Below are 72,089 nucleotides of genomic sequence, written 5' to 3'. Positions count from 1 at the left end.
TGTTTCTTAGCCCCTTTTTGAAAATTGGGACTAAGACTGCTTCCGTCCAAGTAGTGGGGATTTGCTTCTGATTTACACAAAAGTTGAATAGCTCACCAATGGCTTCAGCCCAAACATTTGGATGTTTCTTTAGGTCTAGATTTGTTAGACCATCGGGCCCTGGGGCTCTTGAAAAGTTTAAGTTCGTGATTACTTTAAGGATGTCAGTCACGTTTGATAAATCAAGCCAGGGTTCCTTGATCTTTGGCGAATGATGGAATTATGCCATAGGAGGTTGGCGATAAAGTTCAGTGAAATGCGACAGCCAGACTTTTTCAGGGACTGAATTAGAGAGCGATTGCACATTTCGATCGTTTGTACTCTTCAAAAGTGACCAGAAATCTCTTGTGTTCCTAGTCATCAAGGTGTTTTGCATTGCTTCCGCGTCTTTCTGGTATAGAATCATGCGCTGCTGCTTTATCCAGGATCTGTAGGCCATGTTGGCAACATAATGGGCTTTCCACGACTCTTCGGTGTTGGTTTTTACTGCCAATCTTTTTTAATTTCTTAGCTCTTTCCTCTTTGCTACCACCTTAGCGTTATACGTGTGGGTGGTTTTGGGCTGGTTCAAATTTTTTCCTGAGAAGCTCACTCTATGGGTTACCAAAAGAGAGACATATTCAGGTCTTGTCTCTGCCAAGTCTCTATGTACTGATCCATGCTTCCTGCGTAGTCTGTTTTTAAAAGTTCTTATATTTTCGGACGTTAACCGTAGTCGATTTTCTTGGCTGTTAGATTCTAAGTCAGGGGAGTAATGGAGCTGTTCTTGGAGTGCTCCCCCCATGACATCTGCAGTAAATTATGGTCACTTTTGTTGGTTTTGTGGACTTTGTAATTATTAAGAAACGGGATCAGACCTTCAGTGACAAAGATGTAATCCAAATTGGCAGATGACTTTGACCTTTTCCAAGTTGGAGTTTGGGTGCCCCAGTCCTGGAGTGTTGCCACGTTATGTAGCTTTCTTGAGTTCATTAGATTAAGCAAAGCCCGGCCTCTATCGTCAATGATTGCCAAGTTTGCGGGTGAACTGTCTTTGAAGGAAGAACACCCGCATTTTGCATTTAAATCACCACATACAATAATGTTCGGCACGTTGTGGTCCACTCTGATTTCGTCGATTTCATTTGCTACTAAGTTGCAGAATTGTTTGATTGTGGTTCTGTCGGATTCCAATATAGGTTGATAATTGCGAGATCAGCACTAATCCAGGACCCTTGGACCTGGTCTTGATAATGCCATGTCGCTAAGGTGGTCAGCATGCCGTACTCTTCTTTAATTTTATCCTTCATGGAAATCCCTGACCCTACTCGTGTGGCAATCAAGAGACCTGCCGATGGTCTGCCCAGCGAGGACGTCGAGGCAGATGAAACTTCGACAGTAAAATCATCCAACACCGGTTTTTCCAATAGCCATGTCCCTTGTAAGCACAGCAGGTAAAATGAGCCTAAGTTAACGTCGCTCTGTTTAGTGAGATGGTGATGTCCCCTGGTATTCCATGAAGCCATCAACAAGATGATCTTAGCAGGATGGGTCAACTGCTTATTCGTCTGCTTGCTCACAATGGCAACGCCATGGGTTCGTTGCTAGTTCTTCTGTTTTCGGCCAAATGTGTCGGCAATCCACTTCCATGGTTTAGTGCCACCTGCTTCATTAGTATCGGTCTTGGAAGGTGGTGCCTCTATCCTACCTCGAAGACCATCCGGATGTCGTTCGGCCAGTCTTTTTCCCGAGGTGGCCGTGGTGGTATGATTTCTATCAGACCAGATCAAAGGATGATCGTTTGATTGATCGGTCCGGTTTCTGCTACTCCTTCTCCTATGGTCATCGATTTTGCGATCTCGGTCGAAGATCTTCGGTCTTAAATATTCCTTTCTGGATATTGATACACCCCTCTTTTCCCTTGCGGATTCTTCTGTGGTAGAGACGGTGGTCCGCAATTGTTGTATTTTGAATCCTAGGCGTTGGAAATCTCTAGTCACTTCTTTCGAGACGTTGCTTATCACCTTTGATCTTATATGCAGGTAAGACTTAGCTCTGTGTTCCCTATGGTATGGTTCTTACAAAGCAAGGTCGTCTGTTGTTAGGCGATGGAACTTATCGACTTTCCCCAAGATCTTTAACACTGCCCTTCTGTTCAGGACTATATAACTGTCTTTTCCTGATATTTGTTCTAATTTCAAGAGTGTCGTTCCTACAAGCTTTGGCTCCCTTTTGTGGGCTCTCTTTTTAGATCTTAAGGCCTCCCTATATGATAGAACTCGGGGTCTGCCCAACTTTTCTTTCCGTTGTTGTCTAGGGACACTGTCCCGGTCCACTCTGCTATGTGAACGGTGGTGTATATTCGTTAACGTCTTTAGATCATCCATGAGAGCACTTGGTGAATCTAAGCCCAGCCTTAGTTCACAGCCGGGAGGAGCTTCCTCCTTTTATTTTCTTTCTATCTGTGATGGAGCCACCGTTTGATCTAATGCGGCGTTTGGTGTTTTTGAGAGATCGACTACTGATCTTATATCAGATAGCGAGGATTCTTCAGCCTGGTCCGAATGTAATGACAAGTTCATTAGGTCCGGGATTTCAGTTTGGATGTCGCTGCCCTTTTCAACAAGTAGCGGACCGTACTGAACTTGTGTAATTACTGGAGGGTCCCTGCTCTTTGTTTTTTCTTTTTTTTCTTCATCTTTTCCCTTTCCTTTCGGCGGTAAGCTGTCCCAGGGGCCCAAAAGCGCCAGCTGTTTGTCTCTAGACATCTCTTCAGATGGATGAGTTTGGGTAGGGCAGATGGTGCTGCAAGCGGGAGGCTTCTTCTTCTGCTTTGAGTTATCTGTAGGCACAAGGGATTGGTTTAAAGGTGCAGGAGAAGCTGAGGGCTTTGATTAATTTTGTAAGAAAATTGGGGCTAGGATGCTCTTTTTATCCACATCTGTCGTCTGTGTGCCCTCGGAGTGCACAGTTTTAGTGGTTAGGAGCAGCCTGCCACCAGTCATCAAATTCTCTTCCAGTTTTGTGATTTTTTCTTCCAGATTCACTTGAATATTGTTTGAATTCCTTTCGACAGCCGTTAAGTAACTTTCAAGGAAGGTTACTTTGTCTCTCATTGATGATATCATGGCAGTATTATCAACTAGTGCCTCGTGAATGGATTCGTAGAGTTTCCCAAAAGGGTTTAGTGCTATTGTAAGTGTGGACATAACTGATAGCAAATCGACCTTTTTTGGAAGGGGTGTCTTTTGCTGAGAGACCTGAGATGTCACTCTGCCGTCTATTTCTGTACACATCGTTTGGGACTTTTTCCGTTTGTTGGTAAGATTGCCTGTCCGATGATCTTTTTGCCACTGGTGTCCCTAGGTCTAATGATTTTTCAACGACTTCCTCCCACATTCTATCATTGTTACTTTGAATGTGCGCTCGAGTCCAAGCAATAGGGTCTTCCGTTTGGGTTTGGATGGTGGCTTTAAACTGTTCTCGTCCTGTTACAGCCAAATTTATGGCACTTACTGGGTCAACGATGAAGTTAACTGAGGGATTTTCAGTGACTACGTCACTTGTACATAAAGGCACCTGATAATTTGCTGCTTCTGTAGGCGTACTTGCACATAATGTTGTTAGTATTTCTGGCCCTGTACTTATATTAGTATTTTGGCCGGTGTGGCCGTGCCATTTGAGTCTCAGAGAGAACTTTTGGGAGGTGGAGTCCATTTTTCGTGCTTTGTTCGACGGTGGAGAGTCTTGAATGGCGTCCAAAATTTCTGCATCTGACAATTCGGAATCTTCTCCCAGTTTTCTTTTATGTTGTTTAATAAAATATTCTTTTAGTGAAGATGAAATCAGCGGCGCTGGTAGGCATGTGGAGGCTCCCTGGTTATTATAACTAGTCTTCCACAATTTGTTGGTGTTAGTCTTGCCACTCACAATTTTTGCGTTGCCATTTACTTTGATGTTCAGAGATTTGGTTGCCTTGACATGACATGTAGACACTGCTGCAGCAGCCCCCTTTGTTAACGGCTGACTTTCTGCAGAGGATACGGGCTGTTTGTTTTTTTGATAAGACATGGAGGTAGCCTCTGAAGGGGCAGTGACCAGATCCTTATCTGTCGCCTCGGCCCTGATTTGTACGTTTTCTTCTTGGAGACCACTTGATGCTAGGGCGAGAGTTGAAATTGCTGAGGCCCCCTCCACAAATACCTCGGAAATCGAGCCATCTTCTGGTCTCCAGTTCGAGGAGCCTACCAAGTCTTCGTTATCTGTGACCCAAGAGTCGTTTGTGTTGGGCGTAGCACCTGTAGTTAATACTTCCTGGAAATTAGAGCATTTCTGACTTTCTAGTAATGAAGTTGAACTATGGTGGATTTCAGCTGAGATCGTGTGGTCTTTCTTGTTTAGGGCTATTGGCTGATCGCTTGTCTCAGAAACTCCCACCTTCCCAGCACCTGGGTCGCTGCCAACTGTCTGATCAAGTGCCCCTGTTACAGAGGGCGTAGAGTATGTGGTAGATCGATCGGGCGCAAGCACAACCGACCGCGTAGACTCACGCTGCGGCCATCCTCCGACAGTCTCAGACAGAGAGTTCCTCGTCATAACGGAAGGGCGGTCGGGTATGTGCACCATGGATGTTCGATGGGGAGTAGAGCAAACTGCATTTTCTTTGGTTCTTGATTTTGGTGGTGGCTGAGCCTTTGGATCCGAAGCTGAAAATAAAGTAGTGCAGGAGTCACTTTGCAATATTTTAGGCGGAGTCATCTCTGCCACCTGTTCTGCTATGCAGTTTGAGGAAATTTTCCGTCGTCCAACCCGCGGTGCTGATTTAGAGGTTGCGGCATCGTGAGAGAAGGAGGAGGCCGTCAGCTCTTCCTGCTGATTAGTTGATAGGATATTACTTTCCCTTATAATGGGCTCAGGTGTGAATTTGAACTTCTCATCCAGCGACCCGAGTTTGAGTCAGGAGTGGGAGTCGACACCATTTCCGGGACACCTAAGCAGTGGTGCAATATGAGGTGCTTTACGTCCTGTATTAGTGATCCACGCTTCTAGTCGCCAAACAGACGCACAACAGACCCTAGACTTCACCCCTGCCGGGCTTAACGCCGTGAGGGTGGGTGGGTCCTCGCTATGAGGAGGTGGCGTGTCACGTGATAGATCACGTGTGCTGGTCTGGGCACGCCTCCTCCAGGAAGCGCCCGGCAACTGTAGAGCCCCTTCACGGCTCAGGAGAGTGAAGAGTAGGTAAAGTTGAGCAGCGTCCGTTGTGTTAGCTGTCAAGCAGCGAAATGCTTTCCTTTTCACCCATCTAGCTAATAAAACCTCTGGGGTTAACTGGTTCTATCCGGCCAGTTTATTATGTTTAACTGGTCGAGGGGCAAAGAGGTCAACAGCTTGATTTGTGGCTGACCTGAAGGAATACGCAAGCTCATCTACAGATCGGTTCTTTGCCAGGGGTGGCAATAATGGCACCACTACTGATTCAAAAGCTTCAAAAGTAACTTTCTTACGATTACGGGGAACCTCAAAGTGAAGTAGAAAAGTAGAAGTAGAAAATGATCTGACCAGATACATCTCTCAGCCAAGTTTAATGTTAATGACTGGCTCTTTGATAGTTTCCAGTCTAGAGTTTTACGTCCGCTATGTGTTGAGGTATTGACGAGCTGATCAAAGCCCATGGACTTAATAGTTCGTAGGCGGAACGTGTCTACAGAGTCGCTCTACACACCTTACCCATGTGCCCTCAACACAATCTTTTCACCGCATGAAAAACCAAAACAGTTGCCTTTGTCCCAGTTAGTTTTTTTATTTTAAGGCTGGGTTCCCGCCGCAGCTGGACCATCAGAGCTGCCTCTCTTAATGAGACAGTTGCACTTATTGACGTGTGGACGTTTTTTCTGACAGTTCCGCCAGGCAGTTGTGGAAACAGGTGTTGTGATGTCAGGAATGAGGCACAGGGCTTGTGCTTAATCACATGTTCAGGGTCCGCCATGATAAAGGAGCTGACAGGGCTTCTGCTCGGCAGTTGGAGCAGAGACTTGTGTCTGCGTGGTCATTGCTGCGGCTGCCACGCGCTGCACTTTAACAAAGGGGCTACGGGCCCGCCCTGCCCAAAGGCCATCCCGACTTCCCAAAAACATACAATGATTCCGATGTCTACAGCAGAGGACAATCAGAATTCACTCTTGGGTCTGGTGGCCGTCAGCAGTGGACTGGGTCTTTATTTCCAAATGTCCTTATGGAAAAGTGCTTGGACTTGCTCAAAACGTGTACTATGAGGCCACTTTGAAAATGATTTCCAGGGCCTCTTTTGGTTCCCAGCCCACCCCTGCTGGCCATCAGCAAATGCTGGATTGCATGGGGTACATAGAAAATACTCAAATAAACACCCGTATTCACCACATGCAGTCGTTTCTTGGTACCTCATGTGGTATTTCAAAAATAGGACGCATTCAAAATACCTCACGTTTTTAACGTTCTCAGCATACACCTAATGGTCTTTGCAGCAGCTGCCTTCACCCACAGAACTATCCTATCATATAAAAGTGCCAAAGGGACAAGCACCAAGACAGCTATTAACATCGAAGAACCATGCAGCTATTTGGAATTAATGTACAGCCAAACCAAGGGGCTGTTGTGCAAAAAGGCAAAGTTGCAACGCCCATGGTAGAATAAACACAACCTTTACCACACTACGGAAGGCGTCGAAGAAAAGAGAAAACAGAGGGGGTAAAAAACTGGAAAATACTTTGGGCAGACAGGCATCTAATTGTGTTTTATGTATAAAAAGGTACATTTCTTGTTTTTAATTGCCCGATCAAAAAAAATGTAACTTTTAAATTGCATAATTCTTTATCCTACCCCAATAGCCCACACTTAAATTAATACTAGCACCCTGGATGTGCGTCTCAGCGAATCAGGTTGCTCGGAACGCGAGATGAACCTCGCGGTATAAATGCGGGTTCCGAGCAACCTCGTATATGGCGCCGCCCGCCCTACTTTTTCTCTTCTTCCCCCTGACTTTCTCACCTCTCCTCTCCTGCCTACTACCCCACTTACCTGAAGAGCCCGCGGCACCTGCATCACTGTGGAGTCACTCCTCTCAATTCTGACCGCCGCCATAGAAATGGAGGAGGGGCTGTGATTGGACGATTGAGCCTCGTTTCTATTTCCATGGTGGCCATATAAGATTAGTGTTTCTTTAAAAGACAAGACGCGCGCGCATCTCGACACATTTTTACCCAAAAAAGAAATGGCTATTAGCACCCCAGGATTTAAACCCGGTGCGCTAATAGCTGTAATGATGAGTTACCTGGCTGCACCAGGTGGTAATGTCCCGGGGCCCTCATTAAAGGCCCGAGCGAAGCCGCCGTTACCGGGTATGGGCTGGGTAACACATCATTATAGCCCTATGAAGGCTAGAAAAAAAGACAACAGGCCTCATTACAAGTTTGGCACTGTGTAGATATGGGGGTAAACTTCTAATGCAGCCCTATGGACTCTGAAAATGGGGATTAACACTGCTCTGAAGCCACTATATGCCCAACCTCCAGTGCACCCCTATGGACTCTGACAATGGGGATTAACACTGCTCTGCAGCCACTATCTACCCAGCCTCCAATGCAGCCCCGTGGACTCTGAAAATGGGGATTAACACTGCTCTTCAGCCACTATCTACCCAGCCTCCAATGCAGCCCTGTGGACTCTGAAAATGGGATTAACACTGCACTTCAGCCACTATCTGCCCAACCTCCAGTGCAGCCCCGTGGACTCTGAAAATGGGGATTAACACTGCTCTATCTGCCCAACCTCCAATGCAGCCCTGTGGACTCTGACAATGGGGATTAACACTGCTCCGTAGACACTATATCCCCAGCCTCCAATGCAGCCCTATGGACTCTGACAATGGAGATTAACAATGCTCTGCAGCCAGTATCTGCTTAACCTCCAATGCAGCCCTATGGACTCTGAAAGTGGGGATTAACCCTGCTCTGCAGTCACTCGCAATCCAGCAGTAATTCCTCTCGACCACACAGCTGCATTGGTAACAGAGTTTGATGGTATTTTCACTGAATTAGTGCATGCAAACTGCCAAACACAGAATGCGGCCCAATGCTTTGTATCTGTCCCCAAAGCACTTCAGTTGCTGTCAATCACTTGTCTGTCAATGCTGACATGCATTTTGGTAACTTGAACTGTCATGTTTTTAATGGTTACTTTATCAGTGTTTGCAAAGTCTTTGGGCCTGATTCTGGGGATGGCAGTCGTGTTAACAAACAGCAATAACGCGAGGAACGCCCTTGTAATTGCACTGTCATATTCAAGGTTTGGTGGAAACCCATAGGAAATACCTTTAACATTTGGTTGGGGGCATTTCCATCCAGAAACATTGGGGGTTTCTCTTGGAGGAAATGCCACCCGCAGCCATTTTTCCAATGCCCAGTGGAATCCATAATGGGGACTAAAAGAAGTTCAGAATACTGAGGAATGGGTTCTTTTGTAACTCTATAAAAACCCATCTTTTCTCCCTCTGAGGCCCTCATTTGATTAAGTTCTGTGGATCCTTTGCTGCCATTATAGCACACAGGACACATCACAAGTCTATGCATGTTTATGCTCTGCTGCTCTAAAGTAGGTAACATATGCAGATTTGTGATCATTTAAAAAAAAAAAAATTCTATGATGATCCATCTTTATGTGTAGAGATGGGTCCTGCACCATAGCAGGGGTTGGAGATGACGATCCAGCGGTTTTAGTACATATGTGTAGAGATGGGTCCTGCACCATTGCAGGGGTTGGAGATGACGATCCAGCGGTTTTAGTACATATGTGTAGCGATGAGTCCATCACCTTCCCAGGGATTGAAGCGGTTTTAGTACACATGTGTAGAGATGGGTCCTGCACCATAGCAGGGGTTGGAGATGACGATCCAGCAGTTATAGTACATATGTGTAGCGATGGGTCCTGCACCTTCCCAGGAGTTGGAGATGACGATCCAGCGGTTTTAGTACATATGTGTAAAGATGGATTCTGCACCTTCTCAGGGGTTGGAGATGACGATCCAGTGGTTATGGTACATATGTGTAGAGATGGCTCCTGAAACTTCCAAGGGGTTGGAGAGGATGATCCAGCGGTTTTAGTACATATGTGTAGAGATGGGTCCTGCTCCATAGCAGGTGTTGGAGATGATGATCCAGCGGTTTACGTACATATGTGTAGAGATGGGTCCTGCACCACAGCAGGGGTTGGAGATGACGATGCAGCGGTTTTAGTACATATGTGTAGAGATGGGTCCTGCACCATTGCAGGGTTTGGAGATGATAAACCAGCGGTTTTAGTACATATGTGTAGAGATGGGCCCTGCACCATAGCAGCGGTTGGAGATGACGATCCAGCGGTTTTAATACATATGTGTAGAGATGGGTCCTGCACCATAGCAGGAGTTGGAGATGACGATCCAGCGGGTTTAGTACATATGTGTAGCGATGAGTCCTGCATGTTCCCAGGGATTGAAGCAGTTTTGGAACACATGTGTAGAGATGGGTCCTGCACCATAGCAGGGGTTGGAGATGACGATCCGGCGGTTATAGTACATATGTGTAGCGATGGGTCCTGAATCTTCCAAGGGGTTGGAGATGACGATCCAGCGGTTTTAGTACATATGTGTAGAGATGGGTCCTGCACCATTGCAGGGGTTGGAGATGACGATCCAGCGGTTTTAGTACATATGTGTAGCGATGAGTCCATCACCTTCCCAGGGATTGAAGCGGTTTTAGTACACATGTGTAGAGATGGGTCCTGCACCATAGCAGGGGTTGGAGATGACGATCCAGCAGTTATAGTACATATGTGTAGCGATGGGTCCTGCACCTTTCCAGGGGTTGGAGATGACAATCCAGCGGTTTTAGTACATATGTGTAAAGATGGATTCTGCACCTTCTCAGGGGTTGGAGATGACGATTCAGTGGTTATGGTACATATGTGTAGAGATGGGTCCTGAACCTTCCAAGGGGTTGGAGAGGATGATCCAGCGGTTTTAGTACATATATGTAGAGATGGGTCCTGCTCCATAGCAGGTGTTGGAGATGATGATCCAGCGGTTTACGTACATATGTGTAGAGATGGGTCCTGCACCACAGCAGGGGTTGGAGATGACGATGCAGCGGTTTGAGTACATATGTGTAGAGATGGGTCCTGCACCATTGCAGGGTTTGGAGATGATAATCCAGCGGTTTTAGTACATATGTGTAGAGATGGGCCCTGCACCATAGCAGCGGTTGGAGATGACGATCCAGCGGTTTTAATACATATGTGTAGAGATGGGTCCTGCACCATAGCAGGAGTTGGAGATGACGATCCAGCGGGTTTAGTACATATGTGTAGCGATGAGTCCTGCATGTTCCCAGGGATTGAAGCAGTTTTGGTACACATGTGTAGAGATGGGTCCTGCACCATAGCAGGGGTTGGAGATGACGATCCAGCGGTTATAGTACATATGTGTAGCGATGGGTCCTGCACCTTCCCAGGGGTTGGAGATGACGATCCAGCGGTTTTAGTACATATGTGTAAAGATGGATCCTGCACCTTCTCAGGGGTTGGAGATGACCATCCAGTGGTTATAGTACATATGTGTAGAGATGGGTCCTGAACCTTCCAAGGGGTTGGAGATGACGATCCAGCGGTTTTAGTACATATGTGTAGAGATGGGTCCTGCACCATTGCAGGGGTTGGAGATGACGATCCAGCGCTTTTAGTACATATGTGTAGCGATGAGTCCATCACCTTCCCAGGGATTGAAGCGGTTTTAGTACACATGTGTAGAGATGGGTCCTGCACCATAGCAGGGGTTGGAGATGACGATCCAGCAGTTATAGTACATATGTGTAGCGATGGGTCCTGCACCTTCCCAGGGGTTGAAGATGACAATCCAGCGGTTTTAGTACATATGTGTAAAGATGGATTCTGCACCTTCTCAGGGGTTGGAGATGACGATCCAGTGGTTATGGTACATATGTGTAGAGATGGGTCCTGAACCTTCCAAGGGGTTGGAGAGGATGATCCAGCGGTTTTAGTACATATATGTAGAGATGGGTCCTGCTCCATAGCAGGTGTTGGAGATGATGATCCAGCGGTTTACGTACATATGTGTAGAGATGGGTCCTGCACCACAGCAGGGGTTGGAGATGACGATGCAGCGGTTTGAGTACATATGTGTAGAGATGGGTCCTGCACCATTGCAGGGTTTGGAGATGATAATCCAGCGGTTTTAGTACATATGTGTAGAGATGGGCCCTGCACCATAGCAGCGGTTGGAGATGACGATCCATCGGTTTTAATACATATGTGTAGAGATGGGTCCTGCACCATAGCAGGATTTGGAGATGACGATCCAGCGGGTTTAGTACATATGTGTAGCGATGAGTCCTGCATGTTCCCAGGGATTGAAGCAGTTTTGGTACACATGTGTAGAGTTGGGTCCTGCACCATAGCAGGGGTTGGAGATGACGATCCAGCGGTTATAGTACATATGTGTAGCGATGGGTCCTGCACCTTCCCAGGGGTTGGAGATGACGATCCAGCGGTTTTAGTACATATGTGTAAAGATGGATTCTGCACCTTCTCAGGGGTTGGAGATGACCATCCAGTGGTTATAGTACATATGTGTAGAGATGGGTCCTGAACCTTCCAAGGGGTTGGAGATGACGATCCAGCGGTTTTAGTACATATGTGTAGAGATGGGTGCTGCACCATAGCAGCGGTTGCAGATGACGATCCAGCGGTTTTAGTACATATGTATAGAGATGGGTCGTGCACCATAGCAGGGGTTGGAGATGACGATCCAACGGTTTAGTACATATTTGTAGAGATGGGTCCTGCACCATAGCAGGAGTTGGAGATGACGATCCAGTGGTTTTGGGACATATGTGTAGAGATGGATCCTGCACCTTCGCAGGGGTTGAAGATGACGATTCAGTAGTTTGAGTACATACGTGTAGAGATGGGTGCTGCACCATAGCAGCGGTTGCAAATGACAATCCAGTGGTTTTAGTACATATGTGTAGAGATGGGTCCTGCACCATTGCAGCGGTTGCAGATGACGATTCAGCGGTTTTAGTACATATGTATAGAGATGGGTCCTGCACCATAGCAGGGGTTGGAGATGACGATCCAACGGTTTTAGTACATATTTGTAGAGATGGGTCCTGCACCATAGCAGGAGTTGGAGATGACGATCCAGTGGTTTTGGTACATATGTGTAGAGATGGACCCTGCACCTTTGCAGGGGTTGAAGATGACGATTCAGTAGTTTGAGTACATACGTGTAGAGATGGGTGCTGCACCATAGCAGCGGTTGCAAATGACAATCCAGTGGTTTTAGTACATATGTGTAGAGATGGGTCCTGCACCATTGCAGGGGATGGAGATGACTATCCAGCGGTTTTAGTACATATGTGTAGAGATGGGTCCTGCACCATAGCAGGGGTTGGGGATGACAATCCAACGGTTTTAGTACATATGTGTAGAGATGGGTCCTGCACCATATCAGGAGTTGGAGATGACGATCCAGCGGTTTTAGTACATATGTGTAGAGATGGGTGCTGCACCATAGCAGGGGTTGGAGATGACGATCCAGCAGTTTTAGTACATATGTTTAGAGATGGGTCCTGTACCATAGCAGGGGTTGGAGATGACGATCCAGTGGTTTTAGTGCTTATGTGTAGAGATGGGTCCTGCACCATAACAGGGGTTGGAGATGACAATCCAATGGTTTTAGTACATATGTGTAGAGATGGGTCCTGCACCATAGCAGGAGTTGGAGATGACGATCCATCGGTTTTAGTACATATGTGTAGAGATGGCTCCTGCGCCATTGCAGGGGTTGGAGATGATGATCCAGCGTTTATAGTACATATGTGTAGCGATGGGTCCTGCACCTTCCCAGGGGTTGGAGATGATGATTGTTAGGATACTCACCTCGGGTAAATACTTCCGATCCTGGCGGTTTTACCCCAGATTCCGGCTGGTGGGTGGATTGGTTCCCCGACGCCCATCCGTGCTCGTTCCTAAGAGACGCGGATGCACTCCTGGGAACCCAGAACCTGGCAGCTTGGGCTTGCATTTCAAGCCTCGTTCTGCTGTCAGGGGACGTCAGCGCATGCGCGGTGTGGCATGCGCTTCAAGCCTCGGTTCCATGCTGAGGGCTTTTTATTGCGCTTGAGTACGGGAACGAATCGCATCTTAACGCGGTTTGTTCCTGACTCGCCGCTGCGCTTTCCACCCTGATTGTCCCTGTTAAAGTTTGTAGGCTTTGTCTGGGTTCCCTGTTTTTGGTGTCCTGCCTGATCTCCAGTCCTGAGCCCCTGTGGAGTCCCGTTTTTCCCTCCTTGGATTCCCTGACCTCAGGTCTTTCTCCCAGACCCCTGAGTTCCTTTGGGGCTCCTATTTCCCTAGGCTCCAGTCTCTCCCTTGTAGCCATCTCCCTTGGGTTCCCTTTCCTTGTCTCCTGGCCATCCCCTTCTGGCATCAGTTTCCCTTCTGTACCAGTTCACCTGAGGGTCCTGCCTTCATTGTACTTACTGTTCCCTGTTCCTCCTGTTTTGGTTCCCCCCACCATTCTCTGCCTGTGTCTTCCCGCCGGGGTACCAACTCCTGTCTTCAGCTGTTTATCATCTGAGCTCCAGGATACTTCTGCAACTTCTTCTGGACAGTGTTCACTGGCTAGTTTCATCGTACCTTGGAGTATCATCTTCAGTCTTCAGATCTGGACATTCCTGAATCATCTACCTTCCCTGTCAGTGCTTGCACTGTCCTGGTGTCACGATAATCCGCAGGGAAGTGTCTCCGTGGCGTCAGGAGCGGATCCCCATCCATACCTGTTCTATCAGGGCTGGGTGGAGGTTGCTTCCTTACGTCATCTTTTCTTCATTTGACTTCCTGCAGCTACAGTCTGGCTTTTCCAGTTCGGCCGTCTTCAGGAAATACAGGTACGCAACGTCCACGTGACGTCCACCTTAACAGATTAAGACGCCTACCAACCAGTTCAGATACTGAGATGGAGGATGTGCAAGAATTAAAGGATGAGATCAGGGTGTTGCGCACTGAGATGACGGCTTTACATCAAGAAAATCTCACTCTACGTCAGATGGTAGCACAAGGAGCCGGTTCAAGTAGTGCTGTGGAAACTGCGATGGCTCAGACCAGCCCAGTGAAATTCGATGGTGATCCTCGAAGGGTAGCTGAGTTTTGTAATCACTGCAGGATCCATTTCTTGTGCCGCCCTCTGTACTTTAACCAGGACAAGGCCAAGATTGGATACATTTTGGGGAATCTGACTGGTAATGCATTGGCTTGGGCTATCCCGTTCGTGGTGGCTAAGAGTCCAATCCTGGAGGATTTTGCTGCATTCGAGAAGGCTTTCCTAGAAGTATTCCAGTCACCGAATCTCGCTGCGATGGCCCAGAATCAGCTCATGGATTTGAGACAGGGATCAAGCGACATAATCACATATATCAGTCGTTTCCGTCAATTGGCCACAGACTCCCAATGGCCAGAAGTTACCCAAAGGACCCTTTTCCGAAGAGGACTGAGGGAGGAGTACAAGGACGAATTATTGCACATCCCTGAACCTGAGTCCCTGCAATCCCTACAAGAACAAGTATTGCGTATCGACCATAGACTGGCGGAGAGACGGAGTGAGAAACGCTGACAGGAAAGATCGACTCCAAGGTTTTTTCCCGCACCAGTCAGAACTCCAGGACCTTCTGAAACAGCTTCCGAACCCATCAATTGGGAGCAATCAGGGGTCCTTTATCCAATGCTGAGAGGAAACGAAGAAGGGATCTTCGGCTGTGTCTGTATTGTGGGGCGTCGGGCCATTACCTTAGTACTTTGCCTCTGCGGCCACTTCGAAGGTCGGAAAACTAAATGGCCTGTCGTGTGTTGGGAAGGCAACGATGGGCCTATCCTCTTCCACAGTCCTTCCAGATTCCACACCAGTCCAGCAGCCAATGCAACCAGCGGTTCTTATGGCCTTAAATATCAAGGTATCTTGGCCAGGCAAGGAAGTCATTGAGGTATTGGGGTTGTTGGATTGCAGCGCCTCTGGCAATTACATCGACGTCGATTTTGCCTTAAGGAATGGAATCCCTTTGTTGGAAAAGAATTGTGCATCCATGGTAGAGGTAATAGATAAAACACCCTTATCTTCTGGCCCTGTCCATCAACATACTGGGGCTTTAAAGTTACAGATTGAAGGACATCTGGAACGGATATCTTTGGATGTCATCAAGACCCCTTTGTACTCTATCATTTTGGGATTACCATGGTCATTGCACCATAATCCGAATATCAATTGGATTACTCGGACAGTAATGTTTTGTTCTGATCGTTGTTTGCGGGAGTGTTGTGTTACTGAAGCCTCTTCAAAGACACTGTCTGTCTCCACCCAAACAGAGCGGGGTATTACTCCCTGTCTTTATGCAGTAACTACAGTACCATATGAGTATTCGGAGTTGCTAGGGGTCTTTTCCGAGCCGAAGGATATTCCGTTGCCGCCTCACAGAACATTTGATTGTTCCATCGATTTGCTCCCTGATTCAGTGATACCACATGCCAAGGTGTATTCTCTAACTACTCAGGAGAAGGAGGCTTTACAGGAGTATCTTGAGGATTGCCTTCAGAAAGGATATATTACTCCTTCCCACTCGCCTGCAGGTTTCCCTTTATTTTTTGTCAAGAAGAAGGTGGGGACCCTACGTCCATGTGTTGATTATAGGCAATTAAATGATATAACTAGGAAGGACAGATATCCACTCCCTTTAATACGGACAATTATGGAGTCCTTACATGACGCCCGCATATTTACCAAGTTCGACCTGCGAGGCGCCTACCATTTGGTGCGCATAAAGCCTGGAGATGAATGGAAGACGGCATTCAAGACTCCTACAGGACATTACGAATATCGAGTTATGCCGTTTGGCTTGTGCAACGCCCCTTCCGTCTTCCAACGGTTCATGGATCATATTTTTGCTGATCTCATTGGAATATCTGTCTGGGTTTATCTGGATGATATCCTGGTGTTCTCCAAGGATCTAGGAGACCATATTGTTCATGTGAAGGAGGTTCTCAGACTTTTGCAGCAAAATAATTTATACGCCAAAGCAGAGAAATGTCTTTTTCACCAAGAACACATTGAATTTCTGGATTATGTAATCAGCACCTCAGGTGTACATATGGATCCGGCTAAGATTCGTGCCATTCTGGAGTGGAAACATCCCAGTAATCTGCAGTCTCTCCAACGCTTCCTGGGTTTCATTAACTTTTATTGCCGCTTTATTACATCTTTTTCACGGTTAACAGTACCTTTGTCCAGTTTAACTAGTACCAAGAAACCTTTTGTTTGGGGACCAGAAGCTGAAGCATCCTTTGAAATACTTAAGAAGGCTTTTAGTACTTCGCCCATACTTCACCACCCACAGGATGACAAACCCTACATTGTGGAAGCAGATGCTTCTGATTTCGCAGTTGGAGCGGTTTTGTTGCAGCATGGTCCAAGTTTGGAGATGGACTTTCCCATGGCTTATTATTCTAGGAAACTCTCTGCTAGTGAACGGAACTATCCAATTATCGAGAAGGAGCCATGGAAAGCCATCAAGACAGCTTTTGAAGAATGGCGACACCATCTCCTAGGGGGCCGTTTTCCTGTGGAGGTACGCACAGATCATCGTAACTTACAATATTTGCGTTCTCTACAGTGTAGAACTGCTCGACAGGCTCGGTGGGCCTTCTTCTTTTCACACTTCGACTTCAACATCACCTACATTCCCAGTTCCAGAAATGTGAAAGCAGATGCTTTATCCCGCTCTCTGAAAGATGACATCAAGCTGGAGGGACGGGACCAGCCTCTGTTGGCCCCGAAGCATTTTCATTTTGCTCTCGTACCCTATCTACAGAGAGTGGCACAGGAAACCATAGCTGATCCCAGAAGACCTGTATTGATCAAACTTCCTCAGTTGAGAGAAAAGGATGGATTGCTATTTTATCGAAGCAGATTGTATCTTCCCACTGAAATAGAAGCAGATTGTATCTTCCCACTGAAGATCTCCACAGGATCATTTTACAAAGTTTCCATGATTCCAAGATTGGCGGTCACCGTGGTATTCGTAACACCCAAGAAGCAATTGCACGTCAATTCTGGTGGCCGGGATGGGCCACACAAGTCAAGCGTTGCGTGCAGTGCTGTGCTGTTTGTGCTCAAGTCAAGAATCCACGTAAGAAACCCATCCGCTTGTTGCAACCTACTGAAGAACCACCATATCCTTGGCATACCATCGCCACAGACTTTGTAGTTGACCTTCCACCTTCTGATGGGTACACCTGTATTATGGTGGTAATAGACTGTTTCACCAAGATGGCTCATTTTGTTCCTTTTGAAAGGATACCCACAGCCCTCCAGATGGCACAATCCTTCCTGTGTAACGTCTTTCATCTGCATGGTCTTCCGGAAAAGGTAATATCAGATCGTGGGTCTCAGTTTGTTTCATCCTTCTGGAGTCAGCTTTGCCAACATTTAGGTGTTCATCGGGCCCTCAGCTCTGGTTATCACCCACAAACCAATGGTCAAACTGAGAGAACAAATCAAACCATGGAACAATATTTACGCTGCTTCACTAATGCTTCTCAATCTGACTGGGTTTCTCATCTTACATTGGCTGAAGTAGCATACAATAATTCTGTTCACTCTACAACTGGACTGAGTCCCTTTTTCTGTTCTTCTGGTCTTCATCCGAAGTTATTTCCACTTCCGCCTGTGAATCCCAGCATGGTTCCTTCAGCTGATCATTTGGTTTCTACGATCCAAGAACTCCACCAACGGGCTGCTGGTACCCTAGCTCAGACACGGGAGAGTATGAAAAAGACTGCCGATAAGTTTCGGAGTCTTGAACCTCCTTTTCAGGTGGGATATTTGGTTTGGTTATCTTCCAAGAACTTACCGGCCCGGAATCTTCCGGTCAAGCTTGCCCCCAGGTTCTTAGGGCCTTTCCGTATCACCAAACGGGTGTCCCCAGTGGCCTTTAGGCTAGCTTTACCCGTGTCTTGGCGGATCCATCCAGTATTCCACGTTTCCCTGTTGAAACCCCATCTTCATGACCCCTATAGTCGTCCCTGCTCCCGGCCTGCTGCCATTACTGTAGACGGGGCCCCTGAGTTTGAGGTCCAAGAGATTTACGACTCCCGTTACCAGCAGGGACGTTTGCAGTTCTTGGTAGATTGGAAGGGTTATCCAGCCTGTGATCGTACCTGGGAACCAGTGGGTAATGTGCATGCTCCTCGCTTGGTGCAAGAATTTTATTCTCGTCATCCTTGGAAGCCGGGTGCTCCGGGTCTTTCTGAGGGGAGTCATGGTGTTAGGATACTTACCTCGGGTAAATGCTTCCGATCCTGGCGGTTTTACCCCAGATTCCGGCTGGTGGGTGGATTGGTTCCCCGACGCCCATCCGTGCTCGTTCCTAAGAAACGCGGATGCACGCCGGGGAAACCAGACCCTGGCAGCTTGGGCTTGCTTTTCAAGCCTCGTTCTGCTGTCAGGGGACGTCAGCGCATGCGCGGTGCGGCATGCGCTTCAAGATTTGGTTCCATGCTTAGGGCTTTTTATTGCGCTCGAGTATGGGAACGAATCGCATCTTAACGCGGTTCGTTCCTGACTCGCCGCTGCACTCTCCACCCTGATTGTCCCTGTTAAAGTTTGTAGCCTTGGTCTGGGTTCCCTGTTTTTGGTGTCCTGCCTGGTCTCCAGTTCTGAGCCCCTGTGGAGTCCTGTTTTTCCCTCTTTTGGATTCCCTGACCTCAGGTCTTTCTCCCAGCCCCCTGAGTTTCTTTGGGGCTCCTATTTCCCTAGATTCCAGTCTCTCCCTTGGAGCCATCTCCCTTGGGTTCCCTTTCCTTGTCTCCTGGCCATCCCCTTCTGGCATATGTTTCCCTTCTGTACCAGTTCACCTGAGGGTCCTGCCTTCATTGTACTTACTGTTCCCTGTTCCTCCTGTTTTTGTTCCCCCCACCATTCTCTGCCTGTGTCTTCCCGCCGGGGTACCAGCTCCTGTCTTCAGCTGTTTATCATCTGAGCTCCAGGATACTTCTGCGACTTCTTCTGGACAGTGTTCACTGGCTAGTTTCATCGTACCTTGGAGTATCCATCTTCAGTCTTCAGATCTGGACATTCCTGAATCATCTACCTTCCCTGTCAGTGCTTGCACTGTCCTGGTGTCACGATAATCCGCAGGGAAGTGTCTCCGTGGCGTCAGGAGCGGATCCCCATCCATACCTGTTCTATCAGGGCTGGGTGGAGGTTGCTTCCTTACGTCATCTTTTTTTCATTTGACTTCCTGCAGCTACAGTCTGGCTTCTCCAGTTCAGCCGTCTTCAGGAAATAGAGGTACGCAACGTCCATGTGACGTCCACCTTAACAATGATCCAGCGGTTTTAGTACATATGTGTAAAGATGGACCCTGCACCTTCTCAGGGGTTGGAGATGACGATCCAGCGGTTTTGGTACATATATATAGAGATGGGTCCTTCAACATTGCAGGGGTTGGACATGACGATCCAGCGGTTATAGTACATATGTTTAGAGATGGGTTCTGCACCTTCCCAGGGGTTGGAGATGACAATCCAGCGGTTTTAGTACATATGTGTAGAGATGGGTGCTGCACCATAGCAGCGGTTGGAGATGACGATCTAGTGGTTATAGTACATATGTATAGAGATGGGTCCTGAACCTTCCCAGGGGTTGGAGATGACGATCCAGCGGTTTTAGTACATATGTGTAGAGATGGTTTCTGCACCTTTGCAGGGGTTGGAGATGACGATCCAGTGGTTTGAGTACATACGTGTAGAGATGGGTCCTGCACCATAGCAGGAGTTGGATATGACGATCTAGCGGTTTTAGTACATATGTGCAGAGATGGGTCCTGCACCATAGCAGGGGTTGGAGATGACGATCCAATGGGTTTAGTACATATTTGTAGAGATGGGTCCTGCACCATAGCAGGAGTTGGAGATGACGATTCAGCGGTTTTAGTACATATGTGTACAGATGGGTACTGCACCATAGCAGGGGTTGGAGATGACGATCCAATGGTTTTAGTACATATTTGTAGAGATGGGTCCTGCACCATAGCAGGAGTTGGAGATGACGATCTAGCGGTTTTAGTACATATCTGTAGAGATGGGTCCTGCACCATTGCAGGGGTTGGAGATGACAATCCAGTGGTTAGAGAACATATGTGTAGAGATGGGTCCTGCACCATAGCAGGGGTTGGAGATGACGATCCTACGGTTTTAGTACATATGTGTAGAGATGGGTGCTGCACCATAGCAGCGGTTACAAATGACGATCCAGCGGTTTTAGTACATATGTGTAGAGATGTGTCCTGCACCATAGCAGGGGTTGGAGATGACGATCCTACGGTTTTAGTACATATGTGTAGAGATGGGTCCTGCACCATAGCAGGGGTTGGAGATGATGACCCAGCGATTTTAGTACACATGTGTAGAGAAGGGTCCTGCACCATAGCAGGGGGTGGAGATGACGATTCAACGGTTTTAGTACATATGTGTAGAGATGAGTCCTGCACCATAGCAGGAGTTGGAGATGACAATCCAGCAGTTTTAGTACATATGTGTATCGATGGGTTCTGCACCTTCCCAGGGATTGAAGATGACGATTTAGCGGTTTTAGTACATATGTGTAAAAATGGACCCTGCACCTTCTCAGGGGTTGGAGATGACGATCCAGTGGTTATAGTACATATGTGTAGAGATGGGTCCTGAACCTTCCCAGGGGTTGGAGATGACAATCCAGCGGTTTTAGTACATATGTGTAGAGATGGGTCCTGCACCTTCCCAGGGATTGAAGATGACGATTTAGCGGTTTTAGTACATATGTGTAAAAATGGACCCTGCACCTTCTCAGGGGTTGGAGATGACGATCCAGTGGTTATAGTACATATGTGTAGAGATGGGTCCTGAACCTTCCCAGGGGTTGGAGATGACGATCCAGCGGTTTTAGTACATATGTGTAGAGATGGGTCCTGCACCATTGCAGGAGTTGGAGATGACGATCAAGCGGTTATAGTACATATGTGTAGAGATGGGTCCTGCACCTTCCCAGGGATTAGAGATGACAATCCAGCGGTTTCAGTACATATTTGTAGAGATGGTTCCTGCACCTTTGCAGGGGTTGGAGATGACGATACTGTGGTTTTGGTACATATGTGTAGAGATGGGTCCTGCACCTTCGCAGGGGTTGGAGATGATGATTCAGTGGTTTGAGTACATGTGTGTAGAGATGGGTCCTGCACCATAGCAGGGGTTGGAGATGACGATCCAGCGGTTTTAGTACATATGTGTAGAGATGGGTCGTGCACCATAGCAGGGGTTGGAGATGACGATTCAGCGGTTTTAGTACATATGTGTAGAGATGGGTCCTGCACCATAGCAGGGGTTGGAGATGACGATCCAATGGTTTTAGTACATATTTGTAGAGATGGGTCGTGCACCATAGCAGGAGTTGGAGATGACGATCCAGCGGTTTTGGTTCATATATATAGAGATGGGTCCTTCACCATTGCAGGGGTTGGACATGACGATCCAATGGTTTTAGTACATATTTGTAGAGATGGGTCCTGCACCAAAGCAGGAGTTGGAGATGACGATCCAGCGGTTTTAGTACATATCTGTAGAGATGGGTCCTGCACCATTTCAGGGGTTGGAGATGACAATCCAGTGGTTAGAGAACATATGTGTAGAGATGGGTCGTGCACCATAGCAGGGGTTGGAGATGACGATTCAGCGGTTTTAGTACATATGTGTAGAGATGGGTCCTGCACCATAGCAGGGGTTGGAGATGACGATCCAATGGTTTTAGTACATATTTGTAGAGATGGGTCGTGCACCATAGCAGGAGTTGGAGATGACGATCCAGCGGTTTTGGTTCATATATATAGAGATGGGTCCTTCACCATTGCAGGGGTTGGACATGACGATCCAATGGTTTTAGTACATATTTGTAGAGATGGGTCCTGCACCAAAGCAGGAGTTGGAGATGACGATCCAGCGGTTTTAGTACATATCTGTAGAGATGGGTCCTGCACCATTGCAGGGGTTGGAGATGACAATCCAGTGGTTAGAGAACATATGTGTAGAGATGGGTCCTGCACCATAGCAGGGGTTGGAGATGACGATCCTACGGTTTTAGTACATATGTGTAGAGATGGGTGCTGCACCATAGCAGCGGTTACAAATGACGATCCAGCGGTTTTAGTACATATGTGTAGAGATGTGTCCTGCACCATAGCAGGGGTTGGAGATGACGATCCTACGGTTTTAGTACATATGTGTAGAGATGGGTCCTGCACCATAGCAGGGGTTGGAGATGACGACCCAGCGATTTTAGTACACATGTGTAGAGAAGGGTCCTGCACCATAGCAGGGGGTGGAGATGACGATTCAACGGTTTTAGTACATATGTGTAGAGATGGGTCCTGCACCATAGCAGGGGTTGGAGATGACGATCCAATGGTTTTAGTACATATTTGTAGAGATGGGTCGTGCACCATAGCAGGAGTTGGAGATGACGATCCAGCGGTTTTGGTTCATATATATAGAGATGGGTCCTTCACCATTGCAGGGGTTGGACATGACGATCCAATGGTTTTAGTACATATTTGTAGAGATGGGTCCTGCACCAAAGCAGGAGTTGGAGATGACGATCCAGCGGTTTTAGTACATATCTGTAGAGATGGGTCCTGCACCATTGCAGGGGTTGGAGATGACAATCCAGTGGTTAGAGAACATATGTGTAGAGATGGGTCGTGCACCATAGCAGGGGTTGGAGATGACGATTCAGCGGTTTTAGTACATATGTGTAGAGATGGGTCCTGCACCATAGCAGGGGTTGGAGATGACGATCCAATGGTTTTAGTACATATTTGTAGAGATGGGTCGTGCACCATAGCAGGAGTTGGAGATGACGATCCAGCGGTTTTGGTTCATATATATAGAGATGGGTCCTTAACCATTGCAGGGGTTGGACATGACGATCCAATGGTTTTAGTACATATTTGTAGAGATGGGTCCTGCACCAAAGCAGGAGTTGGAGATGACGATCCAGCGGTTTTAGTACATATCTGTAGAGATGGGTCCTGCACCATTGCAGGGGTTGGAGATGACAATCCAGTGGTTAGAGAACATATGTGTAGAGATGGGTCCTGCACCATAGCAGCGGTTGGAGATGACGATCCTACGGTTTTAGTACATATGTGTAGAGATGGGTGCTGCACCATAGCAGCGGTTACAAATGACGATCCAGCGGTTTTAGTACATATGTGTAGAGATGTGTCCTGCACCATAGCAGGGGTTGGAGATGACGATCCTACGGTTTTAGTACATATGTGTAGAGATGGGTCCTGCACCATAGCAGGGGTTGGAGATGACGACCCAGCGATTTTAGTACACATGTGTAGAGAAGGGTCCTGCACCATAGCAGGGGGTGGAGATGACGATTCAACGGTTTTAGTACATATGTGTAGAGATGAGTCCTGCACCATAGCAGGAGTTGGAGATGACAATCCAGCAGTTTTAGTACATATGTGTATCGATGGGTTCTGCACCTTCCCAAGGATTGAAGATGGCGATTTAGCGGTTTTAGTACATATGTGTAAAAATGGACCCTGCACCTTCTCAGGGGTTGGAGATGACGATCCAGTGGTTATAGTACATATGTGTACAGATGGGTCCTGAACCTTCCCAGGGGTTGGAGATGACGATCCAGCGGTTTTAGTACATATGTGTGGAGATGGGTCCTGCACCTTCCCAGGGATTGAAGATGACGATTTAGCGGTTTTAGTACATATGTGTAAAAATGGACCCTGCACCTTCTCAGGGGTTGGAGATGACGATCCAGTGGTTATAGTACATATGTGTAGAGATGGGTCCTGAACCTTCCCAGGGGTTGGAGATGACGATCCAGCGGTTTTAGTACATATGTGTAGAGATGGGTCCTGCACCATTGCAGGAGTTGGAGATGACGATCAAGCGGTTATAGTACCTATGTGTAGAGATGGGTCCTGCACCTTCCCAGGGATTAGAGATGACAATCCAGCGGTTTCAGTACATATTTGTAGAGATGGTTCCTGCACCTTTGCAGGGGTTGGAGATGACGATACTGTGGTTTTGGTACATATGTGTAGAGATGGGTCCTGCACCTTCGCAGGGGTTGGAGATGATGATTCAGTGGTTTGAGTACATGTGTGTAGAGATGGGTCCTGCACCATAGCAGGGGTTGGAGATGACGATCCAGCGGTTTTAGTACATATGTGTAGAGATGGGTCGTGCACCATAGCAGGGGTTGGAGATGACGATTCAGCGGTTTTAGTACATATGTGTAGAGATGGGTCCTGCACCATAGCAGGGGTTGGAGATGACGATCCAATGGTTTTAGTACATATTTGTAGAGATGGGTCGTGCACCATAGCAGGAGTTGGAGATGACGATCCAGCGGTTTTGGTTCATATATATAGAGATGGGTCCTTCACCATTGCAGTGGTTGGACATGACGATCCAGCGGTTATAATACATATGTTTAGAGATGGGTTCTGCACCTTCCCAGGGGTTGGAGATGACAATCCAGCGGTTTTAGTACATATGTGTAGAGATGGGTGCTGCACCTTTGCAGGGGTTGGAGATGACAATTCAGTGGTTTGAGTACATACGTGTAGAGATGGGTCCTGCACCATAGCAGGGGTTGGAGATGATGATCCAGTGGTTTTAGTACATATGTGTAGAGATGGGTCCTGAACCTTCCCAGGGGTTGGAGATGACGATCCAGCGGTTTTAGTACATATGTGTAGAGATGGGTCCTGCACCTTCCCAGGGATTGAAGATGACGATTTAGCGGTTTTAGTACATATGTGTAAAAATGGACCCTGCACCTTCTCAGGGGTTGGAGATGACGATCCAGTGGTTATAGTACATATGTGTAGAGATGGGTCCTGAACCTTCCCAGGGGTTGGAGATGACGATCCAGTGGTTTTAGTACATATGTGTAGAGATGGGTCCTGCACCATTGGAGGAGTTGGAGATGACGATCAAGCGGTTATAGTACATATGTGTAGAGATGGGTCCTGCACATTCCCAGGGATTAGAGATGACAATCCAGCGGTTTCAGTACATATTTGTAGAGATGGTTCCTGCACCTTTGCAGGGGTTGGAGATGACGATACTGTGGTTTTGGTACATATGTGTAGAGATGGGTCCTGCACCTTCGCAGGGGTTGGAGATGATGATTCAGTGGTTTGAGTACATGTGTGTAGAGATGGGTCCTGCACCATAGCAGGGGTTGGAGATGACGATCCAGCGGTTTTAGTACATATGTGTAGAGATGGGTCGTGCACCATTGCAGGGGTTGGAGATGACGATTCAGCGGTTTTAGTACATATGTGTAGAGATGGGTCCTGCACCATAGCAGGGGTTGGAGATGACGATCCAATGGTTTTAGTACATATTTGTAGAGATGGGTCGTGCACCATAGCAGGAGTTGGAGATGACGATCCAGCGGTTTTGGTTCATATATATAGAGATGGGTCCTTCACCATTGCAGGGGTTGGACATGACGATCCAATGGTTTTAGTACATATTTGTAGAGATGGGTCCTGTACCATAGCAGGAGTTGGAGATGACGATCCAGCGGTTTTAGTACATATCTGTAGAGATGGATCCTGCACCATTGCAGGGGTTGGAGATGACAATCCAGTGGTTAGAGAACATATGTGTAGAGATGGGTCCTGCACCATAGCAGGGGTTGGAGATGACGATCCTACGGTTTTAGTACATATGTGTAGAGATGGGTCCTGCACCATAGCAGGGGTTGGAGATGACGACCCAGCGATTTTAGTACACATGTGTAGAGAAGGGTCCTGCACCATAGCAGGGGGTGGAGATGACGATTCAACGGTTTTAGTACATATGTGTAGAGATGAGTCCTGCACCATAGCAGGAGTTGGAGATGACAATCCAGCAGTTTTAGTACATATGTGTATCGATGGGTTCTGCACCTTCCCAAGGATTGAAGATGACGATTTAGCGGTTTTAGTACATATGTGTAAAAATGGACCCTGCACCTTCTCAGGGGTTGGAGATGACGATCAAGTGGTTATAGTACATATGTGTAGAGATGGGTCCTGAACCTTCCCAGGGGTTGGAGATGACGATCCAGCGGTTTTAGTACATATGTGTAGAGATGGGTCCTGCACCTTCCCAGGGATTGAAGATGACGATTTAGCGGTTTTAGTACATATGTGTAAAAATGGACCCTGCACCATCTCAGGGGTTGGAGATGACGATCCAGTGGTTATAGTACATATGTGTAGAGATGGGTCCTGAACCTTCCCAGGGGTTGGAGATGACGATCCAGCGGTTTTAGTACATATGTGTAGAGATGGGTCCTGCACCATTGCAGGAGTTGGAGATGACGATCAATCGGTTATAGTACATATGTGTAGAGATGGGTCCTGCATCTTCCCAGGGATTAGAGATGACAATCCAGCGGTTTCAGTACATATTTGTAGAGATGGTTCCTGCACCTTTGCAGGGGTTGGAGATGACGATACTGTGGTTTTGGTACATATGTGTAGAGATGGGTCCTGCACCTTCGCAGGGGTTGGAGATGATGATTCAGTGGTTTGAGTACATGTGTGTAGAGATGGGTCCTGCACCATAGCAGGGGTTGGAGATGACGATCCAGCGGTTTTAGTACATATGTGTAGAGATGGGTCGTGCACCATAGCAGGGGTTGGAGATGACGATTCAGCGGTTTTAGTACATATGTGTAGAGATGGGTCCTGCACCATAGCAGGGGTTGGAGATGACGATCCAATGGTTTTAGTACATATTTGTAGAGATGGGTCGTGCACCATAGCAGGAGTTGGAGATGACGATCCAGCGGTTTTGGTTCATATATATAGAGATGGGTCCTTCACCATTGCAGGGGTTGGACATGACGATCCAGCGGTTATAGTACATATGTTTAGAGATGGGTTCTGCACCTTCCCAGGGGTTGGAGATGACAATCCAGCGGTTTTAGTACATATGTGTAGAGATGGGTGCTGCACCTTTGCAGGGGTTGGAGATGACAATTCAGTGGTTTGAGTACATACGTGTAGAGATGGGTCCTGCACCATAGCAGGGGTTGGAGATGTTGATCCAGTGGTTTTAGTACATATGTGTAGAGATGGTCCTGCAAGATTGCAGGGGTTGGAGATGACGATCCAGCGGTTATAGTACATATGTGTAGCGATGGGTCCTTCACCTTTCCAGGGATTGAAGATGACGATCCAGTGGTTATAGTTCATATGTGTAGAGATGGGTCCTGACCCTTCCCAGGGGTTGGAGATGACGATCCAGCGGTTTTAGTACATATGTGTAGAGATGGGTCCTGCACCATTGCAGGCGTTAGAGATGACGATCCAGCGGTTATAGTACATATGTGTAGAGATGGGTCCTGCACCTTCCCAGGGGTTAGAGATGACGATCCAGCGGTATTAGTACATATGTGTAGAGATGGTTCCTGCACCTTTGCAGGGGTTGGAGATGACGATACTGTGGTTTTGGTACATATGTGTAGAGATGGGTCCTGCACCTTCGCAGGGGTTGGAGATGATGATTCAGTGGTTTGAGTACATGTGTGTAGAGATGGGTCCTGCACCATAGCAGGGGTTGGAGATGACGATCCAGCGGTTTTAGTACATATGTGTAGAGATGGGTCGTGCACCATAGCAGGGGTTGGAGATGACGATTCAGCGGTTTTAGTACATATGTGTAGAGATGGGTCCTGCATGATTGCAGGGGTTGGAGATAACGATCCAGCGGTTATAGTACATATGTGTAGCGATGGGTCCTGCACCTTCCCAGGGATTGAAGATGACGATTCAGCTGTTTTAGTACATATGTGTAAAAATGGACCATGCACCTTCTCAGGGGTTGGAGATGACGATCCAGTGGTTATAGTACATATGTGTAGAGATGGGTCCTGAACCTTCCCAGGGGTTGGAGATGACGATCCAGCGGTTTTAGTACATATGTGTAGAGATGGGTGCTGCACCATAGCAGCGGTTGGAGATGACGATCTAGTGGTTATAGTACATATGTATAGAGATGGGTCCTGAACCTTCCCATGGGTTGGAGATGAAGATCCAGCGGTATTAGTATATATGTGAAGAGATGGGTCCTGCACCATAGCAAGGGTTGGAGATGACGATCCAACGGTTTTAGTACATATTTGTAGAGATGGGTCCTGCACCATAGCAGGAGTTGGAGATGACAATCCAGCGGTATTAGTACATATGTGTAGAGATGGGTTCTGCACCATTGCAGGGGTTGGAGATGACGATCCAGGGTCCTGCACCTTCCCAGGGGTTGCAGATGACGATCCAGTGGTTTTAGTACATATGTGTAGAGATGGGCCCTGCACCATAGCAGGGGTTGGAGATGACGATCCAACGGTTTTAGATGTAGAGCGCTGCTGAGCACATCGGTGAGTCGGAAAATCAGACAAGAATAAGAGCGCAGTAGGAAATCCGAATTCCAATATAGGATTTGCCAAGGATGTCATTATTGTCATCATGAGTGTTGTTCCTGGTGAAGGGAATGCGGCAAATTTGGGTTATGGTGCATCAAGGTGCTGCGACTGCAGAGGAGGCACAAGGACCGCATTTGAAGTAATGGCTGCAGTGTATCATTTTATGTTTAAGTGATTATGATGGTCACAAATCTGGTCTTTCAGAAGATAACGTTGGACATTGAGGAGCAGCAACGTGTATCCTTTAAATGTTTTTGCATTAAGTTTGTGTTAACAACCTAGTTTTGTAACAGATTAAGGATTGATAAGCATGGGAGTGCACGAGAATTTTGTGTGTGGATATATGCGTGCAGGAATTGAGGTTCAAATCTAAAATGTATTGGATTTAACACATTTGAGGAATTTTAGGTTCAAAAGGACCCATTTGGACATTCTGAACATGCACAATATGCATATGCATTAAGTTTGTGGTACCAACCGAGTTTTGTAACAGATTAAGGATTGACAAGCATGGGAGGTGCACAAGAAGTTTGTGTGTGGATATAAGCGTGCAGGAAGTGAGGTTAAAAGCTAAAATGTATTAGATTTAACGCATTTGAGGAATTTCACATTCAAAAGGACTCATTTGGACATTCTGAACATGCACAATATGCGTAGATGTGTGCAAGTCAGTAGCAGGGTGTGAGAGAGGTTAGAGTAACCTTTGAGGGATTGCAGGGTAGGCTGCAGCCAACATGGACATGTAGGAATAAATGCGCATATTTCTTGGTTACGCCATAAGGGCTGTGTACGCAAATGTCACTATGAAGTTGAGTTGTTAGGCAGTGTAGACACAAGTGTTTGTGGGTGAGTGCCACAGAGGTGCAAGAACATAGTGTATCAGAGTGATTGTGGGTGAGTTCCACAAAGATGCAGGGTGTCACATAAACTGCCCATGGATTTTAGGAAATGTAATTATATAGTTTGCTATTGCTTTAATGGTGAGAAAAGAAGTATATATATTGTGCAACATGGATTATTAGGATGGTAATTTTTGCAAAATGGTAATGGAAAATGTTGTTTTATGTGACTCATCTATGAAATGGGTGCACATGGGTAAAACATGTGTTTTGCTAAGAGTCAAAGAGGTCGAGTGTTGGGTAGCACCCAGAATATGTATTGTATGTGGGTGAAAGTGCCACACGGGTTTGGAGGTAGCGACTCCAGTGTATATGTAAGTATGAGTGTGGTTGAGTGAATCCACAGCTGTATGGGTGGTAGCGCCGCCATTAAACTAGAAAAATGTGGTGAGTGTGCCACAGCGGTCTGGACGGCAGTACAGTTGTGCAGGGTAAAGGTGGAGAGCCTGCGTGACCATTTGGGTATGTTAGAGGTGTGTGTGGTTAGGAATACCACAAGTGTTGCGGAATACCACAGGTGTTGCTGGGAGGTAGCGCCTCCAAGCATACTCTACTTCCCTTTCAAGCATAGCAGTGACAATGTATGCGAGTTGGGAGGTAGCATTTCCAAGCATAACAGTGAGGATTTATGTAAGTTTTCATCGCTCCATAATGAGATGCATTCATGTTCCCTCATTGTTCCAGTGTGGCTTTATGTGTTTAGATTAGGAGATTAATGCGGAGTACCATTCTCCATTAAAAGCCAGGTTTTTGAGAGATGCAAGGTTTGGGATGTTATGAAATAGTGTAATGGGTGAAGTGAGGTTAGAGCAAGAGTGTGTCAGAGAAGATGTGAAATGGGGCAGCACCCATAGTGTGTGTAGCCTGTGGATGTGCTACAATGAAGTGAGGAGGTAGCGCCTCCGTGACTATAGTGGAGGTAGCACTTCCGCGAGTACAGTGGAGGTAGCACCTCCAACATGAGGAGCATGAAAGTATTTTTGGTGGTAGCGCCTCCGCCAGAGTAATTGAAGGTAGCGCCTCTGCCAGAGTAATAGGAAGTAGCGCCTCCGCCAGAGTAGTTGGAGGTAGCGCCTCCGCCAGTGTGATTGGAGGTAGCACCTCCGCCAGAGTATTTGGAGGTAGGGCCTCCGCCAGTGCAGTTGGAGGTGACGCCTCCGCCAGTGTATTTGGAGGTAGCGCCTCCGCCAGTGTAATAGGAGGTAGCACCTCCACCAGAGTAGTTGGAGGTAGCGCCTCCACCAGTGTGATTAGAGGTAGCGCCTCTGCCAGTGTATTTGTAGGTAGCGCCTCCGCCAGTGTAATTGGAAGTAGCGCCTTCACCTGAGTATTTGGAGGTAGCGCATCTGCCAGTGTAATTGGAGGTAGCGCCCCTCCAGAGTATTTGGAGGTAAGACCTCCACCAGTGGAATTGGGTAGCACCCCGCCACGGTCCCAGTGTAGTTGGAGGTAGCACCTACGCCTGTGTAATTGGGGTAGGGCCCCGCCAGAGTATGTGTAGGTAGCGCTTCTGCTTGTGTCATTTGGTAGCGCCCTGCCAGAGTATTTGGAGGTAGCGCCTCTGCCAGAATACTTGAAGGTAGCGCCTCGGCCTGAGTAATTGGAGGTAGCGCCACCGCCAGTGTGATTGGAGGTAGCGCTTCCGCAAGAGTATTTTGAGGTAGCGTGTAGCGAATCTGCTAGAGTATTTTGAGGTAGCTTATCCACCAGTGCGATTGGAGATATCACCCCAGATGCTTGAAGGTGTAGGTGGGTGTGTAGGGTTAGTGGCCTACAGAAGTAGGGAGAGTGTCCCTCAGAATTGATATTCCCCATGCTGGTGATGGATGTGGAAAGGAGGGGAATATGCTGTGGTATGTTTGTCCGTGTGTGTTGACGTTTGAGAAGAAGGGAGATATGTTGTGTCTATTTGATGTATCTGTGTGGGTGCAGTGTGAATCAGTAAAGGAAGGAGATGTGTTATATCGTGCCTGAGTGTGTTTGTAATGTTTATCAGTAAAGGAAGGAGATGTGTTGTGATATGCTTGTCTCTGTATGTGAAAGCTGGTGATGTCATGTGGAGTGTTGCCTTGTGAATGTCGGAATGTTTACCCAAGGATTCCACACCCAGCCAGTTAGAACTCCCCAGCCTGGGTGATGGGAGCCAGTGTTATGTCCTGTCCACTTATGTATATAACTTCATGTAACTGTGACTTAAGTAATTGTAATAAACATATAAGTAATCCCAAGAAGCTTGGAAGTCACTTTACAACAGGTACATATATGTAGAGATGGGTCCTGCACCTTCCCAGGGGTTGGAAATGACAATCCAGTGGTTTTAGTACATACGTGTAGAGATGGGTCCTGGACCATAGCAGGGTTTGGAGATGACGATCCAGCGGTTTTAGTACATATGTGTAAAGATAGGTCCTGCACCTTCTCAGGGGTTGGAGATGACGATCCAGTGGTTATAGTACATATGTGTAGAGATGGGTCCTGAACCTTTCCAGGGGTTGGAGATGACGATCCAGCGGTTTTAGTACATATGTGTAGAGATGGGTGCTGCACCATAGCAGCGGTTGGAGATGACGATCTAGTGGTTATAGTACATATGTATAGAGATGGGTCCTGAACCTTCCCATGGGTTGGAGATGACGATCCAGCGGTATTAGTATATATGTGAAGAGATGGGTCCTGCACCATAGCAGGGGTTGGAGATGACGATCCAACGGTTTTAGTACATATGTGTAGCGATGGGTCCTGCACCTTCCCAGGGGTTGGAGATGACGATCCAGTGGTTTTAGTACATATGTGAAGAGATGGGTGCTGCACCATAGCAGCGGTTGCAAATGTCGATCCAGTGGTTTTAGTACATATGTGTAGGGATGGGTCCTGCACCATTGTAGGGGTTGGAGATGACAATCCAACGGTTTTGTACATATGTGTAGAGATGGGTCCTGCACCATAGAAGGAGTTGGAGATGACGATCCAGCGGTTTTAGTACATATCTGTACAGATGGGTCCTGCACCATAGCAGGGGTTGGAGATGAAGATCCAGCGGTTTTAGTACATATGTGTAGAGATGGGTCCTGCACCATAGCAGGGGTTGGAGATGACGATCCAGCGGTTTTAGTACATATGTGTAGAGAAGGGTCCTGCACCATGGCAGGGGTTGGAGATGACGATCCAGCGTTTACAGTACATATGTGTAGCAATGGGTCCTGCACCTTCCCAGGGGTTGGAGATGACGATCCAGCGGTTTTAGTGCATATGTGTAAAGATGGATCCTGCACCTAAAGCTGTTTGGCAGTCACTGTACACACCGACCCATTATTTTTAGGGTCAGAAAAGCCTAATATGATAGTGGGGTCGTTATAGACATCCAGCATGATTGAACAAAGGTTCATGAAGGGAATTTCTATCTGTTTCCTCCACAAAACTTTATGTAGGGAGGGGCAGGGGAGTGAGACAGCAGCATTAACAAAACCTTGACAATGTTCTGAGTTAGTTAGATATATGAGCATGACGTTTTGTTCCATGTATCCCTTCAGGAACATTGAACTGGAATTACCGTGCAGTGAAAAAACTGGGGTTCCAGAATAAGAACATATCTGGACTCGGCCACATGAGGTGAGGCGAATTGATAGGAGGTTTTCATTACCTCCAGTGTCGTCAAGATGACAATATTTGAGTATTGAGTCTCTGTGTTGCATTTCAGGCGAGAACAGAGATTTTTCCTCTTTGGATTTATTGACTAAAGACGCAATACACCCTGTGGGATGTTTTTACCCATGCATCCGAGCCCTACCTCAAAACCTGTGCAGTACTGGCATTGAAAACATCATGATGGCCAGAGCTTCCCAGAAAATGCCCAGGGAAGTGCATGAAGAATAGGCTGCCACCCATTTTGCCGATGTTATGGGCACAGAAGGGCACTGCCTAAAAACACCATTGGACTACCCACACAGTAGTCTGAAACCATTGAGAATGGCAATGCTGATTGCCAAAAGCAACCTAGAATTGTGGGGAATTCATTTTCTTAAATCCCAAAAATGGGTGCATTACCAGTACTCACCACTATCAGAAAGCCAGCGTTTTAAAACAACACCAGACATTTGTGTAAAACTGAATAGATGAACCCAAAGCAGGCCAAAGAAAGACTTACTGAGAGGTGGATACAATGTAAAGTTATATTCTGAAGTGACTTGAAGGTTTATAACAAGACTGGCTGAGCTGTGGATTTCAGCAGTTTAAGTAAATTTGGACTGAAAGACACTAAAAATCTAAGGGCCTCATTACAACTCAGGCGTTAAGGGTTAACGCCACCGTTAACCCTTAACGCCTGATTCCGATTTTAACGCCTGCTTTTAGCAGGCGTTAAAATCCATGGCGCTAACCCGCCATGGTGCTAATTACGCTGCCGTAATTTACGGCGGCGTAATTAGCGCCTTCCCCACTCCCATTATGCCCTATGGGGCAAAAATGGGAATGGGGAAGGGAAAATGGGAAATGGGGATTTACCGCCCCACTCACCTTGGAATGAGGCGGTAAATCCGCCATCCACCATGGTGTAAACATAGTTTACACCATGGTGGTAAAGTTGGTGCAACTAGCACCAAGGTCGTAATGACCTCCTAAATGTTTAAAAGAAATGAGTGACCTACTTTTGAGTGTCACATAGCTTGTCACTGTTGAAATGTCATAGTTTTGAACTTAGAAACAGCATTCTAGCTGCATATGTAAAAATTGTCTTGACTTAAACTGGGGAACAAAAAGTGACATTTTATCTGAAACCTGGCTTAATGAAACTGAATCCTGCCCACCAGCTACCCCCGACAGGAGTTGAAACTTGCACAACAGCTGTGTTCCCAGGCCTAGCTGCCTTTTGCTGCTCCCACCAAAAGGGATATGACACTTCTCTGATTGAATTACCTGGGCTCTGCAGGAAATTGAACAAAGCCCTGTCCTGACTCAGGCAAATGTTTTATTATGGGGGCCGTAAAAGTGGCTTCCTCCTGGAAGGAAAGGGGAGGAGCACTGCCTGTGAGAGCAAGCTGGCTTGGCAGAACTGGAAAAACCAGAAATTCAACCTTGTGCTTGGGTGAAACCACACCCCTTTGGGGAACATAGAGACTTCAATCTATCCACCTTCAGAGACCAAGACTTTACTTCAGAATTTGTAGCAGAGAGGTCAACTACAAGCTAAATCCCTCTTTAGCAGGCCTCAAATCATTGCCACTATTCACAGCCAGGCGAGTTGTTTGAATTCTTTGCAAGAACTCTTGCCATTTGCCAGAGAGCAGTGTTGTATCCAGAGAGAGACCAGCTGAACCCGGAGACCGCTGTATCCGGACCCACAGACCTGATCAGAACCAGAGACCCAGACCAGACCAGCAGAGTAGAGCTGACCCAGACGCTGTGCGCAGAGACCGTCCGTGGCGAGTGAAGAAAACCTGACCAGATCCGTGGCGAAGCCCATTCTATTTTAAAATATATTGTGAGTACCTAGCAGAACTGTGCAGAACCAATCTCTTAATTAAAATAATATAATTCAATCTATTTTAATCTAACCAGAACTGCCTCCTAACTGTTACCTGTCATTTTGTAAAGCTGTCACCTGTCATTTCTAGCTGCTAGCTGTCACTTGTCACTTTGAACTTTAAAATTTCAAATCTGAAAAAACGACCTTCACAAAATCGTTCATAACTCCGTAACCGTTTGTCTTAGAGACTTGCAGTAACTTTCCTCTGAAAGCCGGGAATCGTGGCTTTTCAACGAACCTAGAACTGCATTCCTACTCCCGATACTTATGCCGCAATCGCGAAAAACGCACTCGCGAATTTGCCACGATTTGCAAATTTCTCCACGTGTGAAAACAGCAGCTTCCTTGCTTTCCTTGCTAAAAATTCGTTTGCCTCTTAAGAACCATCCTAGATCCTTGCTAAAGTGAGCCTGAACTCGTCCCAAGTATATTTCACTCACCCTGAACCTCTAGAGGGAATAAAAAGCATTTTAGCATATTTTTCACTTCATTGCCAGCACATATAAAAGCATTTTGGGCCTGTGTTTCAAACTTCTGTAGTCTAAGCTTGCTGGGGTGAACTGAATCACATTTGATTGCATTTCTGAGAACTGTGTGCCTTCCTTCCATTTCCTTGCATTGCATAAAGGGGGGGAGTGGATTGCCAGAGAAAAGTGATTACATTGTTTTGTTGAAATCATATTGAGTATTTTCGGTATTGCATTTTCATTCAACATTGCATCCATCTGAACTTATATAAAGCATTCTCTACCACCTTATTCTTCTGTTCCTATTCACAAGTGTGCTAGTGCCAGATTCTCCGTTGTTAATCTTTATCATATCAGATTAAGTGTGATATTCAATTATTAATTTATTATAAAGTGTGATATATATATCTATTGTTTAAATTATCAAATAAACCTTTTAAACTTGCAAAACAGAACTACTTCTTGGCTCAGTGGGGTCAGGGGGATTCCAAGAGAGGGGTGTTATATAGGGGTAGTCATCCAGAATGCATGAACTGGACATAAAGATATATCAATAAGGGTTTTTATTCAGTATTCTAGACTAGGCGTTGACTTAGCTGTAGTGTTGAATTGAATCCTCTTACAAATTGGGGGCTCGAGCGGGACGTTTGGGTTAGATCTACCATTTGTGCAGATTAATACAGCGTGCAAGCTGACCAGATACACATATCCGGTCAGATCACCACGCTGTGTTACGCTGTAAAGCACTCCTCAAAGGAACGCTCTAAGGAAAAGGTCTGTTTTGCAAAAATAAAATACAAACTTCTGTAAGTCAGGAAGGAACTCAAATCTCTAGAATGACGACCTTAGTAGACATGAAAATAGCCAGAGAGCACTTCTTACATAAGTTATTTGTGAGAGGTGAGTGGACTCATCAGGACCAGACGGTCTGGTTGCAAGCAATCGCACCCCAGATCACGGAAATTGGGTCAGATATATGGAGAGACCAGGGTCCCTTACATGTGGCCCTGAGTGAACTATATATGTCCTCTAAGGCCAAGGATGAGCACAACAAGATTGCCAGGGTAGCGGCATATTTATATTTACATATGGGAGCCATGCAGGACAAATGTGCTGAAGGCCAAGATCTGGCGAGTAGGCAACTGCTGGCATTACAGAAGGCCCAATCTGATCTGGACTCTTCTGAGCAGAGGCTGCAGAGGTGCCAGGAGTCAGACAATGATAGTAGGCAGTATATCATTAAAATAAAGGAGGACATGGATATACTGCAACAGGAAAAGGCTGACCAGGATACTAGATTTCTGGCCCTGCAGAAGGAGCACCAAGACAGTTTGGACTCCTTACTGCAGAGCCAGAAAAAGCTGGAGCAACAATTAGACTTTAACAGGGCTTGCATGGAGCAGGTAGCCACCCTGCAAAGTCATCTAGATAGAGTGAAGGCAGAGAGCAACAAGCTGATTTTGAAAAACCTGGATACCCAGGCAGAGTTTGATGAAGAACGCCAGAAAGCTGGTGCCTTTCAAAGGCAGAGGGACGACCCGGCGGCACAAATGCAGGCTCTTAGCCAGGAAAGAGACGCCTTAGGCCAGGAAGTCTGCCATTTAAAAAGAAAAACAGAAGAAAATCACTTGGCCCTCCAGGGGCTGGGTGACCTCCAAAAAGAACACCAGAACTTGTTAGAACACACCAGGAGGGTGGAGGATGCTCTGGCAAGAAAGGAGCAGACCAATAGGGACACAGCTCAGGAGGTAACCCTCCTGCAGCAAAGACTGGCTCAGTGCTCCAGGACCAATCAGGAGGCACAGAGAGAGAATGAGGCTCTCTGCCAGCACAATGATAGACTCCAACAACAGGTAGCGATGCAGGAGAGACTGATAGAGTCTAGTAAGGCCTTAAATGAGGAACTGAAGGCACAGGCTCTTGCATTGCAACAGGGAGCAGGGGCGGATAGAGATGAGGTTCGCTGGGAAAGAGAAACTCCTGAGCATAACCCCAGGAGCCCTAGTACCAGAGGCCTTTATCTCTCTCAGTCCCTGGACTCTGCCACCCCCATGTCCCCTGGCGCACATGAGCACAGGGCCACAGGGATGGCAGATTACTATCCAGCCAGAAGCATGGGGCTCATAGGCCAGTACCACCCAGGAATGGAGGGGCGGGCATCCGGGGTATGGGCACCCAAGCACAGTGAAATTTGATGGGGAACCCCAGGAGAGTAGGCCCATTAAGGGCATCCTGAAAACCTCTGCCCAGTTAGGTCAGTGGGGGGGTACCCATCAAATCCTGGCAGCAAGGAGGGATCTGAAGACTCCTCTGAGCGGTACAGGACACAGGAGACCAGGTCCCCACATTCTGCCAGCCATTCCCAGGCTCGCAGAATCCGGGAAAACCTGGAAGAACAGACGGGAACCTCTGGAAGCAGTGCCTCTGAGTCAGAAGATGAATGGACCAGGGTTACCCGGACCAAAAGGGCCAATAAGACAAAAAGGGCCTTGCTTAAGGACCCCTTAAAGCAGATTAAGGCAATCAGGAGCGTCATCACGCCTTATCATAAGAACGCCAAGTATTCTGTTTGGGAGCACTTAGAGTTGTTTGAGCAAATGATGGAGACTTTCCATTTGAAGGACAGCCAAAGCTGTATTCAATATGTAAAGTGGACCTTCTCCCCGGAATACTCCAGTTTCTTTGCGGGGCTGGAGGACCAAAATCATTTAAGATGGTCCACCTATAAGGCGGCCATCTTGAAACATTTTTCTACTTATAGAAATCCTCAAGAGGCTCGCAAGGCAGCCTACAATTTACAATGTGGGGAGGATCAGGCCCCACAAGAATTTGTGCAGGAGTTAAAGCGTGCTTTTGCACAGACCACAAGAAGGGTGCGCACGGATAGCAGAGTTTTTATTAATACGTTTTTCCATGCCTTGCCCAAATACATAATGACCCAGCTCGTGAGGGATTTTCACGAGAAAAGATCTTTAGACTGGGTCATTGAACAGGCGACCCGGATCTATGAGGTGCAGAAGCCAATAGAAAATAAAAATAATGCGCCCAAAAACCCCAAAGTCAACAACACCCCTGCTGCTGCCAAGGTGGCAGAGGTAAAGGTCACCCCCGTTTTAGAGTTGGAGATGGGGGGGCCTAAAATCCTACCTGCACCTAATAATGCTAGGCCCAGAAGGTCCTCGGGCCAGTCACAGACAGGGTGCCAGGGAGGCAGCCCCACAAATGGGGTCCCTCGCTCTCCTGATTATGTAAGCCCCCGTTACAAGGGAAACAGACCCATCCTGGGTTATGTGTGGACTCCTCCAGCCCAAGGGGGGGGATCCAGCCAAGCACCTAACCCAGAGAACTTCCCTCCCAACTTCTTACAGGAGGGCAGAAACTCACCAAACCCTGGGCGGAACTTCTTCCCCAGGTATCCACCCAACTTCCAGCCCCAAACCACAATGGCTCTGATCTCCAGTTGCCAACTTTTTCTTTCAGATTCCCAAGGCTCTCCACAGAATTCTGCCCAAATCTCTTCGCTAGCGATGTCCAAAACCAGAAAGTTAGTCCACCAGTTGTCCAAAAATGTGCATTATCTGTGCCCCCTTGAGGAGAAGGAGGGAAGATACTATGCCCCGGTACAAGTACAGGGGCAGGGTACAATTTTGGCACTGGTGGACACTGGATCTCAAGCTACCCTTCTGTCCAGAAGGGCCTTTGACGAACTGAATGCAGGAAGGGGAGAGAATTACCAAATTCCTCTCACCTCTTTTCCTGGACAACTGCAGAACTTTGACGGGAAGGAAATTCCCGTTGAGGGGACTGCAGACTTGGACATTAAAATTGGGCAACACAAGTTGAAACACCCGGTCATAGTTGTGACCCCAGAGGGCACCCCTTGTTTACTAGGGAATGACCTCCTGAGAAGGTTGTCACCCCTAATAGATTGCGTAAACAAGGTCCTCTGGACCCAGACTAGCCGACCAATAAAATTAAAACAGAGTGTCAACCATGTTAGTTTAAACGGCACCTGCCACATGGTTGAACAAAAATCTGACCAAGTAGAATTTCACTTCCAGAACAACCAAATTCCAGACGTGACAGTAATAGCAGTAGGACAACAGACTGGTGATGGAGGGTCCTCTCTATTTCTGAAAATCAACCTTCCTTCCAGTCTAAAGTGGTACTCCACGCTGGAAGGAAACACTCTGAGATTCTATACTAATCCACAATCAGAAACTCCCACTCCTATAGTCCAGAAAGATGTGAAATCAGCTTAGAGCCTGGCTGATATTCAGCAAATTGGAGAGCAGTTGTTCATCCCTGTCCAATTAAATGATGGGAAGGACTATGTTCTCGCTCGAGTGTGTGTGAACAACTGTAAGAGCTTCATCAGCGAAGCCATGTTCCGCCAACTCCCAAAAGATCCAGCCATTCCCACATTCAAACTGATAGACAAATGGGAAATGGACCTGGAAGCACCTAATTCCAAACAGCTCCTGCCAAGCAGGTGTATGCTCAAAATCTCCATTGGCAACAAGAGCATAGTCCATAATTGTTGGGTCGTGCGAGACGTCACTGCCGCCTTTTACTTAGGCAGTGACATTCTCAATCGCTTTGCCATTAGTTTGGACCTAATAAACTTCAAAGCTTGGTCCCGATTAGCGGATAATCCCATGGGCTTTGATGATCCAGAAAAAGCATTTAGGTCAGCTCAATTGCTACCTTATGCAGTTGAAATTCAGATCAAAGAGGAAGTCACCATCCCAGAAAGGACCCGACAATTCTCCCTGGAAGTGAAAGCTAAAAGAGGACAATATTTTCAAAACCCTGATGCTTACATACATCTAAATGCTTCTCTCCAACAGCAAGGGTTAGGGGTAAACCCAACACCATTAGTCAACATAGAACATGACACCATTCCAATAGAGGTGGATAACAGCGACTTAAAGAGTATTACTCTAGCCGCAGGCACCATTATTGGAATGGCGGTTGATGACCGACATTTTTCCATAGATTTAGGTAATGAACTGTTAGGACCAATCCCCAAGGACTGCTTTGACAGTGACAGTGATGACAATACAACACCAGACAGGATTTTTACCCGGCATGGGGGGAACTTCCTGGTGTACACTTCTTGCCTTTATGGTAAGGAAGACGTGACTTGTGACTTCAGGAGGGATGAGGTGATTTTCCAGGTCCATGAGGGCTGCCTTTCCCACCTGAAGCCTCCAGTCCAAATCAGCACTCTGACCAGGGACTTCTCCACCCAGCTGGAGGAGGCCGCTGAAATAGCCAAACCAGAAGTCTTTCCAGGCTTCAGGCAGATGGTGGAAGAGAGAGTCAACCTAGCTGATGCCTGTGTGACTCTGGAACAAAAGCAAAAGTTGAAACAAGTTTTCTTGGATTTCCAAGATCTCTTTGCGGTAGACTCGTATGACTGTGGTCGCACTGACATCCACACAACAACAATCCCCACGGACCCTGGCATGACTCCTGTGTTTGTGAAGCAATATCGCTTGCCTCTCGCATCAATGGAGTCCCTTACTGAAATAATTAAGAACCTTGAGTCCCGGGGAATAATCCGTCCAGTCCACAGCACCTTCAATAATCCGGTGCTGGGAATATTGAAGCCAAACGGCCAGTGGAGACTCTGCGCCGACCTCAGGGAGCTCAACAAACGGGTCCATACTTCCCGATGGCCTCTGCCCTACATTGACCAAGGGCTGGCCCAGATCGAGGGGTCACAAGTATTCACTGCAATAGACCTGACCAATGGATACTGGACTGTGCCTGTCAGTAGGGAGGACCAATACAAGCTGTCTTTTACCTTTGGGGGCCAGCAATACACATGGACCCGGACTCCCTTCGGATACCTCAACTCCGGCAATGAATTCAACATCTTCCTACATAAGGCCTTACCCGACCTGGGTGCGAGGGGTAACCTGGCTTATGTAGATGATGTCCTCATCAAAAGTTCATCTGTGGAGGAACACATAGCGGAGATCCGTTATCTTCTGACCCAGTTGAGGTCCGCCGGAGCAAAACTTTCCTTTCAGAAAGCACAGTGGTGTAGAACCCGTGTTAATTTCTTGGGGCATGAGATTACTCCTCAGGGTCTCTGTCCCCAGGAAAAGAAAGTGGAAGCACTTCAGAAACTGAAAGACCCCACAACTCTGCGGGAACTAAGGAGCCTCCTTGGACTGACTAATTACAGCAGAAAGTTCATTGAGGGCTACGCAGAGATCACCAGACCCCTGATTCATCTCCTGAAGGGGGGGGTCAAGTGGGAATGGGGTCCAGAACAAGCCGAGGCAGTTAAACAACTCAAAAGAAGCCTCTCAAAAGCGCCTTGCCTAGCGTACCCTGTCAGAAACAAGGAGTTCTTCCTGGAGACGGGGTTCTCTAATACGTGCTTGACAGCACTATTATACCAAAAGCATGACAAGATCAATAAAGTAATCTCCTATGCGAGCAAAACTTTATCCTCTGTGGAGGAAAAATTCAACGATTGTGAGAAGGCACTCCTGGCAACGGTGTGGGCATTGAAGAATTACCGCCCGTTTATCCAGGGGGAACACATCATAGTGGAGACTCCACACCAGCCTCTGCAATATCTCCAAAGTGATAGAATCCGGGCCGGAAATGTGAGTAATTCCCGAATTACTTCCTGGATTCTGTCAATGCAAGGCTTTCCTGTGGAGGTCAGATATGGCCAAAACAAGAAGAGTCCCCTCGCGCAAGGTCTGGCTGACTTGCATGATTGTGCCAGAGAAAACTGTCTCGAGGACGAAAGTCTAAAAATAAAGGACAACATGGAGGCATACCTTAATTCCCCCCACAAAGTCTTTGAAGAGGACAAGTGTGAGGGAATGCCCACTGTGTATGTGGATGGATGCTCTTACCATGTTGACAACGACGGGGAGAAAGAACTGGTGGCCGGCGTAGGGAATGCATGGGTGAATGAGTCCCCAGAACCCTCCGCTGGATCAAAATTGGTCCCCGAAGTAGTCAGGTGGCAGAATTGATGGCTGTGCATCAGGCCATCCTCACTGCTGTCCAGCATCAACTCCACAAACTGGTCATAATCACAGATTCGGATTATGTACGGAACGGGTTCATGGAGCACCTGGTTAATTGGAAAACCAGAGGCATGTTATGTGCTAACAACAAACCCTTGAAATATGGGAAGTTGATCCAAAACATTGATGATCTGGTCACCTCGAATGAGATGACCATCTATTGGAAAAAGATCAAGGGTCATTCCAAAGTAGAGGGACCAGACAAAACTGGAAACGACTTAGCTGATCAGCTGGCCAAAACCGGGGCTATCCAAGGGGATCTAATTGAGATTGAGTCCCTGTTGGGGGAAATCCATGTCACTGCTATCACTAGGTCCCAGACAAATGCTCACAACGACCTTTCAATTGCACAATGGAGTAAGGAGGCCCCTGATGCTGATTTGATTACCGCTCAGAAGGGGGATCCAATAATTGGTAAATTTTACCAGCACATTGAGGACCCTGAGAACTTTCCCCTGACGGATACTGATTACATTGGGAAAGAGGACCTAAGAGTGTTGATGAAATGTCCAAAAATGTTCCGAATCCAAGACGGTTTGCTGGTAAGGAAATCCAAAGCGGACCACGATCAGTGGGTGGTTCCTACCTCATTCCGAAGCCTGATGTTAAGTCACGCCCATGATGCGGCCACCGCCGGTCATAGGGGGTTTCACACAACATTGAAAATCTTAAGAGAGGTTGCATACTGGCCACACATGGGGCAGGACCTCGACCAATACTTGAAGGGATGTCTTGTGTGTGCACAATTTCAGCCATCATCCCTCACGCACCGTGCGCCTCTCCAAAAGAGGGGGATGACACTGCCATGGTCAGATTTACAAATCGACTTTGTAGGCCCCGTGATTCGCTCTGCTAGGGGGAATAAGTACATGTTGACTGTGACATGCTTGTTTACCAAGTGGGTGGAATGTCTCCCAGCCCCAAATTGCAAGGCAGAAACCACAGCTGCCTTGATGATTAACCACATCTTTTCCCGTTTCGGTCTACCTCAAAGGATTGAGTCAGACAGGGGTAGCCATTTCACCAGTGAAGTAATGACAAAGATGTGGGAGATACTGGGGGTAAAAAGGAAGCTACACATTGCTTACAGGCCAGCTTCTTCTGGGGCAGTAGAGAGATATAACCGAACCATTGTGAGCATATTAAAGAAGTTCGTGGCAGATTCTGGGCCAAGTTGGGATATCCGATTACCTCTGGTCCTAATGGCCATCAGATCTACCCCTTCATCTGCAACCAAAATGTCACCATTTGAGTTGATGACTGGGCGCAAGATGGTGCTTCCTCAGCATTTGCTCTACAGGACCCAAGAGCAGACACTGATAAATGCCTCCACAACTCATGAGTATGTGGAGAATTTAAGGAAACACCTTCAACATGCTTTTGCTTATGCTCAGCGGAATCTAGAAAGATCAGCTGATAGCATGAAGACCCACTATGACCTGAAGACTTCCAGGAAGGAATATCAGGTGGGGGACCGGGTCTATATATACAATTTCCAAAGGAACCAGGCCAAACAGCGAAAATTTTTGCCTACATGGAAGGGACCCTTTGAGGTTATAGACAAAATCTCCCCTGTGGCCTACAAGATCCGCATCCCCAAAGGCGGTCTGGCAGAGGGGGAAGACAAGTAGGTCCACATTAACCAGTTGAAGTGTTGCCATCCCAGGCACACTCTGCAACAACTGGAGGAATCCTCTGGAATCCTAGAGGGTACTGTCTCAGATTAATTCAGTTCTAACTTAAAATATCCGACATATCGCCTATCAAATTCTGAGTTTCTCAATGTGGGTGTTTTTGTTTTTGAATGCAAAAAGAAATGTGCATGTTCATATGTTTTGACTATAAATGTATATGCCACCCCACTATATCAATGGTGGGGGAAAAATGTCCATGAATAGGTATTGCCGCTCTTCCTTTGTCGTCCTAGGGGAAAGAAAACCTGGAGACGGGCCAAGGAGGACGATCCGGAGACCAGGAGCAGAGACGCAAGGGGCCCAGTGTACCGCCCAATACTCCCATCAGGACCGGCGAGGAGAACCGATCGATCCGCCCGGATGGAGGAAAAGATGCTGAACTGTGCCATCTATTGGAAAAAGATGAGGAAACATCCCAGGTCTTGCGAGTCCCATCAGTGAAACAGAATGGCCATTGCAAGAGGGGGGCTTGTGGGATGTTTTTACCCATGCATCCGAGCCCTACCTCAAAACCTGTGCAGTACTGGCATTGAAAACATCATGATGGCCAGAGCTTCCCAGAAAATGCCCAGGGAAGTGCATGAAGAATAGGCTGCCACCCATTTTGCCGATGTTATGGGCACAGAAGGGCACTGCCTAAAAACACCATTGGACTACCCACACAGTAGTCTGAAACCATTGGGAATGGCAATGCTGATTGCCAAAAGCAACCTAGAATTGTGGGGAATTCATTTTCTTAAATCCCAAAAATGGGTGCATTACCAGTACTCACCACTATCAGAAAGCCGGCGTTTTAAAACAACACCAGACATTTGTGTAAAACTGAATAGATGAACCCAAAGCAGGCCAAAGAAAGACTTACTGAGAGGTGGATACAATGTAAAGTTATATTCTGAAGTGACTTGAAGGTTTATAACAAGACTGGCTGAGCTCTGGATTTCAGCAGTTTAAGTAAATTTGGACTGAAAGACACTAAAAATCTAAATGTTTAAAAGAAATGAGTGACCTACTTTTGAGTGTCACATAGCTTGTCACTGTTGAAATGTCATAGTTTTGAACTTAGAATCAGCATTCTAGCTGGATATGTAAAAATTGTCTTGACTTAAACTGGGGAACAAAAAATGACATTTTATCTGAAACCTGGCTTAATGAAATTGAATTCTGCCCACCAGCTACCCCCGACAGGAGTTGAGACTTGCACAACAGCTGTGTTCCCAGGCCTAGCTGCCTTTTGCTGCTCCCACCAAAAGGGATATGACACTTCTCTGATTGAATTGCCTGGGCTCTGCAGGAAATTGAACAAAGCCCTGTACTGACTCAGGCAAATGTTTTATTATGGGGGCCGTAAAAGTGGCTTCCTCCTGGAAGGAAAGGGGAGGAGCACTGCCTGTGAGAGCAAGCTGGCTTGGCAGAACTGGAAAAAACAGAAATTCAACCTTGTGCTGGGGGAAACCACACCCCTTTGGGGCCAGAACATAACTCTAAAAAGATGGATCATTCATAGAGCGGACTTGTGAAAATTATTTAAATGATACCATAATTCTTGTGATTTTTCTGCCCACATTTTAAGAGGTTTTTAGAACCGGTGGCATGATCTGGGGGCAAGCTAGCAGTTAAGAGGGTATTATTTAAAATGTATGCATGTTAAAAATCTGACACTTCATCAATTAATGTCCATACTCCTTGCGCACATGTGTATAAATTTGGGGTAATGTCCGATATTACCAAACCAGTTAAAAAGTGCAAATGTTGCCATTTCTGAATGCAAGCTCCCAGGAAGAGCAGATTTGGACAGGGTATATCTCATGTGATATGCATGATGGGTGCATGTAATTTCAAACCACTGTGTAGCTATGAAATATGTCTTTTTGATCAAATATAGATTGTTTGTAATTTGACAGGGATGGGTTCTCTGTATCATAAACAGGCCTCATCATGATGACATTTCATTTCATTCCCCCAATCAAGGGGAAGAGGATGAAGTGGCCAATGACAAGTGGAGAGGGGTAGGGCGTAGGAAGCTAGCCTCTCCACCCATTTTCAAAACACATAAAAGCATACCGTCAGGCAGATAGGGACATTCTATTACATCTGCTGCGGGACGCTCTGCCGGGAAAATCCATACTTTACCTCCATCAACCTCCAGAGAGCCAACATAGAGACTTCAATCTATCCACCTTCAGAGACCAAGACTTTACTTCAGAATTTGTAGCAGAGAGGTCAACTACAAGCTAAATCCCTCTTTAGCAGGCCTCAAATCATTGCCACTATTCACAGCCAGGCGAGTTGTTTGAATTCTTTGCAAGAATTCTTGCCATTTGCCAGAGAGCAGTGTTGTATCCAGAGAGAGACCAGCTGAACCGGAGACCGCTGTATCCGGACCCACAGACCTGATCAGAACCAGAGACCCAGACCAGACCAGCAGAGTAGAGCTGACCCAGACGCTGTGCGCAGAGACCGTCCGTGGCGAGTGAAGAAAACCTGACCAGATCCATGGCGAGGCCCATTCTATTTTAAAATATATTGTGAGTACCTAGCAGAACTGTGCAGAACCAATCTCTTAATTAAAATAATATAATTCAATCTATTTTAATCTAACCAGAACTGCCTCCTAACTGTCACCTGTCATTTTGTAAAGCTGTCACCTGTCATTTCTAGCTGCTAGCTGTCACTTGTCACTTTGAACTTTAAAATTTCAAATCTGAAAAACGACCTTCACAAAATCGTTCATAACTCTGTAACCGTTTGTCTTAGAGACTTGCAGTAACTTTCCTCTGAAAGCTGGGAATCTTGGCTTTTCAACGAACCTAGAACCGCATTCCTACTTCCGATACTTTTGCCGTAATCGCGAAAAACGCACTCGCAAATTTGCCGAGATTTGCAAATTTCTCCACGTGTGAAAACAGCAGCTTCCTTGCTTTCCTTGCTAAAAATGTGTTTGCCGCTTAAGAACCATCCTAGATCCTTGCTAAATTGAGCCTGAACTCGTCCCAAGTATATTTCACTCACCCTGAACGTCTAGAGGGAATTAAAAGCATTTTAGCATATTTTTCACTTCATTGCCAGCACATATAAAAGCATTTTGGGCCTGTGTTTCAAACTTCTGTAGTCTAAGCTTGCTGGGGTGAACTGAATCACATTTTATTGCATTTCTGAGAACTGTGTGCCTTCCTTCCATTTCCTTGCATTGCATAAAGGGGGGGAGTGGATTGCCAGAGAAAAGTGATTACATTGTTTTGTTGAAATCATATTGAGTATTTTCGGTATTGCATTTTCATTCAACATTGCATCCATCTGAACATAAAGCATTCTCTACCACCTTATTCTTCTGTTCCTATTCACAAGTGTGCTAGTGCCAGATTCTCCGTTGTTAATCTTTATCATATCAGATTAAGTGTGATATTCAATTATTAATTTATTATAAAGTGTGATATATATATATATCTATTGTTTAAATTATCAAATAAACCTTTTAAACTTGCAAAACAGAACTACTTCTTGGCTCAGTGGGGTCAGGGGGATTCCAAGAGAGGGGTGTTACATAGGGGTAGTCATCCAGAACGCATGAACTGGACATAAAGATATTTCAATAAGGGTTTTCATTCAGTATTCTAGACTAGGCGTTGACTTAGCTGTAGTGTTGAATTGAATCCTCTTACAACCCCCATACCTGAATTTTTGATCAGGTAAAATGGTGTGTCCATACCATATATATAATGGTGTATTGTTTATAGGGCAGGCTTACTAAGATGCTTTGTCCTCCTCTTACGTTGCAGTATAGTCGCAGAGTTATCTAGCACCACTGCAGGATTTAATCCATCGTTGACACGCGTCTCCATTATTTCACGTGGAGGTGAGTGCCAATTTGTATACACATAAACTGAGATATACACACAAGATATATCTGTGTCTAAACAAATAAGAGATTGGAATTCTGATGTTATGTATATTGTTTGTTTTTAGATTGAGGTTTGATGACATCCTCCACCTTTTGACATTTCGGAGTGGTTGCAACAGAACCATCCGTCTCCTGAAGAAGGTCGCTTATATTTACCGGCTTGAATTAGGGGCCTATTGTGATGACCGAAACATATGTTGAGTTACAGCAAATAAGCAATATGCTATTTGTTTTTGTATTAACACTTACTGTAATCACCAAGAGGTGTTGAAATGTATGTTAATATATTGGTTCTAGGTGGTCTTAGTACCACAAGTGTGGAATATTGACATGTATAGTGAGATTGTGAATGAATGATGGAATGAATGGTGGTGTTTAAATGTGGATGTTGAGAACAATAAATATTTGTGCAAATTGCTTATAAATAAATATATATATTTTTTGACAAGACTTGGTATTGCTTAAATGTGTACAGATGTTCTGATCTCATTTCGCCCAGGTTCATTTTTGTTGTTCCATACACCCTTACTGGGACAGTTGGATTTGGGCACGCAGAGGATTTTGTAGCCATCAGGGAGGTGAGTGTCAAAACTTATGACAGATCTAGCCATGAACCACGTCTCGGTCAGACCGAGAATATCAAGGTCGAGTTCTTTCAGGAGAGGCAGATGTCTGAGAAGTGTTTGACAGCTGAGCAAGAGTTGAGAGTGGCAATGTGGAGAAGGTTTCCACCCTTGAAAGACTTTTGTGGAGGGGTACATATCAGAGGTAAACTCTGTGGAGGTGTAGAAGGAGCCCGAAGGTGGGCAGAGGAAAAAGGAGAAGAGGGCAAGGTAGCCAAGGTGGAGGATGAAGACGCCAGAGAGGTGGCGGAGGAGGGAGGCAACAGGGCAGCCAGAGAAGAAGTAGAGGAAGCCAAAGAGATGGCAGAGGGTGGAGGCAGAGGAGCCAGAGAAGAGAAAGAATGGACAGCAGGAGAAGAAAGGAAGTTGATAAGGCGCGGGAAGCATCCATCAAAAAGGAAGAGGTTGGCATGAGGGCCTTGGACCAAGACGGTGCCATTTAGGTAAACATTAATAATGGTCTTAGAGGGATGGAAGGGGGTCGGGAGAGCCTCCCACCGGGTGCCACCATTAATGTGAGAAGAGGAAAAAGGAGAGAGCACCAGGACAATATGTGGAGTCCATAGGTCTGGCGAAGGAATGACAAAGAGGATGTTGTGAGGGTCTGTCTGGAGGAAGCCCTGGGATAGGGAGGCTTGGGTTGGAGACCATGATATCCCTTTTGAACTTCTTTCTACCACACTTAGTACGAAGGACAGGATAGTCAATAGAGAAGCAGTTAGAGAACATAGGAGAGATAGAGAGTACCATAGAGGATGCAGAGGAACAGAAATGGGGCAAAGGGTGTGCAGGGAAGTGAGGAGTGGGGAAACAAAGGTTGAGGGGAGGAGACACTAGGGATGGGCCCAAGAGGAGTGAAGCAAGCAGATGAGACAAGAACAAGACAAGAAAAAATGAATTTCAATTCACGATGAGCTTGATGAGACTAAAAAGAAGAGCAGTCATGTAGCTGTGAGTAACAAACCAGTTAACAGAGCAAGAAACGACCAAGGGAAACTGAAACAAAAAAGGAACACAACAGGGGGTGGTGGCAGTACGATGTGAGGGAACGACCATGCAGAACGATGGCCAAGTAACAGAACAATGATCGAAGGAACCTAAAGGAGGAGAGTGAAAAACATCCAGAAGTAGGCAGTATACAGCAGTCAAAGAGACTCAGGAACAGAGCAGTCAAGCAAATAGGGGCCTAGAGAAAGTAAAAGCAGCAGAGCACAGAGTAGTAACAAAGGAGTAAGGGAAGGAGCTGGGATGGGGAATAGGGCCGACAGAGGCAGGTGGGTGCCAGTGGGGGAAGCAGTGACACTCAGAGAATGCGTAGGCATGAGCGCAGCCTAGGATTGAAGGGGCGAGGTGCACATGCGATCAAGGGTTGCGAGTGAATCACACAGGCAGAGGACGCGCAGGCGTGAACGTAGCTAAGGATGGAAGAGGCATGGAGCACACGCAATCAAGGAATGTGAGGGAACAACGCAGGCAGAGGATGCACGGGCGCGAGCATAGCCAAGGATGGAAGGGGCGCGGAGCACAGGCGATCAAGGATTGCGAGGGAACCACATGGGCAGAGGACACACAGGCGCCGTCAAGCATGGAGTGGCATGGAGCACAGGTGATCAAGGAATGCAAGGGAACCACGTGGGCAGAGGACGCACGGGCATGAGCGTAGGCAAGGATGGAAGGGCAGCGGAGCACACAAGATCAAGGATTGCAAGTAAACCACGCAAGCAGAGGACACACAGGCGCAAACGCAGCCAAGGATGGAAGCGCCGCTGAGCACACGCGATAAAGGAATGCGAGGGAGCCATGCGGGCAGAGGACGTGCGGGCACAAGTGTAGCCAAGGATGGAAGGGGCTTGGTAGCACACAATCAAGGATTGCGAGGGAACAACATGGGCAGAGAACACGCAGACACGAAGACAATGATGGAATGGGCAAGGGAGTGCAACTCAATGGAAGTGTGCTATGGAACAATGCAGGTTGGGAGCAAGGGTAACGCGGGACAGAAGTGATCAGGTAAAGGGGGTGCTCCCAACCTAGGGGGCATGGGGTGAGGGACAAGTCTCGGGGGGACATTGGACGCAAGTAAGGGGATAAAGTGCAGAAGGGCTGAGAAGTACAGAGCAAACTAAACTCTCCACAACTTCTTACCTGGTGGCCGCAGATAGGAGGGTGTTGTCCGCGCTCACTGTCTACACCACAGACCCCTTCACAACCGAAGAACCGTATTGCTCTACACTGTGGTCTTGTCATGCGAGGGCTTTGCCGAAGAGGGTACGAACCTCGGATTATATAGGCTCGGAAGCATGGACATACATTGTGCTACGTTTCGTCGGGCAGCATCTCCTGTGCACATGCGTCGCTCAACACTGCAGTCTTGTCCTACGAGGGCTTTGCCACAGAGGGTCCGAACCTCGGATTGCATAGGCTTGGAAGCGTGGACATAGCAAACGTGCTACGTTTCGTCGGGCAGCGTCTCCTGCGCACCTGGGTCACTCAACACTGCGGTCTTGTCCAACGAGGGCTTATACATATAATAATATATAAATAACAATATAAAAATAAGAAATGAGCCAGACATATTTATAATTAGTCTAAATAAAAATGTAGTATGGTTCAAATACTGCCTCCTATTAGAACAGAATTTAAGAAACACAAGAGAAATGGGTCCTATGTTATTATTCAGAAAATGCCCATTTTGAAAAAAAGATATCAGCAATAGTGTAGTGAACACACTCTGTACTTTACTTCCAGAGGTATGGGGGCATAGAGTGGCTCTCAGATGTAAGGTGTTCACGATAAATGGAAGGTACAGTTTAAAGACCAGTACACGCTCTAAAAATGCTGTTCTAATTGAAACACTCAAGAGAAAGTTGACAGAGGAATAATGTAATGAAACATAATTAAAAAAAGAAAGCAGCTACACAAATCCATACACTTAGCTGGTTACACACTGATCATTACTTTATCTATGCACATTCTACACACATCTGCACATAACATAACATGCCAAAACAAAAAGGCTATGAGAATATGCTAGGAAATAAGTATGTACACATGTAAAAACCTCCAAACAACAAGGTCAAATGATCCGTCAGATGTAGCGAAATCAACACAATTCCAGTTAAAACACCCATCAATTGAAGAACAAGAGTCACTCCCCCATTCCTGTTGACACTGGCATTTATAACGCGCCTATACACGAGTGCTTCAAGGCACAATGAGGTAAGGGAGGGGAAACAGAGGGAGGACAGAGACAACGATCTTACTAGGCCCAGTGACATTGAGATCGCACATGTGCATGGGACGGGGAAGAGGGAAAGTGCGGGGGTTTGGGGGGTAAGTGGCAGTGCAATACATAGGATCAACAGTAAAAATACATTTAAAATAAAAATGGTGTTAATTAAGCTTCACAACAACAATACAGTTGCTGTCAAGTCAAACTTTGTTCTCGCAAAATACCTAAACAATCAAATAAAAAAACAGTGATATGAATTTGTAATGTACCTGCAAAAAAAGGATAAACCTTATAAACGTTCTAAGGGTCCACATCTACAGAGGTGGGTAAATGAATAGTAAATAGTCCTTAAATATGTCACAGAACAAAATGTATGGAATGATAAAACACCACGCACAGTCACATATTCTACCACCCACTCTGGAAATCATCGCATAACAGTACTACAAGACAAAAATACAAAAAACAAGGCTACAATAACCCTGAAACTAATATTTACCCAATAGGCTACCCACCGAAAAAAATAACAGATCCCATCACTCCAACCCCAAATCAAAACATGTCACTAGAACTCACTATTACAAACCACTCTAACTATACTTGAGTAAACCTTCAAAAGTGTCATCACGGCCACAAAGTTCAACTCACATTCCAAAAATCCATGTTTCGCAGCCTTTTCAAATCCCTTCGAAATGCTGTTTCCAAACTATCACCCCGACTTAAAAATGACAAGTAAAGCACAGTACAAATGATTACACATTAATATTTTGACAAACAAAACTTAATAAAAATAATAACTGAGAAGCAGATTACATTGAGTAATTTTATTTTATTTATTTATATTTGTAAAGTGCATTACAGCCGAAGGTCATCGAGGCGCTGTTGCAAGAAGATGGCTTAGTTACAGGAATTTGTTGGCATGCTCGAGGGTTACAAAGAGCATGACCTACCCATAGAAAAAAAACAGACGGCAAATACATGAGGAAGAAAGTGATTCATAGATTAAGACAACAGCAGGTTACATTACGTGGGTGATGGGTTACCGCGGAAGTCGAGTTGCAAACGGCCCGGGGCAGGATTAGACAAACAGCCATTTTTTAATGGCTTTCCTGAAGGCTGTGTGTGAGTCAATGTTCCTTAGGTGAGTTGGTAGGGAGTTCCACTGTGAGGCAACGATGACCGGGAAACTGGAGCCTCCTCCGCGGGCCCTCAGGGTTTTAGGAACACTGACTAAGTTGGAATAGGTGGTTATTGTATGCCTGTCCGAGGGGGGCTTTATAAATCTCTGAGAGAGATACTGAGGCGCAGTGTTGTTGAGACATTTGTGTGTGATGGCGAGGGTTTTGAAGGTTATGTGTTCCTTGATGGGGAGCCAATGGACTAGCTTTCTAGTGGCGGAGATGTGTTCCTTCTTTGGGATTCCAGTGTCCGCCCTGAGGGCATTGATCTGAATGGTTTGCAGTGTTTTGATGTCTTTTGCAGCGGTGCCTACTAGGAGGGCGTTACAGTAGTCTAAGCGGGAGTCAATTATCGGCCAAGCAATGGTGAGGCAGTTTGTTTGGACAATAAGGGCCAGCTGCGTTAATCAGTTTTGAATGGTAGGCCGAGGCAGGTGAAATTGCATTTACTTGTCTGCTCATAGTGAGGTTAGAGTCTAGGACGACCCCTGAGGTTTTTACTGCCTGAGAGACAGGAATAGTCGTATTGTCAATGGTGAAAGCCTTGTATTTATCGTCAAGTTTTTTTAAGGTAGCCGGGGAGCCAATGAGAAGCAGTTCCATTTTCTCACCATTGAGGCACAGCCAGTTTTCTGACATCCGATTGAATTTTTTTGGCATAGATGGAGTTTAGCTTTTCATTTTCAACATCATAGTCACCTGTGAGGGGAATGAGCACCTGCGTGTCATCCGCATAATTGGTGTATGTTATGCTTAGTTCATCTAGGTATTTAAATAAGGGCTTCATGAAGAGGTTGTAAAGTGTCGGAGAAATGCAGGATCCCTGTGGGACACTGCATTTAATAGTATCAGGGTTGGCGCAGGCTTGGTCCGAGAAAACCTTCATGATTCTCCACTGGAGGAAAGATGCAATCCTTGCTGTGGCCTTAGTGGAGAAGCTGGCCGAGGATGACAAGAGGTGGCACAGGGTGCTGTGGTCCACGAGGTCAAATGCCGCAGAAAGGTCGAGTAGTAGGAGGAGAGCTGGTTTGCCAGCATCCCTGAGATCATCAATTTGATTTTTAAGATCTAGGAGGGCGGTTTCTGTCCCATGGCCCGGACGGAACCATGATTGCGTAGGCCTAGGAGATGATTTGCTTCCAAAAAGTTTTGGACCTGCTGGAATGCTGCTTTATCTAAGAGTTTTAATAGAAAGGGAACTGTAGTAATGGGCCTGTCGTTCCCTAGGACCGTTGGGTCTAATGTAGGTTTCTTCAATAGCGGGCATACCCAGACTTCTTTGAGACATGCAGGGACAATACCAGGTGTGAAGGACACATTGATAAAATCTGTCAGGAAAAGGGCTAGAGTGGATGCACAGTCTTTGATGATTTGTGCCGGACAAGTGTCTCCTTTTACAGTAAGATGGTTTTATAGATTTGAGTAGAGCAGTGACTTCTTTTTAATCCATTTCCTTACAGGAAAAGGAAGGGGATTTGTGGGTGATTTCATAGTGTAGGTCAGCCATTTGTTGGCTTAGGGCCTGTTGATGGGTGATGATTGTGCTTTGAAGAAGGTTGAGGTTTTCGATCATGGCCGATTGGATAGAATTACACCAATCTGTGTTTTTGGGACTGGTAGGCGGCTCAGGCGCAGGTGATTCCAACTCCCTAAAAATAGCCAAGAGTTCTTTGGAGCCTGATTTTGCATTGGAGATTCTCGTGTTGAAGGAGTGACTCTTGGCTTTAATGATAGCCGCTTTATACTCTTTGGCAATACTTTTAAACACTCCTTTGGTGGCTTCACAGGGTTTGGATACCCAGGCCTAAGTGCGAGCGTCTCTATTTAGCACTCATTTCAAGGAGACCTGCTGTAAACCATGCGCTCGTGAGATTGTTCCGCTCGGCTTTCTTCAGGGTAAGCGGGGCTACGGCTTCTACCGGTTGGATGATGATGGTGTTGTAGGCGGCGGCCAGGGTGTGTGGGTCTTTGGAGAATGGTGCCTTGAAGGCAGGTGATTGAAGATATGGAGTGAGGCGTTCTTTTGTAGGCTGGCGGGCACTCCTGCATAGAGCTGAGGGAAGCGGTTTTAACTGAGCAAGGAGGCCTTTTTTTAATGGTTAATGTGAAACAGATGGCATGGTGGCCCGACCATGGAATTGGAGAAATGCAGTTATGGTGTGCAATCCAATCAAGGGTACGACCTTTGATGTGGGTGGGCGCTTTCACCGCTTGCTGCAATCCTAAGGAAGTAACTGATTTGTTGAATGATGTGGCTTGGGCGTCTGACTAGTCGTAGAGTCCAAAGTTGAAATCCCCTAACAGGAGAACTTTGGAAGATTCCTTTAGGTTATTGGATATGGCGTGCAAGAGGGAGTCTTGTAAGTTCGTAGCTGGGCCTGGTGGGCGGTACACTAGTGCAGGGTGATTGTACAGTTTGCAGAGGGGTTATTTTGATGACTAAGTAGTCACTGTTAGAGCCCAAGTCTCCTCCTATTACTTTTCTGATGGATATGGACTCTTTTGCGATAAGGGATGATCCTGCCTGAAAATGGTGTAGCCCTGAGGGAGGGCCACTGATAAGACAGGACCAGCTTCTTCGTGAAGCCATGTTTCGCTGATGAATAGTAGGTCCAGGTTATGGTCCGTGATGAAGTTGTGAATATCGGGTGCGTGGGCAGGGATAGAGCGTGCATTGATAAGTGCAAAAGTGAGCAGGAGTGAGGGGGAAATGGTGAGAGTGATGGTAGAAATAGGCCTAGAACTAGGCATACTGGAGTGGGCCTAGGATAGAGGATAGCCTGAATGGTAGTAATAGGCATGGCAGTGGGCTGCACAACAGTGGGCATAGGCTGGGCGGCCGTACTAGGCACAACAGTGGGCACAGCATGATTGGTCGTGGCATGTACAATGGGCATAGCCTGGTTGGCAGTAGTAGGCACAACAGTGGGCACAGCATGATTAGGTAAGTCATTCTAACTCACAGAAATCATGTGCTCTGAACTGCATGCACCACATGGACCTTCATCAAAGTGTTTAAAGTAATAATCTGCCAATCAAAAGCACTATTATAACTACACATTTTACCCATGTACACTCCGACAGATGGCCTTGCATTGCTTTCACTTTCACCCGTGTATACATAATCCACACACTCATCCAACCACAAACAATATTATATCCAAATATGAAACATAACTCTTATGTGCACGCTGTGGGTGGGAGCCGCCAATCAGGAGGCTAGAAACACAGGCTGTTACTCCAGTGTTCCAAGCCGTCTGATCAGCGGCTCCACAGCCCTCCACCTCCCCCACCACTGCCACAGTAATTTTGACGCCCACCCGCCAATCCCTGCACACCTTGTTTGCTGCTCTGCACCTCCGCAGCTCCTACAGCTTCTCTCCTTGCTCCGTTTGGCCACCATGAAAAGGGAAGAGGGGCGCTGTCCTTTCTCAACCACGGTGGCCATCTTAGCACAGTATTTTCATTCAATTAACACGCGTCCAGTTTTTCAAATGAAAGGGCTTTTTTTTTAACACCGTGGGTTACCGTTTGGTAACCTGTGGTGCAAATAGCGTTAGTAAGCTGTTCCATGGGCTATACCGGGGGTAATGCCCCAGTGCCCTCGTTAAACGCCTTCTCTCAGGCCTTTAACTTGGGCTACTAACGCTATAGTATTCCAATATATTATGTGAAAAAATTTGAAGAGGCCAATTAAATATCACACAAAACGTAGCTACCCAGATGATTCTAAAAGTAATTGGCATACATAAAGCACGATTCATAGGTATTTCAACAACATAATTTACACACAAGTCTAAAAAGAGGGTGACAATGCTTCAGCAATGTTGTTTTTCATGTTATGTTTAGTGTTAATGCTGATTTTATGTTTAATAGTAGGTAAACGTAATGTTGACATTCTGAAACACCTATAGACTTCATGTTTTGTAATGATAATAACTTTAACTTAAAATAAATATGTGCTCTTTTTATTTGTTTAAACATTGAAAATTAATAAAGAATGCCAGTGGAGAAATGAAACAGAATATACAATTATGGAATTGTAACATTAGAGTTACATAATGTAATGTAAGAAAGAAACATACATAAATAAACATATACCAACATTATAATTATAATAATGTGCCTTCTTATAAAGAACTACAGGTCCGATTCCTTCTTTTTCTCTCCACCTAATTCAACGGTACTCAATTCTCTCACACTTGTGAACTAAATGTCAAAGCCACGCGCTTAACTCGTGAGCCATCCACGCAGATATTTTCTGACTTTCAATTACTATGATATGATATGATAAGTCATTTATAACGCGCTTGTACACAAGTGTTCCTGTAATGCAAATGTTATCCCTTCTAGATAGCATGGTATGAAATGGTAGACAAGCGGTAACACACAATGAGCTACAGAGGGAGGAGTCCAAATACTTTATGATAGTTTATAGTTATGTTTCTAGCACATACGTGTGCTCATAAAGTCCATGGGCCTCATTACACGGAAGGCGGTGATGGTTAACGGCCACCGTTAATGGTAACGGTGACCGTTAACCATTACCGCATTACTACGCTTTTTGCAGGCGTTAAAAACCAACCCGCTAAGGGACCTCGGAGCTAATTACGGCAGCGCAAAAATGCGGTGCCGTAATTAGCGCCTTCCCCATTCCCATAGAGCCCTAAGGGGCAGAAATGAGAATGGGGAAGGGCAATGGCGGAAGGGGGATTTACCGCCCCTCCAACCTTGGAATAGGGCGGTAAATCCCCTTTCCGCCAAGGCGGTGCCGGTATTTTACCGGCATGAGCCATGGCGCTAATAGCGCCATGGCTCACCGCCTTCCGTGTAATGAGGCCCCATGTTTTTCAAACCAAGCTTCATCCGGTCACTGTATAAGCTGTACAGGTGCACGCGCACTGTGTGATGATCTTCAATCCAGCAGCGGGCCATGCTGCAGGCTGCCTCTGCACACACCAAGCCATGATAGCCCACTGCCACAACGCTGTGCACGTTCCACACATCAGAGGGGGTTGCTGCTTCTGCTTCCACCACGAAGGACACTGTGCTGGGGTCCGAGGGCACCCGCCAAGAGCTGAGGCTATGGGAAACTGTGGAAGAGGGTAGGGTCAACACGACAGCAACATTGCAACCCACAGCAGCTGCGCCTGCGCACCACGAGGAGAACCCGCACATACCTAATGGCTTTTGTGAAGCAAAAGTAAATACACGCTACGCATTCCATCTAAACAGGGATGTCTAGGCGTGTCTTTCCAGGCATGATGCTTCTCTCAGAAATAGTTTTCATTCCTTCTGGCTCTTCCCGTGTTTGCCCTGTCCATATCCTGCCATGTGAGGGTTGCGGTGTATGTAGCCCTCACCATTGCTGTCTTTCGCTACATATGAGTGCAGTCACTTGCAGGTGGCTATTTTGTGAAACATGTCACCTGTTGCAATTACCGGACAGGAAATGTGTGGGTTATACTTCAATGCTACCCCAGATTTTTGGAGGGACTGGAATTGTGATTTGAGGAGGCCGAACATGTACTCAACAGTAGACATGGTGCTGTGATGTGCGGTTCTGTAATAACTCTGTCTTGATGACGTGTGGGGCAGGGGCAGGGGCTGTGCGCACTGACGGGTGGCCTATGCACAGTCACCTCATTGGGGCTAGTGGAAGATATTGTTTGAAGTCATGGAACTGACTTGTGTGTGGCGTGCCCAGTGCTTTAAGTGCGATAAGGAGACGAGGGGGGCTAAAATGTGTAGTGATAAAAAATATTTGGGGGTGGGGCCTGAAAAGGATCTGGCATAGCCTCAAATACCAAGCAGCTAATTAAGCTTTAAAAGAGGAGTGGCCTTTGTAATTAAAGGAGGAACCTAACAGAGCCAATCAAGTTTACATGTCTAATGAAAGGGCAAACATTCTGGTTTCACAGATGTATTTACATATGGTTAATGAGTGCAAAAATCTTGACCAAAATAAATATATTCAAATATGAAACACAACATCAAATTAAAAGGGCAGTACACCATGCAAATCCATTATACATACATACTAATTAAAGGCATTCTAATGATAATACTTGAAAACAATGTGTGGCAAAAATCAAACAATGTATTCTCTTATAATTTCCCTTTCCTGTTTGAAAATTACCTTATTTCGAATTTCTTTAACTGAAGTTGTTATTCTAGACATCACTGGAGGTGACATCTACTGGCAGAAATCAGTATTGCCACACATATATTTTTAAAGAAATGTGGTAAGTGAGCTCAGTTCGGAGAGCCTTGGCAGAGCCCTGGCTCGGGTGCAATATTTGAAGACTGCCAGGGCTTAGCCCTGTCTAGCCCTGGCCCACTTAAAGCCTGCAGTGTACCTTACCTAGGAGCAAACCACCTCCCAGTTCACTATCTGCAAGTTCCCCCATGTATGCCACTATGTCATACCTTACATGCATCATGCGTGCTATGTGATTCAGGTGTTACAATGTATGTGATGATGTGATTTACATCACACTCAGTCTGCAGCGCTTTAATGAGTTGGGCCTCTCTCTTTCTAACTAGAGATGTGCTGAGTTGCAGAAGATGTACATAGCAGGATGTGTGCCCTATCTACGGCTGCGTGAAATTAACAATATCAGCAATGGTATAAAATTCCTTCTTTGCAGGTTACAAATCAGCTTCCGTGTTTGGGGCGTGCACGTGTGTATTGATGCAGGTCAGCATGGCTATATAAAGAACTGGTACAAAGAGCACACGATGTCTTCCAGAGGCAGAAGGTTTAATGGGTCCAATACCTGGAAATGTATGTGTATGCCCTTGCTGTGCACTGTATCATGCCTGATAATGGGTCCAACATCTGGAGATGTGTGTGTGGGCCCTTGCTGTGCACTGTATCATGCCTGATAATGGGTCCAACATCGGGAGATGTGTGTGTGGGCCCTTGCTGTGCACTGTATCATGCCTGATAATGGGTCCAACATCGGGAGATGTGTGTGTGGGCCCTTGCTGTGCACTGTATCATGCCTGATAATGGTCCGACATCTGGAAATTGTGTGTAGGCCCTTGCTGTGCACTGTATCCTGCCTCATAATGGGTCCAACATCTGGAAATGTGTGTGTAGGCCCTTGCTGTGCACTGTATCATACCTGATAATGGTCCAACATCTGGAAATGTGTGTGTAGGCCCTTGCTGTTCACTGTATCCTGCCTCATAATGGGTCCAACATCTGGAAATATGTGTGTAGGCCATTGCTGCTCACTGTATCATGCCTGAAAATGGGTCCAACATCTGGAAATGTGTGTGTAGGCCCTTGCTGTGCACTGTATCATACCTGATAATGGGTCCAACATCGGGAGATGTGTGTGTAGGCCCTTGCTGTGCACTGTATCATGCCTCATAATGGGTCCAACATCTTGAAATGTGTGTGTAGGACCTTGCTGCGCACTGTATCCTGCCTGATAATGGTCCAACATCTGGAAATGTGTGTGTAGGCTCTTGCTGTGCACTGTATCATGCCTGATAATGGGTCCAACATCGGGAGATGTGTGTGTAGGCCCTTGCTGTGCACTGTATCATGCCTCATAATGGGTCCAACATCTTGAAATGTGTGTGTAGGACCTTGCTGCACACTGTATCCTGCCTGATAATGGTCCAACATCTGGAAATGTGTGTGTAGGCTCTTGCTGTGCACTGTATCATGCCTGATAATGGGTCCAACATCGGGAGATGTGTGTGTAGGCCCTTGCTGTGCACTGTATCATGCCTGATAATGGGTCCAACATCGGGAGATGTGTGTGTAGGCCCTTGCTGTGCACTGTATCATGCCTCATAATGGGTCCAACATCTTGAAATGTGTGTGTAGGACCTTGCTGCGCACTGTATCCTGCCTGATAATGGTCCAACATCTGGAAATGTGTGTGTAGGCTCCTGCTGTGCACCGTACCATGCCTGATAATGGTCCAACATCTGGAAATGTGTGTGTAGGCCCTTGCTGTGCACCGTATCATGCCTGGCAATGGTACAACATCTGGAAATGTGTGTGTAGGCCCTTGCTGTGCACTGTATCATGCCTGACAATGGTCCGACATCTGGAAATGTGTGTGTAGGCCCTTGCTGTGCACTGTATCATGCCTGACAATGGTCCGACATCTGGAAATGTGTGTGTAGGCCCTTGCTGCGCACCGTATCATGCCTGATAATGGTCCGACATCTGGAAATGTGTGTGTAGGCCCTTGCTGCGCACCGTATCATTCCTGATAATGGTCCGACATCTGGAAATGTGTGTGTAGGCCCTTGCTGCGCACCGTATCATTCCTGTTAATGGTCCGACATCTGGAAATGTGTGTGTAGGCCCTTGCTGCGCACCGTATCATGCCTGATAATGGTCCAACATCTGGAAATGTGTGTGTAGGCCCTTGCTGCGCACTGTATCATGCCTGATAATGGGTACAACATCTGGAAATGTGTGTGTAGGCCCTTGCTGCGCACTGTATCATGCCTGACAATGGTCCGACATCTGGAAATGTGTGTGTAGGCCCTTGCTGTGCACTGTATCATGCCTGACAATGGTCCGACATCTGGAAATGTGTGTGTAGGCCCTTGCTGCGCACTGTATCATGCCTGACAATGGTCCGACATCTGGAAATGTGTGTGTAGGCCCTTGCTGCGCACTGTATCATTCCTGATAATGGTCCGACATCTGGAAATGTGTGTGTAGGCCCTTGCTGCGCACTGTATCATGCCTGATAATGGTCTAACATCTGGAAATGTGTGTGTAGGCTCTTGCTGCGCACTGTATCATGCCTGATAATGGAATCTAGCTACTGATTAGAGTGATCTAGAAACTCACTAGTGGCTGAGTGGGCCACTCTAATCAAACAGTGTCCCCCTCTGTCTCAATATTCCCTCTTTCTCTGTCTTCACTTCCTTATCCCTCCCTCATTCCTGGTCTACTAGACCTCCAGCAATGGTCACCAAACAGGATACGCATGTGCGTCACCACGCCATCCAGGGCAGCCATTTTGTGTCCCTGGATGCCCCTCATGCTTTTGCGGCTTGTTTTGCACCATCTGGGAACAACTTTTATTTCGAATCAGCCGTTTCTGCACAGACTCACAAACTTTGTGCTATTCTGCAAATATCATTGGAGAACCAGTAATCTGTGTGCACAGCACATTTTTGGATTTGAACGCATATGCGATTCGCAATGGCAGAGGCTCGGATAGCAATGCACAGTGCTCTGCATCTTCTGGTCATTGCGAACGTTAATTGATTTCTCACTAAGCAAAATTCGGTGGCTGCGGAGCCGGTTCACCCGGGGAGTCTGCCTGACATGTGACTGGCATGTTTGTCACAACACTTTGCTCCTATACCCAAATACATCTTCAGTTATTCTGTACTTACAGGTCAAAGACTGAAGTGAATTGTTAGAACCTGGATGTTGAGGCTGCTGCCTGTCAATGCGGTGGCAGCAAAATGGCCGCCTAGCAGATAGCGGCTGACATTAATAGTTTTATCCCCGCTGATATAAAGTACGCCATCTTGTACGAGATGCGCTTCTTAAGGTATTTATGAGGCCGTTTGAGAGGTTAAGAGCCTGATTTTAATTCAGTTACAGCGGATAATAAAAACGTCTAATTAAGGCACCCATTAAAATTCTGTACCATTAATTTAGTGGGTAAAAGAGAATTCTTCAGGATTTTTATTCCATTAAATTAATGTTACAGAGTTTTAACAGATGTCTTGATGAGACATTTTTACTGATGGAAGGATTATAGAAATTAAATCAGTATCAGAGTGTTTAAAAATGCTGCCTAGTCATGAAGATTGAGGTTTTTCTATTAGTTAGAATAAACAGAGCACAAAGGTTAAGTGTGCCTTACAGTGCTGAGGCAGTTTACACCCAGTGTCTTAACTGCCAGTGAGATGAGCGGCGCCGATGCAAATTACAAGGGGGTGCAAGGAACACTTCATGAACGCTGTTGCGGGTGGAACCCCTGTATTTATGAGAAGTCTTCTTAAAATACATCATATCTTTATGAAAATTGACTTAATTTACAGGCCAACTCAGAGTGCTATACTGGCTGTTAATGACCTGTCCAAAGGTTTGTCTATGAGAATGGGGAGGGAAGTGGCAGGCTCCATGGAATAAGTGGGAAGTGCTATAATGCTGTTAGGACATGCCACCCACTGAGGTTGGAATGTTCCATTTAAAACAGTCAGCGACAAAGGATGCATCGTCAAATGTTGGTAGCGAAGCCTTGTTAATATCAGGCAGGATTGCCAACTTCCATTACAATGACTGCATTGGAAATGCAATATTCCAATGTTCAACTATTATTTATTGTGAATTTAGAATGTCGTTCAAAGTATACAGGGCACCCCATCGTGCCCATTGTTCTTCTATCATCAACAACTACAAAGAGAAATGCAGGGATGTAGTTTCACCAAAATGCCAGGGATAGCGGAAGTGACATCACACGACCCTTGACCTCTGACATCACAGAAAGTGACGCCATTTGACCCCCATCCGAAGTGACATCACAGGAAGCGATGGAACACAACCTTTCACCTCTTGACAAAACAGGATGTGGCATCACATAGCATTGTTTCCGAGTACACTACGAAAAAATATGGTTATGATATCATTCTAAAGTGATATACATTTCATACAAGAATGGATCACCATATGTATCGTTAATATCAGTGCGTATAGGCCCATATTATAAAATGATTGTAAATGCAAGCTGACGTCCAAGGCCAAACGATATGATGTGTTATTTAATATATAGCACTTACGCTTAAGCGCTTCATAAAGAACAAATATTTATACAATATCACCCAACCTGTGTTGGTACTCATTTATCAACCTCAGCAGAATGAAAGGCTGAGTTGACCTTGCTGGGAGTCGAACCTGCAACCTGCAGATCACACACACACATTGCAGCAGCTAGCACTCAACCCACTGAGCTATCTTACCGGCTATAGCTATCAGAAGGCCAGCCACTCCAGAAACAAAGAGCCACATACTCCTGGCCACAGCACATGAGCCTAAACAAAAAAAAACAAAAAAATTACATTTGTTTTTTTAGGGGTAGCAAGGGAGAACTGAAGGGTCACAGTTACGACCCCTGGTGACACCTAAATGACGTCCATGCAGAAATGGCTGCTGGAAAAATGGAACATGACACTGGTGAGTTCCGTGAAATCCCCATTCTCTCATGTGGGGAAAGGGGCCTGTTCAGATGGAACTGGTCTTGTCGCTAACAAATGTGCCTTCTTAAGGGTGGATGAGGTGGGGTCCCAGAAGACCTGCTACTTCCCAAAAGACACAGGATTACCTGAACGGAGATCTCTTGGGGAAACACTGATCCTTAGCAATTCTTGTAGAGCGCACGTTAACCCGAAGGTATCTTTGCGCTAGGATTCTCAGGAATGAACACTAAACCAGTTTAGAAGAGAAGCATTTTTAGGAGTCGACGAAATTGAAGGTGTTGCACAGAGCTCTTCGGAGGTTGTTCCAGAGAGTTCCTGCCACGATGGAGAAGACCAGTCCCCCAACCCGAGATCAGCAGAATGTGGGGAGGACCACAAAGTTGGCCGGTCTAGATCGCAACAGACGGCCTGGAATGTATGGTCGGAACTTATTCCGCAAATATTCTGCCCCTTGGAGATAGAAGGCCTGATGTACCAGGCAGATAGCTTTGAATTTGATCCTATTGGCCACCGGCAAGCTACTTAATGGAGCGGAGAACTGGGCTGATATTAGCTCCATATGGAGAACCCGTGCCAACTCTAGCTCCCATGTTTTGCAGACACTGCAGCCTCTGGACCAGACCTTTCGGCTGGGCCAGATAATGAGCATTGCAATAGTCAATGCGGCTAGTAATCAGGGGCACCACTACCCGAGGGCGAAGGGCAGCAGGTAGAAAAGGGAGTATCCTCCTGAGTACTCTTAGGGAGTAGAAATGACTTGCTACAAGATGCCCTGCAGCTCATACCCACAAACCAAGAAGCAGATAATCAGTTTGATTCGTTTAATAATTACCAAATTCACGAACGCTGTGCATTTGAGCATCACCTGGGAGGAGCCAAAGGGAGGAGGCTCAAGTGCCCCACGCTTGTGTGATTCCAGCATAACACCAGCTATAGCGTTGTCAAGAAGACACGGTACCTTGCAGCACACACGCCCCACATAGGAGCAGTTTCCAAGATGGCAGTAAATGCTGCCCTCGCCTTTAACTCCTCGCTCACCCTCATTTGTGACGATCATCGCTATTAGGTAATAATCCAATGAATAACCAATCAGATTTAAAAGTGGAATGGAGAACAGCCTATTAGAATTCACCCTTGAACCCAAATCGCTTTGGAGGGAGCATACAAGGGCCTGGGGAAATGCAGAAGGAAGGAGAATCCTGGAGGAGGGATGCCTGGTTTTCTATTGCTCCATCACGAGAGTTCTGAAGGAATGATCCTGAGGAGGAGTAGGACTTGGAACAAGGGTGTGGGTTTCTGGGGAAACCTGGAAGATTGCAGACTGGAAACAATCAACATCTGGAGACCCTGAAAGGAAAGGTTAACAAGGGCATTGGCAATAGCTCTCCTAGGCCTGAAGGCCCAGAGTCTAAGGTCTTCCAACAGCTACTCCAATGTAAATGAGAGCGACACTGACCCATGGCTGGACGGTAGTGATACCACTGCACTAATGAATAAATAACCATTAGCACTCTGTGGGTGGAGCCAGCCAATCAGGTGGCTGGAAACAGGGGCTGATGCTCCCGATCTAGCTTGCATTCCAAGCCGCCTGATGGCTGGCTCTGCAGCCCACTATCTTCCCCCCACCCTCTGCTCCCTTTTTTTAATGATCCCAACCCCCCTCCCCAACTCCTCTTTCATGATTTTGGCAGGGGCTTCTCCAGCCGCCGCTGCAGGCGCTCCTCTGCCTCTTCCTTTTTTTGGCCGCCATGGTAATAGAGGTAATAGATGAGGCGCTCCATATGGAGCCCCGCCTTGTACTACCATGGCAGCCATCTTGGCAAAGAATTTTTATTTATTGACATGGGCGCGTGCTGATAAGACTGTATCTGGACTAATGTGTCTGGTCTGGAACATGTGAGTCTGTAGTGAGACATACAAGGCTGTGGGCCTGATCACGACTCTGGCGGTAACCCTTAAATCCGGCGGTAGCGCTAAAGATAGACCCTCCACTATACTAGCACAAGCTCTCCAAGAAATGGGCTTTGAACAAAAAGTACTCCATCCTACCCACAACAAAGGACGTACTCTTGATTGGATAGCTGACCACAACTGTGGCATTGACGTCAGCTCCATCACACCTACCCCATGGTCCGACCACTTTCTCATTCATTTCCTCATCCCTACACCTAACAACTCGGTAAAAAAAACTCAAGCCAGCACCGCCAGCCTTAGCCAGAAGCGCCAAGAACCTCACCAAAGAAAATATTTCCCCCTACCTAGAGACCCTCACTACCAACCTCCTGGCCACACCAGACCCAGCCGCACTGGCGGATATCTACAAATCCACCATTAGCACTGCCATCGATATCATCGCCCCTCTACAAAAGAAAAAATCAAAAAATACCAAACACTCTAATACTTGGTGCTCAGCAGAACTAAAAGAATTACGAACCAAAAAAAAAACGCAAAGCCCTAAACTTATGGCAAAGTGCGCCCAACGCATCCTCACTATCCTCCTACAAATCGATGGCCACCCAATACAAAAAACGTATCATAGCAGCTAAATCCACGTCCTACAATGAAAGAATCGCCAACGCCACCTCAGAATCCAAAGAGCTTTTCGCCATCTTCAAGGAACTATCCACACCAGCCACTAAGTCTCAAGAGATTGTCAAGGACCAAGCCTGGTGTAACGCCATACAGTCCGCCCTCATAAACAAAATTGAACTCCTCCAAGCGAAAATCCTAGACCATCACAAAAATCTCACTCAGCACATCCTATCAGCATCCCATACAGAAACAGTGACTGAGAAAAAAAAGACAAATCTCATTACTCCATTTAAATTTAGAGAAGTCTCAGAAAAAGAGGTTGATATCGTTAACAGAATCAAACCCTCCAATTGTAAAGGCAACGCCTGCCCCGCTAAACTAGTTAAAGACTGCGTAGAAACACTAGCACCATTTCTTAAAACCTTCATAAATGCATCCTTCAACACAAACTCAGTCCCAACCAGTTTAAAAGAAGCCTGGGTGCGCCCTCTTCTCAAAAAACCCTTCTAGATCCCGAAAACGCTAAGAACTATAGACCCATCACAACCGTTCCCTTCCTGCTCAAGATCCTCGATAAAGTTGCCTATACACAAATACAGCAATACCTGGAAGAAAATCGCATTTTAGGAAAAAGGCAATCGGGTTTCCGCCCGGGACATGGGACCGACTCGGCCCTACTAGATCTCAAAATCCACCTAAATAGACAAAGGCAAACCTGCACTCCTGCTCTTGCTAGACCTATCTGCCGCCTTTGACCTGGTCAATCATGTTATTCTAGACACGCAACTCAAAAATGAAGCCCACTTCTCACCAGAAGCCATCTCCTGGGTCAAATCATTCCTCGAGTGTCGTCTTATGAAAGTCTTTTCTGACTCTGCGAGCGCTAACCCCACCACTATCCACTGTGGCGTCCCACAAGGATCCTGCACTGACCCACATTATACAACATCTTCACCCTCCCACTGTTCAATGATTTGGACCATCGTCACATAGCATACACCAACTATGCTGACGACACGCAAGTCCTGCTCCCTCTCACAGGGGTCTATGAACAAGACGCAGTGGCATTAACCAAGATCTATACAGCCATCCAAACCTGTATGGCAGCCAACGGCCTCTGCTTAAACGGGGACAAAACAGAGATCCTACTAGTAGGCACCAAAGAAACACTAAACAAACTCCCTCCGTGATACAAATCCTTTAACATAGACAACTCCACCATCACAGTCTCCACTGCAGTAAAAACGCTAGGAGTATACCTTGACTCCACTCTCTCCATGACACGGCAAGTCAATGCCATAGCCTCCTCTGCGGCACTTACCACTAAGGTAATCAACGCCGTTAAACCTTTCCTCTCCACTAAAAACTACCTGGCCGTAGCTAGAGCCACAGTAGGTACCAAATTGGACTATTGCAATGCTCTCTTCTTGGGCACGTCTGCACAAAACCTAAGAAAAATGCAAGTCACACAAAACAATGCTCTAAGAGCTGCACTAAGCATCCCTAAAAGGGAGCACATCTCCCAAGCCAGAAAAGAAGCCCACTGGTTACCAATAAAAGAACGGATACTATTCAAATTCATGGCCATCACCCACAGATGCCTCTCCGCAAAGGCTCCGCCCTATCTTTCTGAAAGAATCACCCTTAACACATCCACTAGACCCACTAGGTCACACATGACAAACCAGACCTATGTACCCACATTCAAAAGAAGAAAAGCCGGAGGGTCTAGCTTTCAACACGTAGCACCTAAAAACTGTAACGCACTCCCCACCGCGCTAAGGAATGAAAACTCATACCATACCTTCTGCAGAGTACTCAAAACCACGTTGTTTAACTAGCTCCACCTTACCTATCCGACCAAGGCTTTAAGTGGGGTAAGAAATCGAGGGGGGGGCCCTCATTTCGGGGCGTGGCTTGTGGGAGGGGCGTGGCCTAAAAGTACGCAAATCGTAGGGTATACACACAAATATATATAAATGTTATATATTTGTGTGCGTACCTTACTATGGTTTGTGTACTATGCAAACTATCTTTTATAAGTACACAAACCAAAGTAAGGTACGCACACAAATATATAACATTTATATATATTTGTGTGCTTACCCTACGGTTTGACTAGTTTTCAGGCCATCTTTTTTAAACATTTCGAGTTTATAAAAGATGGCTTTGAAAGTACACAATTCAAGCCATCTTTTTTAAAGCTTTGACTACGGACAAAATTGTCTGTCGGCAAAGCTTTATAAAAGATGGCTTGAAATGTGTACTTTCAAAGCCATCTTTTATAAACCTCGAAATATGTTGAGGAATCCCCAGGTTCGCCGAGGGTTAAAGACGCCTCGGCGACCTGGGGAAACAAAGGGACAGCTCTGAGGTGGGGGAAATCCGCCGAATTTCGCACCATTACCGCCAGCGGGAAATCCGCCGGCGGTAAGAGCGCGAAAATTCCCCATTGAGCCCAATGGGGAATGAGGCATTCCCGAATGGGCTCAATGGGGAATGGGGATTAACATTACCGCCAAACTCGTGATCCCGCGCTATTAGCGCCGGGGAGTTCGGTGGTAGGGCTAATACCGCCAGCGGTAATACCGCCAGACGTTACCGCCAAAGTCGTCTAGGCCTATGTCACTGAGTCCGGATACGTGAGGCTGTAGATGGACTCAGGAGATTAGGCCAGGACTGATAAGACTGTAGCTGGACACATAGGTCTATTTCTGGGACATGTGAGTCTGTAGCGAGACATGTAGGGCCGTGTCTTGGCCTATGACACTGAGTCTGGACACATGAGACTGGAGCTGGACTCATGAGATTAGGCCAGGGCTGATAAGACTGTAGCTGGACACATAGGTCTAGTCTGGGACACATGAGTCTGTGGTGAGAAATGTGAGGTTGTGACTAAGCCTATGACACTGAGCCTGGACATGTGAGGCTGTAGCTGGACTCATGAGATTAAGCAGGGGTTATAAGACTGTATGTGGATTAATGTGTCTGGTCTGGATAATGTGAATCTGTAGCGAGCATGTAAGGCCATGTCTTGGCATATGACACTGAGTCTGGACACATGAGGCTGCAGCTGGACTCATGAGATTAGGCCAGGGCTGATAAGAATATAGCTGGACACATAGGTCCAGTCTCGGACACATGAGTCTGTAGCGAAAAATGTGAGGTTGTGACTAAGCCTATGACACTGAGCCTGGACATGTGAGGCTGTAGCTGGACTCATGGGATTAGGCCAGGGCTGATAAGACTAAAGCTGCACATATAAGTCCGGTCTGGGACTCATGAGTCTGTAGCGAGAAATGTGAGCACATGGCGCTGTAGCTAAATCAGATGTGAGTTCACTTAAAGGCTAAATTGGGGAAAACAGAAAGGTCATTGGTGCTGGTCACTGGTGGCTCCTCTGATCTTCTGACCAGAGACCCATAGGCAGGTAGTTATACAGTATTTCTAAAGTTATGAGTGGCCCAGATGAAGTACAACCTGCTGACTCAGATCAGCTGGGACATTTTGCCCTAAATCTACCACTCAGCTGGACACATGAGGCTGCCCCGGGCACATGAAGCTGGACATGAACACACAATGGCATATGATTGTATATGTGGATATGAGGCTGGACTGGGCGCATGGAGGCGGCCGCTGGGCCTGGACATACTATGATTGTCCATGGGCATATGGCGATTCCAATCGGGCACATGAGAATGGACTGGCCACATGATGCTGCACCTGAACAAAACATGATTGTCCATGGGCACACGAGGATTTTATATATTAGACATGCAAATCGTTAGCGGAACACATTTAGTGTCTGCAGTAACATGAGGCTATGATTCCACACATGCTCTCTGGGCATGCAATGCAGTAGCTGGTCACATATGGTAAGCCTGGCTACATGGGTCCAAGATATTAGCACCTGAGCACCTGTGCCTGGGAACCTGAGGTTGAATCTGAAGCCCTGTGCATATGGGGCTGTGTCTTGGCATGTGATTACAACATCTGGCTTATTATGGTGAGGTGTACGTAGTGACACCACTGCTAGTATCTGGCATATGATTGCTGTCCCATGGAACATTATTTGTGTACCCTGGCATATCAGGGTGCACCATAGTTAAGCAGCAGTTTCTTTCTTTAGTAAACCTTTGATTTTATTGATAGCATTTTTACTTCTCCTGATGTCTTCCGGTTCAAAGGTCATGCAGCACACTTGCTGTGATATCATTGGGATCCAAACATTGTGATACGTCACCTCTCGTGTCATTTGATGTCCTTGAAAGCAGGTGGAGGAGAGTTCACCCAGAGGGATAAACCAGTGGAATATCATGAAAAGGACAGGTAGATTAGCAGGGCTGGTCTAGGAACCGAAAGTGCCCCTGGAAATGTTTTTCAAAGTGTTGCATATTAATATTTACTGGAAGCTTTGTAACAAATTCTTTCCATCAAAAGAGGCCCATGATGCAGAGGCCCACTGGGACATCTCCAGTTCTCTGTGTGCAAGTCCACCACTGTAGACCAGATCTGAGAATAAGTCCACCCCTGTAGACCAGATCTGAGAATAGGTCCACCACTGCAGCCCAGATCTGAGAGTAAGTCCACCCCTGCAGACCAGATCTGAGAATAAATCCACCATTGTAGACCAGATCTGAGAGTAAGTCCACCCCTGTAGACCAGATCTGAGAGTAAGTCCACCCCTGTAGACCAGATCTGAGAATAAATCCACCATTGTAGACCAGATCTGAGAGTAAGTCCACCCCTGTAGACCAGATCTGAGAATAGGACCACCACTGTAGACCAGATCTGAGAATAGGTCCACCACTGTAGACCAGATCTGAAAATAAGTCCACCCCTGTAGACCAGATCTGAGAATAAGTCCACCCCTGTAGACCAGATCTGAGAATAGGTCCACCACTGCAGCCCAGATCTGAGAGTAAGTCCACCCCTGTAGACCAGATCTGAGAATAAATCCACCATTGTAGACCAGATCTGAGAGTAAGTCCACCCCTGTAGACCAGATCTGAGAATAGGACCACCACTGTAGACCAGATCTGAGAATAGGTCCACCACTGTAGACCAGATCTGAAAATAAGTCCACCCCTGAAGACCAGATCTGAGAATAGGTCCATCACTGTAGACCAGATCT

The sequence above is a fragment of the Ambystoma mexicanum genome, chromosome 2q (genome assembly GCF_040938575.1).
Source record: "Ambystoma mexicanum isolate Mex_15411 chromosome 2q, UKY_AmexF1_1, whole genome shotgun sequence".
NCBI lineage: Eukaryota > Metazoa > Chordata > Amphibia > Caudata > Ambystomatidae > Ambystoma > Ambystoma mexicanum.
The sequence above is the reverse complement of the archived record's forward strand: the minus strand, read 5'-3'. Positions refer to the sequence as shown.